The sequence below is a fragment of the Mercenaria mercenaria genome, chromosome 4, assembly GCF_021730395.1.
Source record: "Mercenaria mercenaria strain notata chromosome 4, MADL_Memer_1, whole genome shotgun sequence".
NCBI lineage: Eukaryota > Metazoa > Mollusca > Bivalvia > Venerida > Veneridae > Mercenaria > Mercenaria mercenaria.
Window position 1 is genome coordinate 81240943 of NC_069364.1, and position 51260 is coordinate 81292202.

General features: G+C 36.3%; 5 protein-coding genes across 5 annotated transcripts; 3 read left to right on the top strand and 2 right to left on the bottom strand.

The window, feature by feature from the left end:
- The first annotated feature begins 15662 nt into the window (after positions 1 to 15662).
- Positions 15663 to 20426, top strand: LOC128556482 (uncharacterized). Its single transcript, XM_053541789.1, has 4 exons — positions 15663 to 15820; positions 16547 to 16628; positions 18241 to 18389; positions 19259 to 20426. Exons 1-4 carry the CDS (start codon positions 15760 to 15762, stop codon positions 19441 to 19443), a joined length of 477 nt encoding a protein of 158 aa, XP_053397764.1. The 5' UTR covers positions 15663 to 15759; the 3' UTR covers positions 19444 to 20426.
- Positions 20427 to 27513: 7087 nt separating this feature from the next.
- LOC123547833 (uncharacterized) lies at positions 27514 to 28754 on the top strand. Its single transcript, XM_045335079.2, has 2 exons — positions 27514 to 28185; positions 28329 to 28754. Exons 1-2 carry the CDS (start codon positions 27514 to 27516, stop codon positions 28752 to 28754), a joined length of 1098 nt encoding a protein of 365 aa, XP_045191014.2.
- A 755-nt stretch (positions 28755 to 29509) lies between these two features.
- Positions 29510 to 30428, bottom strand: LOC128556682 (uncharacterized). The gene is made up of 2 exons (XM_053542297.1): positions 30206 to 30428; positions 29510 to 30096 (listed from the first exon to the last, which is right to left on the bottom strand). Exons 1-2 carry the CDS (start codon positions 30426 to 30428, stop codon positions 29510 to 29512), a joined length of 810 nt encoding a protein of 269 aa, XP_053398272.1.
- Positions 30429 to 30987: 559 nt separating this feature from the next.
- On the top strand, positions 30988 to 34367 carry LOC128556683 (uncharacterized). The gene is made up of 2 exons (XM_053542298.1): positions 30988 to 31199; positions 34196 to 34367. The coding sequence occupies exons 1-2, from the start codon at positions 30988 to 30990 to the stop codon at positions 34365 to 34367; spliced, it is 384 nt and encodes a 127-aa protein (XP_053398273.1).
- Positions 34368 to 40773: 6406 nt separating this feature from the next.
- Positions 40774 to 47617, bottom strand: LOC123543174 (putative nuclease HARBI1). Its single transcript, XM_053541788.1, has 5 exons — positions 47442 to 47617; positions 46609 to 46841; positions 45518 to 45671; positions 43731 to 43831; positions 40774 to 42349 (listed from the first exon to the last, which is right to left on the bottom strand). Exons 2-5 carry the CDS (start codon positions 46770 to 46772, stop codon positions 42133 to 42135), a joined length of 636 nt encoding a protein of 211 aa, XP_053397763.1. The 5' UTR covers positions 46773 to 46841; positions 47442 to 47617; the 3' UTR covers positions 40774 to 42132.
- Positions 47618 to 51260: the final 3643 nt, after the last annotated feature.

Sequence of the window (51260 nt, forward strand, 5' to 3'; positions counted from 1 at the left end):
AAAATTTGCTACTGTTTTATTTTCATTAAAAAAGTTTTATTTCACAAATTTCTCCCGCCATGCTAATAATATAATTGGGGTCATTTGAATGGCATGAAAATTGAAAAACTGCAAAAAAGATGTTTGCCCTTAGACCTTTGAAATTTCAAAAAACTGCTGGTTGTCATGTTTTCTAATTTGCTCACTTTTTCACTATTTTCAGGCATCTTGGTCTATATACAGAGTATTGTTGTACTGCTCCAAAGTGCTTGTTGACAGACTGAAACCACTTGCTTGCAGCTCATAAGGTATTTATCTTTCTTTTTTCTTTATTATATAGTTGCAGCTGTGGGCAGCAGTTTCATTTATTCAAAAAGCATGATAATACTGTATACAAATTAGTATTTGTGTGGACAGATTTTTGCGATTGAGTCAGTGCACAGAATTAAATACAAGGAACATTAGGCGTAAAAAAAAATTGTCTGTTTCCTGTATCCTGACTACCATAAATTTTTTGCCAGACCTAAATGTTTTTATGGCCTTTGAGAACAATTTTTTTTTCAAGTTGCAAAACTGCACTTTTTATGCTTTAAACATGGACAGTGATGTTATAAATCAACTTCCTAATGCTCTAGAGGCATAACACCCCTATTTGTATTTATTTTTGACACAAAAATAATTTCCAAAAGTCTCCCTAAAATAATTTTAAAAAATCCAAAGAAAAAGTTTTTCCGACCTACCTACCCTAACTTTTTTTAGCATGTTACCGGAAATAAAGAAATTTGTTTTAGGCCTTAGTAAAGACTCCCATTTCATTTTCTTGATGAAAAAACATTTCTGGACAAAACCATAAAAATTAATACATGTATGCAAATGTAAACAATTATTAGCTCAATCACATGTCACAGGGTGACAACATGAGTTGATGTTCGTCATGTGTCAACAATTTGTAAAAAATCTTCTTCAGAACCTTTGGGCAGATTTACACCAAACTTCACAGAATGATCATGGGGTGGTCCTTTTTCAAAATTACCCAAAGAATTTAATTCCATATAGAACTCACCGAAAAGAAAAACTGAAAATCATTTCTTGTCAGAAATTGTTAGCCGGCAGGGCTTTTCATCCTTATATGACAGAGGCCTATATTCGGCCACTTCCCAATCCAAAAATATTGCATTTGCAAGGTAACATTTCCCAAAAATCACATCAACAAATGGTTTAATTTTGTTTACAGCTTAGTATTACCGGAGGAAGCGGTTCTCAGATATTGATTTTTTAGTGAGCTTTTGTGTGATCGCGCTGCGTCCGTCGTCCGTCCGTAAACTTTTGCTTGTCACCACTCTAGCAGTCACATTTTTCATGGGATCTTTATGAAAGTTGGTTGGGGTCCTTTTTATCAATTTTACAATGTTTGATTTGTGTTTTACAGGTTTTACTTCTGAGAGCAGGCAGCTACAAAATGGAAGGTCAACAAATCCAGTATACTGAAAAGCAAGAAAGAAACACCAGAAAATATGAAAAGACAGAAATACAAGGGAACTTGAATAAAAAAAAACTTTTAAGGATAGGAATTCAGGATTTACTTGGAAACTAAATTTTTTTTTAGAGCAGCAGTGATTGACTAAGCTCTGTTACTTTAAGAGATAATGTATTATCACATTGGTGTTGTTATTGTCGAGCCAGCTTGTGGAAGCGAAGACATAGTTGTCCAAATGTCTGTTCGGTGTATGTGCGTGCGTGCGTGCGTCAGGATTTGTTGTCCAGACCATATCTGGACATGCATGGAGCAATCTTGTTTATATTTGGTAGAATGTTAACCTCAGTGAGGACGGAGTGTCATGCACAAACCCCAGGTTCCTATCTCAAAGGCCAAGTTCACACTTACAGGTCAAAGGTCAAATTCAAAAATGACTGTCCGGAGCATTTCTTCTTCATGCATGGAGGGATTTTGATGTAACTTGGCACAATTGTTCACCATCATGAGATGGAGTGTGATGCGCAAGAACCAGGTCCCTAGGTCTAAGGTCAAGGTCACACTTAGAGGTCAAAGGATACAAGAATGACAACTTTGTCCGTAGTATTTCTTCTTCATGCATGGAGGGATTTTGATGTAACTTGGGACAAATGTTCACCACCATGAGACGGAGTGTCATGCGGAAGAAACCAGTTCCCTAGGTCTAAGATCAAGGCCACACTTAGAGGTCAAAAGTCAGATACAAGAATGACTTTGTCTGGAGCATTCTTTTTGATGCATAGAGGGATTTTGATGTAACTGGCACAATGTTCATCATCATGCGACAGAGGGTCATGCATAAGATCCTAAATTACTTCCCTTTGTTGTTACTATAAATAGCTTACATTTGTAACTTTTTTATTACTGGTCATAGGGAAAAATCAATACCACTTTTCTGTAGTACAACATGCATGTTACATCCAATTTTCAGGTGTATTTTGACCTATCTCTGTGGTGAGCGTTTTTGTTTGGATCTTAGAATTTTTTTATATTTTTTTTTTTTTTTTTAAATTTTTTTTTTTAAATTTACGTCCTTGTTGTTACTGTAAATAATTTATATGTAACTTTTTGCAATCTCTTTATTTGGCATAAATGTTTGCCTCAATGAGACAAGGAGTGTCATGTACAATTCCCAGTCCTTTTGACAGCTGACGGGCTGGACATATTGCCCATGGGCATCTAGTTCTCATAAAACATACTAAAGTTTCATTAATCTTATTTTAGATAATTGTTTTCTGGTTTATTTTGTAAAGAATGTCTACTACATTGTAATTAACAAAGTTACAGTAAAGTAATATTTTTCATGAGATTTTAAAGAGAATGTTCTGTTATACCCCCATGTAGTAAGCTTGTCTGTCTTTCAGTTAGTAGGTTTTCATGGCTTCCAGATGATAACTCATGAAAAGCTTGACCGATTTAAATATTTTTTGGTACATAGGTACAGGTCAAGACGACTTTGGGGTCAGTAGGTCAAAGGTCAAGATAACTTGCAAAGGCTTTGGCCTGGGATCATAGCTTTTGTAACACAGGTGTAACATGATAAAATACAGGTTGTTTGAATTTGAGGTCAATAGATCAAAGGTCAAGGTCACAGTGACAATGAACAGTTGAACCGTTTCCGAATGATAACTTGAGACCTTGAGCCTAGGATGATAAAGTTTGGTACACAGGTGTCACATCATGAAATACAGGTCAAGTTTTACTTTTGACAGCTGGCGGGCTCGACATATTGCCCATGGGCATCTAGTTCTCATAAAACAAACTAAAAACAGGCAATGTTTTTCAGATTATAACTTGAGAATGCTTGAGCCTAGTATCATGAAAATTGTTAGGGAGGTTGATTATGACCAGCAGGTGACCCCTAATGATGTTGAGGTCACAGGTCAAGGTCACACTGACCCGGTTCTTTAAAATAATGCACGGAGGGGCACCTGGGGTCTTCCTCCACCATTAAAACTAGAAAGTCGCCTTATGACCTATCTTGTGTTGGTGTGATGTTAAATTCAACAAAATAACGGTTCTTTAAAACAGTTTTTGGACAATAACTTCAGGATGCTTGGGTTGAGAAACACAAAATTTAGTACAAGGTGGTCTGACCAGCAGATACCTGTATTGATTTAGAGTTCCAAAGGTCAGGATGACTGGGAACATTAAACCTTTCCATACAACAAGGTGAGCTTTTGTGATCGCCTGGTGTCCGATGTCCGTTCAGTCCGTCGTCAACAATTGGACTGTTAACACTTTAGAGGTCACAATTTTGACCTAATCTTATGAAACTTGGTCAGAATATTAACCTTAATAAAATATTGGACACATTTGATATTGGGTCATCTGGGATCAAAAACTAGGTCACAAAGTCAAATCAAAGGAAAAGCTGGTTAACACTGTAGAGGTCACAGTTAAGACTGTATCTTCTTGAAACTTGGTCAGAATCTTGATGATCTTGCTGATCTCAAGGTCCAATCTGAATCTGGGTTATGTAGGGTCAAAAACTAGGTCACTAGGTCAAATCAAAGAAAAAACTAGTTTACACTCTAGAAGCCACATTTATGACCATATCTTAATGAAACTTGGTCAAAATGTTAATCTTAATGATCCATAGATCAGATTAAAATCTGGCTTAAGTGGGGACAAAAACTAGGTCACCAGGTTAAATCAAGGGAAAAGCTTGTTAACATTCTAGAGGTCAAAATTTTGGCCCAATCTTAATGAAACTTGGTCAGAATGTTACTCTCAATAAAGTATTGGAGGAGTTTGAAATTGGGTCATCTAGGGTCAAAAACTAGGTCACGAGGCCAAATCAAAGGAAAAGCTTGTTAACACTGTAGTGGCCTCATTTATGACCATATCTTAATGAAACTTGGTCAGAATTTCAATCTTGATGATCTATAGGCCAAGTTAAATCTGGGTCAGGTGGGATTAAAAACTAGGTCACTAGGTCAAATCAAAGGAAAAGCTTGTTAACACTCTAGAGGCCACATTTATGACTGCATCTTCATGAAACTTAAACAGAATGTTAATCTTGATGATCTTTAAGTCAAGTTTGAATCTGGGTCATGCGGGGTCAAAAACTAGGTCATCAAGTCAAATCAAAGGAAAAGCTAGTTAACTCTTTAGAGGCTACATTTATGATCATATCTTAATGTAACTTGGTCAGAATGTTATCTTGATGATCTTTAGGTCAATATGTCAGGTGAGCGATACAGGGCCATCATGGCCCTCTTGTTTATTTGTTCTTGTTGTAAGAGAAATTGTACATTTTAGAATACAGATTACAGCAAGTCACATTTTCTTTATTTTGACAATACTTATTTCAAAGCCTGACAAAAGTATCCAGTACTGTTATTACAAGTTGTTATTCACAGTTCAGCTCTATTTCTTGTATGGATAAAACAAATTATGTGATCTGTGATCATTATAAATGTGTATACAGATAAACCTTAAACATGTGAACATTTTATTCAATAAATAAAGTGTAATGCAAAATTAGGATTTGTTTTATGAGTAATTTCAGAATTACACTTAACACAAACAGAAAAAAATCAAGCCTGCACAAGAAGGCTAATATGTCTCCCTAAACTGAGCTCTTAACCTGCGATGGTGCAAATAGATTGTTTATGTGTGTCTGTCTGTTAAGTCTTGTTAACAGTGAGTTGCAATCTAGTAACTTTTCAGTTTGTATGATTTTTAGCTCACCTGAGGTGTGAGCTGATGTGATCACCTTAAGTCTGTCATTGTGTTTCTCAACAATTTGCCTGTTAACACCCTAGTAGACAGTTTTTTTTTAAATGTTAAAGGGATGAGTTGAAGTCTGATCGATTCCCGATTGAGGCAGTGCCTTATTTCATATTATTACATACATTACCCATTTGTTTCCAGGTTTGTTACATACATATGCATTTTTATCAAGCTTTCGATTGTTGTTTGTTAGCTCTGTTTTATTTTTACGAATAAACATAGCAGAGTTATACTTTTTGTTTTCATTTATAGTGTTTAATGTTTTGCAAGTACGTTAAATTTGAATGCATATTTGTATAATTTAGCAGTGGGAATGCCAGTTCACCAAAATGACTTATTCATTAGAGTGCATGCTAACACTTTGCATCTTCTTTGTGTTAAAAAACTCTTGTCTGAAATCAATTTTTGCAATGAATGTTTGTAACGTTTATTAACGGGTTTACTCACAAAGAGGCCGTGCTTACCAGTATAGAGATTACCTAGCAAAATCGTAGGAATAAAGTCTATAACCACAGGTGTAGTAAATAAATCCCTTTTTATGTTCTGTATATACACACATTTTCAATTTTAAGGTTTGTCATCACTTAGACTTCATCTTCGTTACTTGATGTGGCGTCAGTAGCTGATCTATAGCAGTCAACAATACAAATATTATTTAACAATAAGATTAGAATAGTCATATAAGAAGTATATAGTAATAACATTTTCAGCATTTATTCCGCCATAGAGTTGAGTCTCACACTCAACTTTGTACATGAAATATGAAAGTAAAAAAACCAAATATTTTGATAAGTACATATGAGACTTAAACTATATATAATGGAAAAGTGGGTCTTTTGCACCCAACTATATTTTTTACCGTTTCTCCAACTGTCTAGGGGTAGGGGGTTACCCCTATGAAACTAGCCTAATGAGTTAGGAACAGGTAAGTGGGTCTCTTTGATTATAACTGATTGATGGGTCAAAATTTTATATAAAATCTATATAGGGACCCATTATTTAACCAACTTCTTGTTTTTTTTTATCAAAATATATGCATACACGACCTTCAATCAAACGATGTAAAACTTAAAAATAAGGAAAGGTTAGGAAAAACTGTTACGAAGTAAATTGCTGCCAAGTAAGCACAGAATGTACAAACTCTGCTAAGATCAAGTAATCTTTAATAATGTTTATTTCTTTCTTCATAATGAAGCTGTTATTTTCTCAGACAAGCCATTTTTTCTATAGCCTCATTTCAACGATTAAAGGTAAAAGAAGAAGCTATTTAAGAGGATTTTATGGTAGAGATATTTATCTTAAAGGATTAAAACGACTGATAACTATGGTGGCTGATTTTTGCCATTTCGTGTTGGCGTGTCGGCGGGGCGAAAACACGACAAATTTTACGCGAAAACTCGACGTTTTAAAGGGCGCCGACACGACAGATTTATCTGTCGAGTTTTCGTATTGGCGGGTATAAATATGTCGTGTCGGCGCCCTTTATTTGTCGTGTTTTCGTGTCGGCCGGGCTATTTGTCGTGTTTTCGTGTTGTCGTGTTTTCGCCCCGCCAACACGAAAACACGACAAATACATTATTTGTCGGGTTTTCGTGTTGTCGTGTCGGCGGGGCGACAACACGAAAACTCGACAAATTAGGTATTTGTCGAGTTTTCGTGTTGTCGTGTTTTCGCACCGCCGACACGAAAACACGACAAATACATTATTTGTCGAGTTTTCGTGTTGTCGTGTAGGCGGGGCGACAACACGAAAACTCGACAAATTAGGTATTTGTCGAGTTTTCGTGTTGTCGTGTTTTAGCCCCGCCGACACGACAACACGAAAAAAACGACATTTTTTTTTCAGTTTTCAGACATCTCTTATAAAATGTAGAGTAATATGAAGTGTATGTATGATTGACCTGGTTCCAGATATATTTTATTTGTGTGAGGGGAGCGGCAACAGTTAAGAATGAAGGCGGCATCGGCGAGCCGAGTGGGGATAGGTACGGAAAGGGTTAAACCCTTATGTTAGGTGGGTCAGGGCGTATCTGCCTTTAAATGTTTGAAATATATGTATAAAATGGTGGCCTCTGCTGCATTTTTGAGCCCAAATTTTGAGGTACCGGGGTTGGGTATTTCGTGTGAAAAAGTTAATCTTCACTGAAGCCCACACATATACGCAATTATTTTTCTATTTGTACAGGCTCGTGTCCTGGGCCCAAACCAAAACCCCAACCCCCAAAGTGACCTGTACTCGTCATAGTTGCACCCAACCAAACTATTTTGGCAAAGGAATAATATTTTTTTCACAATTTAGACCCAAAAATGCAATAGAGGCCATCATTTCATTCCCATATTTCAAAAATGTCTGTGAGGATACCCTGTGACCCCCTGAATCGGAGGGAATGACCCCCTGACGTATCTCAAATTTTGGGAAAAAATGCAGAAGGCACCACCATTTTATACCTACATTTCAAAAATGATAAGGGAAAGACGCCATGACTCCACTGTCAGGATGGGGTTAACCGTACCTCAATATTTGCAGCTGAAGCCAACATTTTATATATGTATTTCAAACATTTAAAGGCAGACACGCCCTGACCAACCTACTCCACTTGGCTCGCCAATGCCGCCTTCATTCTTTAACTGTTGCCGCTCCCCGCACCCCAATGAAATATCTTTTTTTTTGGAACCGGATCAGTAATACTTACAGTTCGTGTGCTTAAAACGATAACTGACATCTGACATTATTCTACTGTTTTATAACCTCAAATCTCCTAATGCAGCTTTAAGGAATATATAAATAAATTTTGAATTGGTGGTTCGTTCGAATAGAAAGAAAAATGCTTCTAAAACCCTTTTCCACTGGCTTCAGAATAACTCTACACTTTATAAGAGATGTCCAAAAAGAATTTGTCGAGTTTTCGTGTTTTCGTGTCGGCGGGGCGAAAACACGACAACACGAAAACTTGACAAATAATGTATCTGTTGTGTTTTCGTGTTGTCGTGTCGGCGGGGCGAAAACACGACAAATACCTTATTTGTCGAGTTTTCGTGTTGTCGTGTCGGCGGGCGAAAACACGAAAACACGACAAATAAAAGGCGCAAACACGACAAATTTATACCCGCAAATACGAAAACTCGACAGATAAATCTGTCGTGTCGGCGCCCTCTAAACGTCGAGTTTTCGCGTAAAATTTGTTGTGTTTTCGCCACGCCGACACGACAACTCGACAAATTAGGTATTTGTCGTGTTTTCGTTTTTTCGTGTTGTCGTGTTTTCGCCCCGCCAACACGACAACACGAAATGGCAGAAATCAGCCACCTTAGATAACAGCCTACGTCAACTAACATTTACTTCTAAATGATGCGAAAAATGCGAACCATTAACACACAAAAATAAATATGGGACCCTCACAGCATTTAATTAGCAAAATACCAGATAAATTCAACACGAAAATTTACATTAATCACGCAAATTTACACTAAAAAGTCTTCTAACGCAACACATCATTCAACTGTTGGCGGCAAGTGATTCTGCCTTTGCGACAAGTGCAGACGAAGATCAGACTGCAAGGACTACACCATCCGCTATTAGCAGTGTAAAGTTAAATATTTGCCCACTGAAAGCATGCGTTATGATGCGATGTTAGAATGTTTACTATTCCAAGTCGTTGCTAGCGTCATGGTGTTCATAATTTGTTTTTGAGATATATTAGCTTAAAAGAATACAACCTTAGATCAAACAAGGTTAGCTTTTTGTGAAAGCTAATTGGTGGACCGTTTTTTATATGACATATAAAATACTGGTATGCCATCAAGCAGTTATACAAAATGGAAACAACTGCGGGAGGTCGTGGGTTCGATCCTTGGCCACGTCATATCAAAGACAGTGCAGCATTTTTCTGACAATATGAAGTAATCATTGTTTGAAATGGCTTTTATAGTTTACTTTGTATGTCTAATATTCTAGTCAGGTTTACTAAATACTCTTCCATAGCCATTATACATATAAGCAATAATTATGTGTTGTATCAGAATGATATCTAGTGCACTTACTAGCATAATCTTTAGATAGATTTATTCGTGAATATATATGTCATGAATACAAATATTACAAATATCACATTATGAGCAAACATCATTACAAACAAACATTCATTTATATCAGAAATACCGATATGTTATATCTCAAACTGATTTAAAAGAAAATTAAACTAACCCTTTATTTTGAAAAGGAACTTCAGTTTAATTTCTATTATGTTCTGTTCTGTTCTGTTCTTATTTCCAGTGGGGTACTTGTGAAAAATTATCAAGGCAAACTTTGGTCCAAGAAAGACAACTCATACTAGCGTGAATGATAATCTTAACAAGTGTTACATTTTTCATTTTCCTTCTCATCAAGTATTTGACCTGTCAAAACATGTTCCCGGCTTGCATAATATTCTGTTCACGTCTAAATAAGATTAAAATGAAAGCCTGAAACATGTTTTGACCATTCAAATAAATAGTGAAATAAAGATGTGTACAGCAATACCAACACAATTTGGAGAGAATTTTGTTTGCTAAAAGAGGTCAGGACATCAGGAGATAAATGACCAATAAGCACAAAGGGAAAGCAAGTAATCCCTTAAAAGGTAACACACTAATCCTGTTTATAAAGAGCTTAACAGCTTGATACAGTGACCGATAGAGAGATATTGTCTGCGATCATTTTTCGGTGTTTTTCTATTTATTTAGACTATTTCGCGCACCTTCTCAAGTTTGAATTGTGTTTAAGTTCTATTTACCTTTTGTTTACGGGTGTTATTTTGAATTTAGAAATTCGATTATATGCGAGACTTATTTTTTGAAAATCGAAGAAACTGTTATAGAGTAACTACGTTACCGTGATAATTAAGTCGACATATATGCCTATGATTATGAATTTTATTATTACCTGTAAAGGTAATTAGGATCACACCATTAAGATATGTAAAAAATGTATCGTGTCACATGCACAGGCGCTACAATAAACGTTATTTTACGCAACATGTATTTTAATGTCATACTGGCAATTTGAGTGTAGGAGTTAGGCAAGTCAGTAGTGATCTTGAAACAATTTTCAAAGCACCTCTTTTTGTCTTAACCTTGTAAGAAGGTTAAAACATGACTAATATTCAACTTTGATTCAACGTCAGGTAGCGAACAAAAAGCAAGAGAGCATCTCCTATGGCTGCTGAAGGTTGAAATAAGGTTGATCAACGTCTCGACCAAGTTTCAATGTTGATTTATGTGCATGAACTTAGCCAAAGCAGCCAGAGTAGCCAGAGTTTCTAGGATTTTAGCATGTTAGAATTTCATTTGCTCTTGTTACTCTTGCTGGCAATAGTAGCCAGAACATATTTTAATCCTAGAAACTCTGGCTACTCTGGTCAGCCAGAGTAACTAGAGCAAATGAAATCCTGGTTAGTCTGGCTAAACAGAGTAGCCAGAACATGTTAAAATCCTAGAAACTCTGGCTACTCTGGCCAGCCAAAGTAACTAGAGCAAATGAAATCCTAACATGTTAAAATCCTAGAAATTCTGGCAACTCTGGCAAGCCAGAGTATCCAGAGCAAATAAAGTCCTGGTTACTGTGGCTACTCTGGCTGACCAGAGAAGCCAAAACATGTTAAAATCCTAGAAACTGTAGCTACTCTGGCCAGCCAGAGTAACCAAAGAAAATGAATCCTGTTTACTCTGGCTACTCTGGCTGACCAGAGAAGCCAGAACATGTTAAAATCCTAGAAACTCTGGCTACTCTGGCCAGCTAGAGTAATCAGAGTTCAGGCTACTCTGGCTACACTGCCTGCTCTGGCTAAGTTCATGCACATCGTTGATTCTTGATTCAACGTTGTGCCTGCTGGGAATATATTGAAGTTTATTTCTGTAGTTCCAGTTTTAATCTAATCAGATTGGTTCAGTCTGTTTTTTTTTCCTTCGTCAGATCACGTAATAAAATTAAGTCTTCTTAAATACGGAAAATGTATCGTCAAACAACATTCTGCATATTTTGTAATTCACCGAAATGATATAAAAAATATAGAAAGTCTAATAGAGAGATAGTAAAACATAATTATAAACAAGTTAACGGCCAAGGATTCTGTAGTCGCAAAAATGAAATTAATTTCACGCTGGTTTTAGCTTGCAATTGTACTCCTCTCGTAATGTCGTCCCGTCAAGACGGAATAAAGTAATGTGATAGAAAGGAAGACAATACTATTAATATACGAAACATAATTAGGGTTTCTGAGTAAAAAATACATTCATTTGATATTGCCCCTCACCGATGTGGGTTTAAGCCTCAACCGTGGCGTTGAATTCTTCAAGTGAGGAAGCCATCCAGCTAGCTTACGGAATGTCGGTGGCTTTACATAATTGCCGTCCTTTGAAGAAATAATGCACGGAGGGGCACATGGGGCCTTCCTACACCATCAAAGCTGAAAACTTGCCTTATGACATATAATTGTTTCGGTGTGACGTTAAACCTAACAAAACAAAACAACACAGTTTCAGGTACCAGAGGACACGTCGGCAGTCAGCAAACCAGCAAGCCAGCATGATAACTTTCTCAATGAATGGTTGAATTCTGCATCCCACGCCCCTAGGGAACAAGCAAACGTAATTATATATCCACCAACCTTTCTTTTCTTTCTTTTTACACTTTATTACTCCTACCTAAATCTCCGCAGATTTTCGAATACGGTCAGAAAATTGTAAAACTGAGGGTGGATATAGGCATCAGTACCCAATAAAGTAATCAATTTTCTTGATTTTGTCTACAGATTCTTAACACTTACTTCATGCATTTTGGTATGCAGCAAATTTCTTTTTATTTCTTTTTTGTTTACTTTTCGCTGACGATTGATAAAGAACATTGTGTCTAAAATCATTCGTCCTCCACCATTGATTCATGTGGGGAAGTTGGGGGTTACTTTCGGAGAACAGGTTTGTACTTGTACAGAATCCAGGAACACTGGTTAGGTTAACTGCCCGCCGTTGCATAACTGAAATAGCGTTGAAAAACGGCGTTAAACAAAAACAGAATCAACTTTTCGCTTATTTTACTGTGATAAAGATTGTAATATAAATTTGAGGAAACAGGTCTAAAAACTTTTAAAATCTGATTCATTTTCCAATAAAAGGACGAAATAAAACTCAGTATGCCCAGTACTTCTTACTATTTTCCTTACTTATATATGAATAAGAGAAAAACTGATTTAGATATTCTAAGGCGGTTCATTGAATACAGGAAAAGTCGTGCTATCTCAGATATTTCACAGCAGTGATCAAGGAATATCACTTGTAATAAAGATACGGGTCCCATTTCAAACTTTTTACCTAGTAAACACAGTATGTTTAAAAGTAATTCTTTAGTCACGCCTGGTAAACTACAGAGCTACCTCTTTAAGAGATAGATGGTAAACTGCTCTGTCGCAACTTCCGAGGTAGTGCACGTCGCGATAAAAGAACATCAACAAAGGTGAGTGTCATCATATTTTTTGCATTTGTACAAGCAGTGTATCGAATATCAAAAAGTCGGGGAATGGTAGGCGATGTAGATATGATTTAACTTTACAGAGAACTTTAAGTTTGCTAATTCATTCTTAATTTGTGGTCGTGGTGATGTTTACCAACAAGCTGATTTAGCAGTAAATTTGGTCATTTCGTCAGTGAGGTCTTACAAATTCTTCATACAATTTTTTTCATTGTAAAAATAATTTAATTGAAGATTGTTATCACGTGTGTGCAGTTGATATACATTTTGGAAGGGGTTCTCACATACAGGTCAAAAAACAGCATTTTCATAATGCTCTGCTCTGTTATCTATTACTTTGATGTAATTCATTTTGTATCAGATAACATGTTAATATGCACGAGTTTCAAATCTTTTCATAAGTTTGTAACCAATGTCATATCTTTACAATATCATGTATGTTTATATTTTATTATGTATGTTTTATGTGGCGTTCTCTATGCTTTGTCACGATGTTTTTATGTCTGGCTTTATGTTATTTAACATGTAGCTTTTTTCATACCGTTTGTCACCCGATACGTAGGTTTACAAAATTCACCAAATAATATATCCAAGTCGTCTGCAAGAAGGTGTTTTGAGACTTTTTTTTAAAAAATTGTTTTGCTTATTAGCAATGTTATAACAGTATTAATACTCACATTATACATGCAATTTATCGGTTTATGCTACTCGCCCATAGTTTTGGTGAATTTTTTCAATCTGATCATTTCCACAAAGGGTCGTATAGAATGTATTGAAAATGATAACGTAGGCGGATGTTTTGAAAATGGAACTAAAAATTACTTATTGGTAAACATGTAAGCAGAATGTAGGCTATTTTTTCTGCATTATTTCAAAAGCGTTACAACGGTTTACTACTTTTTGCACAATATTTTTGGTTACTTATATTCTTTTGATGAATATCTTGCAAATATCTTATTTCAATAAGTTTGTAACACTAGTCACTTTCAGAGTACTCACTTTTTACGGAAGTTTAAGAGAAATTACTTTTCGCCTAAATGGGCGTTTAAACGTGACGCTATTAAGCTTTCAAGCGAACAAAAATATAGCGAAGATCCTGAAACGTATATGATATTTCGCAGGAAAGGTTAAGTCTATATACATACCGCTTCAAATGGTATCACAACAGGTAGGTTCTAGTTTCTCTTTTCAAAAAGAGCTGTGTGCAGGGTATTAAAGACTTACTACTATAAATCCGTATTAGCTAAGTACAATTTTTGACAACAAAGAAAGTGACGGCAGACGACTTTCAGCTTTTCCCGGAAGTAAAGAAAATGAAAGTAAACAGGCTAAACTTGAAAGCAAAAGTCGCATTTGCATTGGTCTATTGTCAAAGGTCACGCTTAGGAGTCTCCCCGTCTAAATATACGCGCGTGGACTTCTTTTTGTTTTTGCTAATGGGGAGTCAATTTTCAGCAGTTTCTAAAGATCTGAAAATACTTGGGCTTAAGCACAACATGTCAGCTGTTCATATACAAAAAAATATTCGAAACAAATTCACAGGGGTCCGAACGGAGCAAGGGTATATAGAGATTTTTGGAACTTCGTCTAATCGTTTTAAAAGGTCCTTTTTGATGTTGTCTAAAAGTGACAGCATATGCCTCGGATGTTAGATATTTCAGTATTTGAGAGCTGTATACATAGACATTACAGAAATATTTTCGAAATGAATTTCGTATAATAAATGTTGACTCTACGGAAGCGTGAAAGGGTCATCAGACGCTAATACGTTTTATTACGTTACAGGCGCGGAAAGGATATATAATATTTTCACCTGCCTTTTCTCAAAAATAACATGATAAACGGTAGCAAGTATTGTAATACGAAATATCGCATTGAATGGCATGATACAAAGGCACGCGTAAAGCCGGGGTTTATATACGTTTAATATAAAATCGGCCATAGTTGTGAGTATTAAATGAATTTTCTTTGTCCATATTACGTATAAAATTGCACTATTCTGTACCGTTTACATTTGAGTCTGGAAAGGATCTACACGAACGAATATTCTCTTATAATCCAATTTTATGAAGCCGACTTTCATTCTCGATAATTTTCTAATATGTTGAAACATGAAATGATGTAAATTTTTTAGACGACATTTCAAATTTGCAAATCTTCAACATAATCTCTAGTACAAGGGGTAGAAATAAAAGATATGGAATTTGATTAATTAAAAACTAAGTGTTATTTTCAATTTTGCATTTATAAGCAGCCTAACACAGTGTTCACATGTAAGTTTAAACCAACCGCAATGTTAGCTAAGCTCCTATGCTATCATTAAAACCTTTGTACTTATGTTTTCTTTTTTCAAAATGAAACCCAACACCTACGTTTAATGGGAGAACGATCCGATTGAGTAAACAAACTGGAATGCGGTCATTTTTCTTTTGACAAACTCAAACAGGTTTTAACTCGTTCTTTATCTTACCAGGAAGAGGACAGGTCACAAACTATTGAGAACTTGTAAATTTATGTTTCGTTTTTCAGTCCTTGCTGTGATTGATTATCATATTTAGACACCTCTATCTCTGTTTCTATCGATGGATCAGATTCTTGGTTTTCTGTCATAACGCTAGATAACTGTAATCTATAATTGGAATACCTTATTAAATAAAACATAACATATTTCTATAGAAAGCATTATCAGCTTTTAAATTAGCTTATAGTTTATAATTGCATAAACGTAAGTAAAAATGATGCATTGCTGTGCTTCTCGTGGAAATTGAGATTTATTCCTTTGTTTTGAGATTTTCTTTTCTTTTACAATTTAGAATTATTTATGAAAACGGAAACATCTCGAATAATTAATACTGACGGGTATAGACAGTACACCAAATACACTTGGTCTGGCCTTAAGACCATTTTGAATATTTTCAGAAAATCGCTATTTGGATCAATAAATCGTTGCCAAACGACCAACGTCCTCAGGCTTAAACTGAATTTTCTTTAAAAGCGTAATAGAATTAAGGGCGGATATTACTGCAACATGGATGCAATAATTCAAACAATATGCCTTTGCATATTCGTAATTTCATTAATCATTTCGGGTGAGTAATTTTATTTTATTTTACACCTGGCTTACATCTATACACATTTAATATTATATCTAAATTATTATTGTTTGTACTGCCGACAACTGCATTTTGCTGTTAATGTAACATTACTTCGTAAGTGAGGCTAGCCTATTACGCCAAACAAAAAAATATTATAGAATGGAAAAAACAGAATTACGTTAAAGCACCTTTTTATATGCCATATTAATATTTTGCATGACGAAAACATAACACGTTTCTCTTTGCGCTTCCCTCTGTTGAAAGAGGTACACCTTCGAATCAGCGTCAGGATCTCAAAAATAAATAAATAAATAAGTTTTGAAAAGGGTACACCTTCGAATTATCGCCAGAATCTCAAAAATAAATAAATAAATAAATAAATAACTAGACGTGTAAAACAACACACACGTTTTTTCATAGCTTTGGGTATTGTCTAATCACCCCTTAGATATAGTGCCTGTATTCTAATTTTGTCTTTTGGCAGTTTCTGTGATATACATGCTCTATAACCTCAGATCCGCTCTATAAATTCTAGTTTGTCTAGTTCTGCCCATTGTTTTCTTGTTTAGCACAAGCCCATTATTTTAACTGGGGACCACACGCCGCTTCTCATGGCATTGCATAAATTATGTCGGTATGACTTAAACCAAACAAATCAAACAAACACATTATGTTTGATTTGATAATGCATTTTATATGTTAACTATATCTCTTTTGCAGATGTACATGCAGTGGACTATTGCAATGCCTTTTACTACTGTGAAGACGGATACTATTGTTGTGACAATGATACCCGATGTTGGTAAATAGTTTAGATTTGAAAAACCTTTAGATTTTAAACTTGATTCCTAATATCGATAGACAGGAAAGAGCCGCTATTAGCAAATTTTATAATGTTATATTGATCGGTCAGTACCAAAGCATAATTTGTATATACTATTTGGATTTTTATGCTCCCGCCATTAGAAATGGGGTTTGAGAATACAGTGTTACCTTTATCCGTGTGCGTGCGTGTGTTCGTGTGTGTGTGTGTGTGTGTGTGTGTGTGTGTGTGTGTGTGCGTGCGTGCGTGTGCGTGCGTGTGTATATGTGTGCGTGTGCGTGCGTTTGCATGTGTGTATATGTTCGCGCGCCTGTGAGTCCGTGCGTGCCGGCCCCATAACTCTGTAAATATTTTGAGATAACTTGGCACAAAATGTCGCGACGACGTGTCACGTGCAACATCAAGACTCCTTGTTCAAAGTTCAAGGTCACACTTAAAGGTCAAATATTACGGTTTTTCCTCTATTACATGTTATGCATGTTGGGGTATTCAAATACCTTGGCACAAATATTCATCATATTCAACGTTTAAGACCAATAACCTACCTTAAAGGTGAAGGTCAAACTAAGAAGTCAAAGCTTTTAGATCATTTTTTCTTGTCAACACTGTAACTTTTTCATGCAGGCATTGGCATTCAAACATTCGCCATAACAAGAGGATGTTCCAAACTTAAAGGTCGAGGTCACATTCAGATCTATGGTCAAAGATTTTAGATATCTTTTCTTGTCCGCTATATAATGCATGCATGAATATTCAAATAGCTTGGAACAAAAATACACCATAACAATACAACATGTCCCGTTTAAAAAACATACTCCAACCTGAAAGGTTAAAGCAAAACTTAAAAGTGCATTGAAAAAACCAACATTATTTTCGTGTTTGGTCTGTAATTTCTGCATGAATGGATGGATAGTCAAGTAACTAGTCACAAACGCTCAACATAACTAGACACTGTGTAGTGCACAGGACCTATCCGTGTACCCCAAACTAAACAATAAGTGTCACCCTTATTAGAGGTCAAACATTTGACGTCTTTAACTTTGGTCTGCATAGATTATTATTCATAGAATTTGGCACAAACATTCACCATTATAAGATGAGAAGTTGAGTGTTCAAGATTTAGACCCCAAAGGTAAACTAAAGATACAAGTGGCCAATATGTACGGTCATATTTCTACTCCATCTTCAGTATATACATCTCATACCGAAAACATAAATGCCCTATAGACATGTTTCTCATCTTCAACTAAATCAGTTTTTAGAAGTATCAAAATATTTTTGTACACTGTAAAATTTCATGATACCTTAACCACGTTGATACAAAATCTCTTTCACATGAGGACAGCGATAGAAATACATGTATTTGTTTTTTGCAAAATCTGCTTTTTGGCAAATTTTCTTCCGTACCTCGCATTGATTTGCTCTCAATCAAAAGCTTAATTGGTATCAATTATTTCATAGCTAAATCAGATTCTTGAGATCTTATAAGCAAACGCTGTTACTTGTTCAGTTCGGTTCGTAAGACCTTAACGTAGATCATAATGACCAACAACCCACAATGGTCTCTATATTTCTTTCTTTTATATTTTAGCTCTAACTCACTTTTGACGATTGGCGCAATCGTTGGTATAGTGATAGGATGTCTCGTTTTCATCATCGGCTGCTGTGTTGCTGTAATATGTTGTGTTAAAAAGCAAGGCCACAGACCTGGTCAGATCGTCCAGCCAGCACAACAACCTGGTATTTGAACATTTTTCACTCTTATTTGCCCAGTAGAACAATAGATTGCAAACACTCTGTGCATATATAACAGGTTCAGACTTCAAAGGTAAAAGTCTGATTTGCTGCGTTATGTTACAAAGCATAGTCACTGACCTTGACAAACATCACAACAACTTTGTGTTTCAACTAGTCTTAGGCTATTCATCTGTCAAGGGGAGACTTTCTATGGTAAAATATTAGATAAAAATATTTATTTGTAAAGAGAATTGTTACTGTTGGTATTATATGTGTAGAGTAATAGAAGTCATATAATATGTAATAAGTCATTCTTAATTAGGATGACGAAGACACTTTTTTTTTGTTTTTTTTTTCCGCAAAGGTTTGGTAAACACACTTAAATGGAAAAGGTCAGATTGTGTAGAAAAACACCATTTGCATTTGATTTTTCTTGATTTACAAGATTTATCAGATTTATGCGTTTTATCATAGTTTTAGTCATTCTAGTATATTTAAATAAGTAGATCATGTGTAATGAAGCGCATAGGAAAAATCAGAGTTTATGTTCTAATTTCGTTAAGAATTTGTCTAATTATATTTTTCTATCTCGTTCGCCTGACAAATCGAAAAACCTTATCTTAGGATTTTGTTGGAAAACGTTACGTAAAGATAAGAACGAGATTAAAATATAAACTTAACGTATGTCATAGAAAATAATTGCGGGTATTATATATGTCGTGCAATGAGAAAAAAGAGACATCATCTTTAATATCACACGAGTACATGTATTAGTCTTACTATTTTGAGTGAACAGACGTTATTTAAATTGCTTCTAAAATTACCACACCCGAAGGAGTCAAACTGTTTGTAATGTTATTTTATAAAATTAGGTGTCGCGATAATCTCAACTGGACAGCCACAAGGTCAACCGGGATACGGTCAACCGATGTACGGACAACCTATATATGGACATCAACCATACGGTCAACAACAACATGGTGTGCAGCAGCCACCAAGCAGTAACAAAGCAGAAACAAGCGACCCAGCATATCCACTTCCGCCGCCGAATTCGTAGTGCAAAAAGAAGTGTTTGAGTGCGAATTGTGATACGTTATGTTATGTACTTTTTACCATTATTTTTAAGCATTTGCATATAATCTTTTTCTTATTTAATATACAGATACAGTTCAATATCAACATCATATAAACTGTTAATGAAATGATACGAAAAGTCTCGGTATCGTGTTTTTCCCTCACTTTGTCAGACAGAAGTGACTCTCTAGTGTGTCCTTTATCTGTAACACATCCTGATTAAACTGATAGTAAAATTTTGTTCTTCATAAAAGCCCAGTTATTTACTATTTGAAATCATTAAATACTCGTGTTTCCGCCAGTATTGCACACATGACTCTTATTACATACACTTGTAGTTTATAGGGTATTTTTAAATTTCTTCATCTTATCTGTACATTTTAATCTTGTTTAATCTAATTCTATTTTGTTTGACATAACTACAGTAATGATTTCATTTACCATAAAACTAATGCAAAATTATAAGCATAATTAAAAACAACGCTTGAGAGTTTAAACCGGTTAACTGGTTAATTGCGCGTAAACCCTCAGTCCTTACCCTGCTAAATTTCTATAATAAACTTGTCCATCTTTCAATATAGACATTACCATTAACTGTTAAAAGGGATGCTTACCAAATATATTCTGATTGAATGGCGAACAGTGCAGATCATGATCAGACTGCACGGATCTAAACTAGTCGCAAAGGTAAAACCAATCGTGTCCAGCATGGTAACGGTTAATACCACCGTATTCTAAACCCGTAGACGATTTTGGACTCGTGTTAATTAATCAATCTGAATATGAATAGACAGCAGTCTTTCATTGTTTGTTTTTCTTTCTTTTTTATTTATATTTTTTCATTTAATGCTACTTTGTATTTTCATTGATATATGTACATTAAGTTGTATGCAATGTATATATTTTCTCTGTTTGTGCTTATGTTCAAATTTTCAATATTGGAGGAAAAATAAAGATCTATCTATTTATCTACCTGTCCCATCATGTCCCAAATTTTCAATATTGGAGGAAAAATAAAGATCTATCTATTTATCTACCTGTCCCATCATGCAGAACCAAATACCGGGAAAACGTAGCAATGCTGAACAACAAATATGCGGTGTGTCTAAAATCAGTAAGGCCATAACCTATTTTTATAAAATATTTATGACCAAGAATCTACAACTAAAGCCACACAAAGATTGCGAATAACAATGATATGTTTCATATTGCACTATACACTATATGCGGCTTTTGACAGCAGAAGTCTACGTTATTTTTAAGAGACCTCGTATATTGGTTACATTCATTGAAATCTTCAACATGACTACCTGCCGAACCAAATAATCCTTAAATCCCTATGTACAAAATATTAACACCCACGGTTTTATACCGTGTCAATGTACTATATATTATTCATACTACCGTTTCTGAGAAGCACTGCTTTCAAATTCTATTTTTACGAAAATCAAAAGAATGCCTGGTCATTTTCAGAAATTTAAATGCTTCCAATTTGATATACGGTATTTTAATTATATCTTCACTTAAACCATTATTGACACAATCTGTTCAATCACCTATGACAACAAGCATTGTGTAAATGACCGGGTCAGCCTTTATAAAGTCAGTCCATTAAGTGTAACACTGCAAGGTATACCCAAATAGTTTGAAACCAGTGGCACGTTAATGTGTCGTATGTCAACAGGAAGACGTTTTTAACGCAATTTCAGCCGCGCCATGAGAAAACCTACAAAGTGCGTTTCCGACCAGTATGGATCTAGACCAGCCTGCACATTTGCGCAGTCTTGTCAGGGTCCATGCTGTTCGTTAACGATTTCTTTAATCACAGTAAGCTTTGAAAGCGAATAGCATGGATCCTGACCAGAATATGTGGATGCGCAGGCTGGTCTGGATCAATGCTGGTCGCAAACGCGCTATGTTTGTTTTCTCATGGTGCGGCTCATACATTTTTTTTGGTGAAATAATAATCTGCTAAAAGCTTTCTAAATTTGGCCTTCAGTTATTTAAAAAAAAAAAAAAAAAAAAAAAAAAAAGAAAAAAACGTTTGCTGCTACCGTCGGATCAAAGTGTTTGTAACTTTGCAATTATTTTGGCTGATAAACAAATTCCGTTATAAAGCAATACCATTTTATGAGGATTTTGCAATCGTAAGACATCTTTATTAAATGTGTAGTAGTGTGTGGAGAATTGACGAAAATATATTTTCTTATATCAATACATGCGTGGCATACTATGATACGATGTGCATATCGTACAGGTCATACAGTACCAAATAAACCACAGAAATTGTTCACAATTAATTTATACACGCATTAAGAACACTGATATAGTCGATTGCACTACGAATGTATAAAATGACGCCATAAGGTTGATGATTTACAGTGTCTTGTGTACATGGTTTCAGAATGAAATCTGTTAATATTATACAAACTGGCACTAAGGCCGATTAGATACTATTGTTCATTCACTTTAACTTCAATACATATTACCCTTTTGATCAAAATACATGTCTAATAATGAAAATAATTGAAAACGACCAATGTACCCACCATAAGCAGAGGAGCCAAGCCACCAGGATAGGGTCGCTTTTAGATAGTCTTCATGGCAGCACACCCTGTGTAGCACAGTGAGCAACACATGAGTGTCCCCTATCACACGGCGGTATCCACCGCAGGTATAGGTTCCTCAAGGTTGAAACTTTACATTTGCAACTACAATATCAACTGCAGCGACTCCTCTCTCTGATTGCCAGCTAGACTAATGTATTTACCTAAATTTACAAGAAAAGATTTATTATTTGACTGCAATAATTCAATTTATTTGTACATACTTGGTCTGATATAATAATGACGTTTAATAAATCTAAGGCGAAGTTCTTGATAACTAGAAGATACTTAAATAAAATGAAACTCATCTTCGATCTCACCTAAGTTACATAATTGGCATAGTCTTTCATTGCGCTGTATCCTATTACATCCATATCTACCAGTTTCTGTGCGTAGACTTTGTGCTGATATTCTAACGCTACTGATAATCTTACGGAGAGATTTAAAAACAATAGTTCTAAGATAGTGTTCCATGCAAAATGGTGACTTGATATATTTATGCAAAGTGTTCAACACTTGATTAGATTCTAAATATGAAAACCATTTTTGTTTAAAACAATCAATAACTCTTTGTTTGAAAGCGTGTATAAATGTATTGCTACTGACATCAAACGGGTTCTCCCAAATATCAGAAAAACCAAAATCATTCAGGAGATGTTTTACATCAAGTGCCCGATTTTCTACACCAATTCAACTATTATCTAATGTAGGGATAATACACGTTTTTTTGTGTATTAACGTCTGTAGAAGCCCGCGGGATTGTTTGTGACCGAGACCGAAGGTCGAGGTCACAAACATATCCCAAGGACTTATGCAGACGTTATTACATAAAACAAACGTGTATTGTCGCTATTCTTGCATAAAAATATATTTCACGACGATTTATGTATTGTTTTCATATGTGATGACTTGACGATTCCGGTACATTTTTTATTTACCATTCCAGGTGTTCTTGGAAACGGTAAACATGTTTTAAATATCCGTATCCAGGGCCCGGAAATAAACAACACTATCAAAAGCATATCCTGAAGGTTTTTAAGCGATTTTTTTTATCTCTCATTATTACAAACATAAAATTACCAATAATTGTTCATATCATTTCACAATTTGGTGGACTCGATCACAATTTCAAGAATAATAACTTTACATTTGAGTTACATTGAGTACGGACACGCAGTTGGAGTACGGATGAGTACGAGCGTAGTGTCAAGTTTCCAAGCTGTTTCATAAATAAATTCTTCGAGAAATTAGATAAAAACATACTGACTGATACTTACCAAAGTCATAAATATGATACCTAAAAACAAAGAATCGCACAGGTAAACATGCGATTCTTTAACATTCACGGTTGTCTACAAAATCTGAATTGACGCAGAGTTCTAAAAGGAGAGTAAACAAGGGAAGAAAGGAGTACGAACAATATTGGTGGCAGCGCATTTGGCGTTAGTTACTGATACAGTAAAACATTCTATGGTTTAGATTGCATCTTTAATGCTTCAAGAAGAGGTTTTTATGAAAGAAAAATGACGCAGATACCAGATGTCAATCTGCGCAGAATTACATATATACGTCCCTGGGAAAGCATTTCAAAAATAAAAATCGGGTATTAACAGCACGTGACTTGCCTTGTTTGCACACGATTTCTCTCCCGTTAATACATGGGCGGATCCAGTGAAAAAAGTAGTTTTTATGCAAGAATGCATTTTGATATATTTCCCTTAGTTTAACATTGTCAGTTTGCAATATCTTAAACTAGTACTCGACAATTTAACATAGAGTGTGTATCTTCCTAATTCACCATAAACAGCAGCATTGCTTGCACTTTGTTTCGCTCCAAACAGTATTGTACAAAACTTTAGGCGAACCCTTTCCAGATCCTTTGACTTTATATATATATATATATATATATATATATATATATATATATATATATATATATATATATATATAGGTGCCCTACTGTTTTCTTATGTGTTGCTTGTTCGTTTTTCTGTTATTCAGTTGATCGTAGTTGTGTGTTTATCTTTGTTTGGTATATGAACGTCTGCGCTATTGTGGTTTACGTTGTAGTGCGACTGTTTTTAAAGAACATGGAATTCCCTTGTATATTCATTATTGTTCAACTTTCCCCTTAGGATTCTTCCACCCTTCCCCGAACCCCATTTCGCCCCTTAGCATTTCCTTCCCCTCCATCAATATTTAATATTTAATATGTACTTGTTGGATGTTTGAAGCAACCCGTCTAAAGTATTTTTCCATTACAGCTTCTTTTTGTTGTGAGCCTATTGTGTAAATGCGTGGCTCTGAGGCTGTGTTTTTAGTGCTCTATGCTTCCGAGAAATCTTACCTTATAATACCTATATCTTTTGAAAAAGCCCAATCTGGACAAGCATAGTTCAATGTTGAACCAACAAATGAGTCAAACAACTGAAGTGCTACATACGGATCAAAATGAAATTTATTCATATTACTCAATAAAACGTTCATAGCTTTTAAACCTTTTCTTGCACACCAGACTGGCGTATCCGGTGATTTTACTCATGCCGGCAAAACCCATCTGGCACCCCCCCGCCCCCCCATACCAGATGACTCTCGTGCTGTTAATGACAACTACAGTAGTAGTTCATGTACTGATACCATATTGTTTATGTAAAATACAAAAAAACAGGTACCTGGATAGTTTCTCTTCGTTCCTTATAGTATATTTCTCGATTCACAATACATTAGTTTACCGTAAGAACATAACGTTACGCTACAAATAATAAAACTAAAGCGGGACTTTGTTATTGTGCGTAACACAAAACATCATGACGTCACTCCTGCTTACGAACGTTAATTTCCCGCGCTTTGTGTTCATTCTCTACTATAAGAAAGAGTGCTACAGAAGTATTTCTACCTGTAATTTGTAGAATATGGTATACAAGACAAATAATCTGCCAGAATAAAATGCTAACATGTATACGATATGCAAGAAAAAATATCAATCAAGGCAAGCCCCATTCCCGCTTAATGCGCAAGTGCCCTCGGGATGGATATTTCTATCCGATTCCTAAACACATAACAAATATTATTATTCCAACCAAGCACTGGATATTAAGGACGAAAGATCATGTGTAATTAAAAGCTACTCCTAAGTAATTAAAGTCATTTACAACTTCAATATGTTCACAATTATAACACCATTTTTTTCATTCGGTTTGACGGGCCTCGTTTTACAAAATACAACTATTTGTTTTTGCTGTATGAACTTCAAGATCCCACCTATTACAATACTCATATAATGTATTTTAAGGGGATTTGCCAACAATTACCATATCATCTGCAAACAGTAAATTGATAATACACAATTCATAAATATAAAGCATATATATAGAAAGTTTACCCGCACTAAAGTAAGCAATTATTTTCTTTATGATTTGATTTAGTTGCCTACCTTTTGACCAGAGATGATCACACATTCAAACTAAACCAAGACAATATTTCTGGAAACATTTTATGTAGATCAGGAAGAAAGCATGGCTTAAATGGTGTTCACGAAGATTTTCTATAATTTGACCTAGTGCCCTTGTGCATGTATCTATTTGCACACATTTTGAAGAAGTTTCATTAACATTGACAAAATTGTGACCTCTAGAGTGTTAAAAGTAAAGTGTAAAATGACGGACGGCAGGTGACAGCCACAAGGGTAACACAATAGCTTTGATTCGGGTGGGCTAAATCCAACATGTATATTGCCAGATCAGCTGTATATAATAAAGTACAAAACATGGTGCATGTCCTCTGTAAACGCATACTTCAAAGCAGATTCAACTTAAGTAGCACAAATATCTCAAATCTTCACAAGTGTTTGGTTTATTTGGAGTTATTTGTCTTTTTTCAATGTTGTCTGGAAGTGTTAACATTACATTGATACTGGATCGATAATGGCCGTAAAATATATTTGGAAAATGATAACATCTGTTTTAGCTATTCATATTTATTGCACGATTTAACTATGTCCACCCCTCGTTAATTACAGACATATCTCCGTCTCTAGTTAAATACTGTTTTTATTCGCTCCCTTTTTAAACGTTGTATTTATTCTTTCCCTTCTGCAATATTTTTTTTTCTTATTATATACCTATATAAATTTTGTTGAACATACTGTTTGTATATCACAAGCAAATATGAACAGGCAAGACAAATTCCGTATTATACCTTTTGTTTTGTAATTGTAAGGTATATTTGAAGCCATATAAGGAAGCCATCCAGCTGACTTACAGCAGGTCAGTGGTTCTATTCAGTTATCAGCCCATGCCTTAAACAATGCTCGGAGGGTCACTCGGGATCTTCCTGCTCCATCAAAGGCTAGAAAAGTCACTATATGTCCTATACTGTGCCAGTGTGACTCTGAATGTTCGTGTTCATTTGGAAGCATCTTTTCCATTGTTGGTGCGAGACAATAACTTTGGAGTTTTAACTTTCTTACAGAAGCTGAGGGGGAAATGAGAGGTCTCATCATTACTAGAAGAAGTACTTAAAGGGATTTCCTTTAGTTTTTTTTATACGAATCTTTCTGCACAGCCGACACTTTCTATGGAAAACTTAACTGAAGTCAACATTTGTTGAAACATGTTACAGACAACCTTAAATATGATGAATCTTGAATGAAATAACATTGTTTGATAAGTTTTATCAGTAATCAAATGTTGATACTGGTTTATGTTGTATTGATAAGTATCATGCCTGACAGGTATCTTGCTATTTTTGTGGTTGTGTTTTCACATCGCATTTTAGTACAAAGACAGTGTTGTTCATATAATAAAATATCGTAAAACATTAACTGACCTGTCAAAGACTCGGGTTAGAGCAGAATAAAATAGAAAATATCTTACATTTTGAAGAGACAGACTTAACCAGCATGATACCCGCGAGATGCATAACAGCATCCAAACTTCCGCGAATGATTGGGTCAGTCCCCACCTAAACGGCCTGGGTACCGTTTTACTAACAATCCTACGTTTTGCGTAAATATTTCCGTAACTTTTTCTCTTATGGGGCCGTCACACCATGACGTTCTGGTCAACGTTCTCTGAACATTTCAATCGTTCAATTTTTGAGCGTTCTAGAATGAGGATGACACATCTGGCGTGTGATTAACGTGTGCCTAACGCATGACTAGCCTGTGTCTAACGCACGAGAAGCGTGTAACAGCGACCAAGTAAGATACCCCTGAAAACCATTAGCGTGTGCTAACGTGCCACTGGCGCGCGACGAACGATTTGTCAACGTTAGATGAGCGTGTTGAGCGTGTGACTAACGTGTGAATAACGATAGAATAGCGTTTTACTGGCGTGTGAATTAAACGGTCGAACGGGTACAAAACGCTGGAAATTTCATAGTGAATTCAGTTGTTCTTGTGAGTTTGAACAGTCAGCATCATGCCGCCAAGACGAAAAAAGGGTAGGATGGGGGCTTCTGCTACTAGCGCTGCAAGTAAGAAGAATGCAAAGCCTCTTTCACTAGCAATGTCTTCGGACGAAGAAGAACACCAGGAAGAGCACATCCGAGGAGTAACGCACCATGTAATACCCCCGGAAGACCCTAAACACGCTGAAAATCCCAATGAGGACGGTCCGACCATAGCAAAGAGAGGGAAGAAGCAGAGAAAGGATTGCAGGATCCTGGACCGGGCGGTTGAGGATAGTCTGGTGGAGTTTTTCCGCGAAAACGAACTGCTGTGGAACTCACAGAAGACAGATTACAGGAACAAGGCGAAGAGGCAACGGATACTCGAGGCCAAGGCCACAGAACTGCAGATCAGCGTGGACCACTTGTGGACCTGGTTCAAGTCCCTCAGGGTCATGTTCACAAGGCAAGTATTTACGTTTAAATTTTGGAAAATGCTTCAAGTAATTGCCCTGACTTCAATAATAATGGAATTTATATACTTACCACATAACTACCATATACTTATATACTTACCATATTCTTACCGTATGCTTATAATATCTACCAGGTTGGACAAGAAGAAGAGTGGGGATGGCCAGCAACAACTGACGGAGAGGGAGACATGGATAAAAAACAAATTTGGATTTTTCCACCGTGCTGTCAACCACCGCTCGAAGCCCGTCAAGAGTGTAAGTACTGATACAGATATTGAACTAATCATATAATTATACTTCAATATTGAATAATAAGTAAAAGATAAATGTCTGTACAATTGTTTATTGTCAATTTCCAAACACGCTGTGCTTACCTGTGTCATTTCGTGTCTTTCTAGTTGAAGGCGATCATAGCCGAAAGTCAGGGCGACCTGGATAAGGCTGAGCGGGCAGCGGCGGAGGAGAGGGTTGAAGTTGACGAGTTTGATGAGAACGTCACAGAACGTCAACCCACCCCAGCCCTGTCGGTGTCCTCCGACATGGCGACCCTCCAGAGGAAGGCCAAGGAGAGTGGCGACATGCTGACGATGCTGCGTGATCAACTCCCGCCTCCCGAGCCAGTCACCGAAAGGACCACGTACGCCGCCTACGTCAAAAGTGTGCTGCTGGGGCTGAGTTTAAAGGACTTTCGCCGGGCCCGGAAAGGCATCAACAACGTCCTGAAGCCTTTCTGCGAGTCGGATTCAACTGACGACGACAGTGAGGACCGGTCCAATAGACCCCCCTCCAGACAGCCTAATTATTACTATTGCTTTGAATTATAACTAGAATTGGTGCGTAATTAGGCAACCCCTCGTTTATCCAGACTTGCCTCATTACTAAAATTGACCAATAGCTGGCACGAAAGTTAGTCAAAAGTACAATTAGATCTAGTTAGATCGGTAAAAACTTTGATCAAAATCATTCGTCTCCACTCTAGGAAGCCATCTGACCATTTTCATTTTTTAATGTATTTTCAGTGTCACTGGTGACACGACCTCGTCGCAACACCCCTCGAGCAAGAAGCCGTGTCAGAGCCAGGACGAGTGCCAGTCACAGCATGGAGGTTGACAGCCACCTCCCAGTGAGTGGGGACCACCACCGCCCCAAGCCATTTCGGTCTTCAACTCCGCGGACTCTGCCTACATGACCCTGATTCAAGACCAGCAGCTCTGCGAGTCAGGTTATCAGAAATACTGACTATACTACGATATTGAATAGCATCTGAAAGACAATTGTTAATTTTCTATTGTTTATTATTGTGTAATTGCAGTTGAAGGCGATCATGGTCAAAACTCAGGGGTCCTGGATGAGGCCGAGCACTGAATGTGTTATTATGATTATTATTTCCTTTAATTGTTTCATGTTATGTTGATTTGCTATTATTATTTCTGTGATTTACGAAATAACGGGTGTTATTTTTGGGGGTTTATGTTCTTTAAATAAATAATTTAAATTTGACACTGAATTTTTGTTTTTTAATGCTTATCATTAGAAAACATAAACACATCAACACACATTGTTCATGTCCCAAGAGTTTTCATATCATATCCAATTGCCATGGAACAGCACCAGCCTCTGAGTTGCACCAGTGTTTCAGGAGGTTCCTCTGGCGCTTCCCCTGTCTGTTGTCCACGTTAGGTCCTCTGACATTGACGGTGTCCTCCAGATTGCGCTGTGTTCTCCATTGTCCAGGAATTACTTGATGATTATTGTCCTCACGGTCCATGCGAATGTTCTGCTGACGTGGATACCTCATACGCATCAGACTGTGCAAACACAGGCACGTGGTAACGATGAGCCTTACGGTTGCGGGAGCATGGTTCATAGTGGTGAGGAGAACCTGGAACCTATTGGCAAGGATGCCAAAGGCATTCTCGACCACACGACGTGCCCTTGACAGCCTGTAGTTGAAGATCCTCTCGTCGTCGCTCATACCACGGTGCGAATACGGCTTCATCATGTTAGACCTCAAGGCGAACGCGTCGTCACCGATTAAGTAGTACGGCACATCCTCGTTGTCGTTGGGCAGGGGTTCAGCTGGTTGTAAGCCAATAGAGCCATCATCGATGCATTCTTTCAGCTCAGACCCGTTATAGATTTGTGCATCGGATGCTGCTCCTTTCCCTGAAAAAAAAAAACAAATTACATCAACGTAAACATACAGTACAAATAGTAACACCAAGAATAATCTAATTCAATCTCCACTAAAGACATTATGTGAAAGAACACTTACCACCAACATCTGCCCAGATGAACTTGTAATCTGCGTCAACTAGGGCCATAATCACCACAGAATAGAATCCCTTGTAGTTGTAGTAGGTTGATCCGGAAGAGTTAGGGCATCTGCAGGCAACATGTTTGCCGTCAAGGGCACCACAACAATGAGGAAAGTTCCACCTTGTCATGAACTGGTTGGCAATCTCACGCCAGGCTTCAGGAGTGCTTGGAGGGGTCATCACATCATCCAGATACTCGTCAACGAGTCCAGCACTGTCGTCTTCGTCGGGGTCTTCTTCTCTGCGGGCGAGGTCCCTCGATGTGTTCAGCTATGTTCAAGTTCAGTACGTTTACTTCATGCTGGGCTATAGCAAGCATATATAGCCTCCTTATTCTTTCTGGATCTTCCATATTAGGTGCTCTCTACGGTAGCCCAAAATCAAATGAACCTTGCTTACAAAGAATCGGTTTATATACCCATATGCATGGACGTTCGGGAAACGCTCGAATGACGCTCAATGTACGCCAAAGGATGTTCGTTTGACTTCAGTCACACGATGCGTGCGCTAGGGGACCGTTCAGCGGTCGTTGACAGGTCGCCAGTGAGTCGTTCACTGCAAAGCAAACGATTAGTAACAACCAAGTAACGCTAGAGTAACGACTGACTATCGATAGCCGAACGCGTGCAACGCTCGGCGAACGTTAGTGCGTTTTACTAAACGTTCGTAACTTATACAACGTACGTGCGCATAAAATGTGCGTAACTCTTCAGTTGAAGGTATTTTTACGTTTATTGAAATGACGCGATTTTCCCGCAAAACTATCACCGAATCGTCTGCACGAATGATGGCAGACGTTCCATTAAAAAAGAGGAAGGAAAACTGGACCAGAGCAGAGGGAGAGGCTCTAAAGTCGGCATATTTTGAAAGAGCAAGTATTGTCGACGGCCGCCTTGGTCCGAAATTGCGCGCCGTCGACAAAGAGAGATGCTGGCGAGAAATTGAGGACAGGTGAATCTCTATGCCTTTTTCTTGCATCTTCATGTCGCTTATTTATTCTCTGGTTAAAATTCCAGTATTATAAACGATACTGTGTTGGTGCGTAAATATGGTCCATTAAAATTCTCCTTAAAGCTGGGTGAAAAAGTGTTTCTGGAAATGTGCTTCCAGCAGATTCGCATACTGTATTATAACATGGCTAATTTATAGAAGAATCTATTTTCAACGGCAGTCTCTCATTGTAATTTCTTTACGCCATTTGAGTTTGCTCTCTAAATTTGAAGTAGACTAATAGAGCTACTGGAAATTTCCTGTGAATTTTATCGGGAACAATTCAGAACTCATTTAGATCTAGTTTACATGCGAATGCACGAGTGGACAGTAATTTTGTACTAGATAGATCTGATCTGAAAAACAACAACAAACAAACAATGGCCATGTAACTTAAAAATGTAGATCTAAACTGACTTACATTTTACCTATCAAAGCTGTAATAACTCAAAAGTTCTTCCAGGTTTTCAGTAGCTCTACAGGCCTAGCAATAGGCCTACTCGATTACTAAGTTGTAAATCAACAAGCTCTTTCAAGCATCGATGACATTGAGGCACCAATCGCACCATGCACTTGAAACGGTGATTTGTTCAATTTAACACCATTTCAAAGCGCATGGTTCAAAGATAGCCTGTACATCCTTACAGATGTATTTAAAGTCCGCCACATATCCAGTTTCTTTAACAATCATCAGTTTTCAGTAAACAATATCCACCATATCGCGTCCCGGATGTGCATGAAATAGAATTTTTTTTCTCCGACAGAAATTTGTGACGTATGATAGAAATGACGTAAGAGTACTATGGCCATACAGTTTGCAAAATTATACGAGGTGCACAAGGGAACACTATCTAGTATATACACAATCAGCAGTACTGACGGAGAATTTCATTACACTTCATATTTTACTTTTTGAAACAATGCTTGCTTTATATAGTACATTCCTGTCGAAGTTGTAGTCTGGATTATGCTTTTAAATTTCACAGGGTGTATGTCCGTAGGCCTAACCGTGGCAAGTGTTACGTGTCTATTGTTTTCTTCCGGACTGAACGAACACATGCTAATTAGATCTACTGTATCTTGCACAGTCTTTTGATGAAATCCACGGAGATCGATTGTTAATTACCATTTTGTCCGGTGTTCATAGAAGTATCATAATTGGCATGTGACTTGTGTTAACTATCTCTACATCAGTATACATGTACTTAAAAAAACATGAAATGAGCCGCGCCACGAGAAAATCAACATAGTGGGTTTGCGACCAGCATCTGCGCAGTCTGGTCAGGATCCCTGCTGTTCGCTTTTAAAGCCTACTGCAATTTGAGAAACCGTTAGCGAGCAGCATGGATTCTGACTAGACTGCGCGGATGTGTAGGCTGGTCTGGATCCATGCTGGTCGCAAACCCACTATGTTGATTTTCTTATGACACGGCTCGAATATATATGTTACGGTAACTATTAAGGTAACATGATGATATAAATCCGGCTCCAATTTGTTTTTGTTTTCGGCTCCAATGGATTATGATGTTGGGTTTAACGCCGAACTGACATAATTAACGACTTTCCAGCTTTGATGGTTGCGGAAGACCCCCGTGCCCCTCCGTGCATTGTTTCATCACGAGCGGGCATCTAGGTAGAACCACCGACCATCCGTAAGCCATCTGGATTGCTACCTCACGTCGAGAATTCAACGCCCTGAGTGAGTGTCGAACCCAATTTGAAGAGGGGCAAGCGATTTGAAGCCAACGCTCTTAACCACACGGACACGGCGGTCCCCTTGGATTACTCCAGCCGCACGAGCGAAGAAAACATAATAATGTATTCAATGATGAAGGAGAAATATTACACCGACAGTGTATGTCTAGAGTGGCTAAAGTTGTATTATTCGGCAATAGCTTCTTTTTTTCAATGATCGCATATAATTACATGTTCCTTACAATACAAGACGGTAAAGAACAGGAATGATACAGATTTATAATTAAGCCAGAATGATGAAAGAAAAGCCTGCATAAGATGAGCTAAAATTGATAATATATATTAGTGTAATAAAGCTTTGACAGTTTTTTTGTTATTTTTCTACTGGAAAAAGCTATCATGTGATAGAATATCACATTTGCGAATGTACACATTGAATTTATTTAACTCGTTGAATAAAATTGATAAATTGCTCTTCAGTGCCTCGGATCTTACTTTTTTAGGACTCGTTTAATAAATTCAATATGAGAAGACACTCATGTAATATCCTCTATATAACTGTATAATACGCTTATTATCAGGTTCTAAGCAACTTCCATCTTTCTCACGGAATTTATAGTGGTCGTTAGCGGGGCTCAAACCTGCAATCCTTTATCAGTGAGGGTTTTAGAGATTACAGATCAATGACTGTATCCCTTAAACCATGGACCCAGACCCCAGGCCATGAGAATAATGATCACTATTACAAAACCTGTCTGCAAAGACCATCATTTTTATCTATCTCCCTTAAGGATATTATCATATTTAACCTACTAAGAATGAACACCTGTAAACAAAGACCAACGTTTGCTGTTTCCGCGTGTAGTGTTTATTTCTTTTTTTTGTTGGACTTACGTCGCACCGACACAATAATAGGTCATATGGCGACTTTCCAGCTTTAATGGTAGAGGAAGACCCCAGGTGCTCCCCCCCTGTGCATTATTTCATCACGAGCGGGCACATGGGTAGAACCACCGACCTTCCGTAAGCCAGCTGGATGGCTTCCTCACATGAAGAATTCAACGCCTCGAGTGAGGCTCAAACCAACATCGACGAGGGGCAAGTGATTTGAAGTCAGCGACCTTAACCACTCGGCCACGGAGGTCCCGCGTGTAGTGTTTACAAACATGTTCAACTGTATCTATATATTGCAGTTTTTATTCATAACAACTTTTATCTGTTAAAATTGAGCGCTGCTATATAAAACTAAATCATGCTTTCAGTGTCAATGCACAAGGAACTTGCATAAGAACAATGGAAGAGTGCAAGAAAAAACTGTCGGATATCAAGACAGATGTTAAAAAGAAAGAAAGGAGGAGGAGGCAGATGGCAGCAACAACAGGTGGTGGACCCCCTCCCATGTTGGAGGATTGGGAAGATAAGGTGAATAAATAAGTCTTTACAATGCATAAAATGAATTAGCAAGAGGGCAAAGATGGCCCTAGGTCGCTCTCCTGAGTATCACACCATATCAGTATAAACACAATTTACCTAGTATATTGAATTCATGAGAATATTCAAATTTTCATAAAGACTGAACCAAATCACGTAGCTCTTGAGTGTAACAAGCATTTTCTTTTATTTTACCTAGTGACCTAGTTTTCAATATAACTCGGACACATTTGTAATATACTTTATCAAATTTCATCCTGCATGGCGTAATTGGCGAAACAGTACCAGTGAGTACCTCAATAGACTCTCTATGTTCACAGTGTTGAATACATTTTTAAAAGGAAAAAGCAACAACACATTTACAATGTTTTCTAAACTTTTAATTTTCAAGTTAGTTGACTCTACTGATTCAAAACAGTCTTATCTAGACAAATGCATAAAATTAAGAAATGTAAGCAAACCAATGCAGCTATGAAAAATTAGACCCACTATGAAAATTTGTAAGTTCATGAGAGGCTATGACATTTCAATATTGCATACGTAAATGTAAATAACAAAAATCTAGAGTTGCTTTTTCGAAAAAAACAGCGCATGTCTCCCACAACTGTCTTATCATCTAATTAGTGAGTCAGAGTAAAAAGGCTGTTCGAAAAAAATCAACGCATGTCTCCCACAACTGTCTTATCATCTAATTAGTGAGTCAGAGTAAAAAGGCTGTTTTTGGGTAACGCATGGGCCATAATTCTAAAGTGCCTCAGGCGATATGGCTAGTTATCGGTCTTGGCCCAGGAGTTATGGTCAAAAACATTTTGTTCAAGTTTGATGAAGATCGGATTAGAAATGTTCAACCTAGAGCACGGACAAGATGGTCCGAGAGCTCACTGACTTTTATTGCAACAATTGAGGCCAAAAGAAGTTTATACATTTTTGGAAACACTATTTCATATCCTCCATGAAAACCCATTTCTTAAGTGTCAAAGCCGTGCCTATCTATATTTTGTTCGCTTATGTTTGTGGTATGGGAGGTTAAACTCACTTGTAAAAATTTAGGGGGTAGGGTAAAGTTTACGTCTACCAGTTTTTTTCACTGTTTAATTACAGTAGCTATTTGATTGTCAGTAAATGTATATATGTCAACCAATGTCAGCAAAAAGAAATTCATCAAAAAGGAATGAAGGGCAAACTTGATATTTAAGGTCAAAGGTCAAATTTATGTATAAATCACAAAAATTGGCATATTTGAAATTTATTTTTATACTTAAAAATTAGTTTGTTATCATAAGTCACTCAGTTTTACTTATGTAATGTGTTTATATCAGCCAAAGTCAGAAATGCAAATCTTATTGCAAAACGTCAAAGTCAACCCTGATAATTGAAGGTCAAAGTTCATTTTCATGCAAAAATGTGAAAAATGTTACCTTTATTTTTTTAATCTGTTTAATATGTATTCACATTATTAGTCACCGAAGTTAATTTGTTTTAATGTCTGTATGTCATGCAAAGTCAGCAGTGCAGATGTAACCTCAAAACTGCCAAGGATAAAGCTTATATCAAAGGTCAAAGGCCAAATTTGAGTGAAAAATTGCATGAATAGCTTCATGTTTGAAATATAAATGCTATTCCTAATCATTATTAATAATTGCTCGTGATTTATTTTAATGTATATATGTCCCACAATGTCAGTAATAAAGAGATCGTCTGAAATCAGAAAAGTTCAAATGTGATATTAAGGGTCAAAGGTCATTTTCATGTAAAAGGAAGAAAAATCGCTCTTTAATTTGTTGTTAATATTTTGTCGATATTAGTCAACGATATCAGTTCATTTAATGTATATTAAATGTTAGGCGATGTCTAGTATGCACATATAATTCCAAAACGTTCAAGGTCAACCATAATATCAAAGGTCAAAGGTCAAAAAAGTGAGTAAAATGTTGAAAAAATATCACCTATTTGTAATGATTTTTATTGTTTAAAAGTATTTGTTTTGTCATTTTAGTAACTGACTGTTGTTCATTTTACTGTATATATGTCAGACGTTGTCATAGAAGAGAAAATAAGTCAAGGTCAAACCTGGTATTGGAGGCCAGGGGTCACTTTTGTATAAAAAATCACAACCTTTACCATACATACTCATTACTTTGATCAAAAAATAGCTTGTTGTTATAATTCACTGTTAGCAATTTACTTTAATGTATACATGTCAAGCAAGGTTAGCAATGTAGGTCTTATCCTTATAAGTCAAAGGCAAACCTATTATCAAAGGTCAAAGGTCAAAGTTGTGTAAGAATTCACAAATAACAAGAATTTTGCAATGATTTTTGGTTGCGGGTTAATCTCGCTACCAAAGTTAAAGTGTATTTTTGACTATCATAGCATTTTTATTTTATTCAGAATCACATCCAAAAGATGTTCATGTGCTACACAAAATAGTCTCATTCATGCACAGTGCGGATGAATTATCAATGAACAAGCAATTCTTATTCAACCTGTATCCACTCACACTAACCATTTAGATTATATAAGATCCCGCTACCAAAGTTAAAGTGTATTTTTGACTATCAGAGCATTTTTATTTTATTCAGAATCACATCCAAAAGATGTTCATATGCTACACAAAATAGTCCCATTCATGCACAGTGCGATGAATTATCAATGAACAAGCAATTCTTATTCAACCTGTATCCACTCACACTAACCATTTAGATTATATAAGATCTTTCAATGATAAGGTATTCCAGCCCATGGTTACATCACAAGCTGGGTCAGGCAGATTTCATCTTAGATAAGAGGCACATTAAATTTGTATTTGTTTTTCATTCATGTATATTCATAGACCGCCATTTTAAACAGGAAATAAATCTATCAAAAACCCGCAACCATCAGACATTTCAAGGCTTCGATTCTTTATTGTGTAGGTTATTTCTGTCACTACTAGTAAAACTGATCAGTATTCATTTTCAAATATATACAACTGACAATATCACTGTTGAAATAATAATGAAAAGTAAGTCAAGGTCAAACCTGACATTAAAGGTAAAAGGTCTTTTTCATGTAAAAATTCAAAATACAGCATTTTTAATTTCTTCTTCGTTACAAATTATATTGTCATTTTGTTCATTGAAATCAATTTTGTCTTATGTTTATTTGTAAATCAATGTCAGCAATGCAGATCTAATTTCGAAAACAGTGATTGTTAAAGCTTATATCAAAGGTAAAAGGTGAAATTTGCGTGAAAGATCGCAAAAAGTAGCATTTTTGCAATACTTTTCCTTGTTTAAAAGTATTTTGTCATTATTAATATCTTATGGTTATTATATCTTATGGTTATTACTTGAAGTCTCATACATGTATATACATATATCTATATATGGGTCAATGTCTACAATGGAGATATCATAAGACATGAGTCTAGATCAGCCCTGATGTTAAAGTTTAAAATTCATTTTCGGGTAATAAATGCAAATTATAGCACTGTAACTTTATTTCTTTGTTCAAACATATCTTGTTATAGCTTGATGTTAATTCATTTTAAAGTTAGCCTTTACTTCCTTACTTCCTTACTGCCTTCCATCTTCTTATGGCCGTTTTATATTTTATGATTAGATGCGACAATGAACTGCATCGTATTCTGCAGGTCGCTGATATCTGTCCACGGCTTGATCCCAAATGGGATGTCTGTTGGCCAAACTTTCTGCCGTGTGCTTCTTCCAGATAGGAACAACTCTGCAGAATGTGAAACGGTGTTTGTTCCTCTGATCCGCACTGACATTTAGCTTTCTGTGCAAATCCTAGCTTCTTCATATGTTTTCACGGGCCACAGTCTTCAGTGCGCAGACGGAAGACAGTTAATTGGCTGTTTAGCTTGTGTAGATAGTCATGCTTTGGCGGGTAACTTCCATTTATGTTCTTCCAGTCTGACGCAAAGCTGTTCTTCCACAGAAGACGGAGCTTCTCTGTATGAAGTTGGAGGTTTGGGCTGTATTTGTCTGGTTGCTGTCTTTGCAAGTTTGTGCTTAGCTTCATTTCCAGCTATGCCCACATGTGCAGCTATCTATCGAAATGCTACATTGTTGTTCTCAGGCAGGAGACTGATGTTTTTCAACAGCTGTCTGATTAAGTTGTCTGATGGACCTGCTGAGAGAGCCTGAAGAGCTGACTTGGGGTCTGTTAGGAATATATTGTCCCTTTTCTTCTCGCTCATACTGTTCGAGTGTCGCCGATGTGAGGGCTTGCATCTGGATCTGTAGTTGGAGCATCTCTTGCCGACTGTATGAGAGAGTATGAAGGAGGAGCTGTCTGAAAATTTGATGTAGGCACCATCACAAGCTTTCTGAACTGCCTTTTCCACTGATCCATTGGTATATTCTTGGATGCAAGAGTGTGCTGGATAGCGGTTATTGATCATTTCTAGCGTAAGAGATTGTTGGTAAGCCTGATGGTGCTTTCCCTTTTCTTCTACTCCTGGCACCTCAAATCTGATCTTGGGAGCACATTGTCTGGGGAACCATTCATTGGGCTCGAGCGGCTCTGCCTCTGTGTCCAGTGCTGCTGCTTTCTATTTTGGCAGTTTTTTGACGATGTGGATAAGACTCTGTTTTTTCAGTATGTTCTATGTTCTGCTCTCGAATTTTGAGTGGAGTGGGTGGGATGGTAGTCTCTTTGCCTTCTCTGCATGGACAACAGCTTTGTACTCTCGTCTTGTCTCTAATGGTTCAGGGTTGGCTGTCTTTTCGATTCATTTTATTTGAGTTGTTTTCATTGCCCCGGGATTATACTCAGACATGAAATTTAACACTGTCCAGTTTATTTTTACTGGTTTTGGAAGCAGGTACCAATGAGGTTGATGCGTACTCTGCTATGTATCGTACGTTGCCTGTGTAGACTTGCAGAGGATCTTTGCATTTACTCCCCAGCTTGTTCCTGCCAGTTATTTTCATAGTGTCGAGTTTTTTGAAGGCCCTCTTCTTTGACCTTTAATGTCAGATTTGACCTTGACTAATTTTTAATTATTATTTCAAGAATGATATCATCTGTTATAAATACATTAAAATGAATAATAATTAGTTAATAGTTTTTAAATACCATAAAAATATAATGAAAAAATCGTTGCAAAAATACTGGGTTTTGGCTAATTTTCACGCAAATTTGACCTTTGACCTTTGATAATAGGTTTTGCTTTGCCTTCTTTGGATAGGACCTACATTCCTGACCTTGCTTGACATATATACGTTAAAATAAATTGCCAACAAAAATTTCTAACAAGAGCTATTATTTTTGAACAAAGTAATGAGTAAGTATGCTACAAATTGATCTTTTACATAAAACTGACCCCTGACCTTTAATACTACGTTCGACCTTGACTTATTTTCTCTTCCACGACATCGTCTGACATATATACAGTAAAATGAAAAACGATCAGTTACTAAAATGACAAAACAAATACTTTTAAACAATAAAAATATTACAAACAGGCGATATTATTGCAACATTTTATTCACTTTTTTGACCTTTGACCTTTGAAATTATGGTTAACCTTGAATGTTTTGGAATAATATGTGCATACCAGACATCACCTACTTTTTATACATTAAAATGAACTGATATTGTTGATTAATATCGACAAAATACCATTAACAAGAAGAAAAAATAAAGAGCTATTTTTTTCATTCTTTTACTTGAAAGTGACCTTTAACCTTTAATATCACATTTGAACTTGTCTTATTTTAGACTATATCTTTATTACTGACATTGTGCGACATATATACATTAAAATAAATTACGTGCAATTACAAATAATGATGTGAAATAGCATTTATATTTCAAACAAAAAGCTATTCATGCAATTTTTCACAGACATTTGACCTTTGACCTTTGATATAAGCTTTACCCTTGGCAGTTGTGTGGTTACCTTTGTACTGCTGACTTTGCCTGGCATACAGACATTAAAACAAATTAACTTCGGTGACTAATAATGTGAATACATATTAAACAGATTAAAAAAGTAAAGGTAACATTTTTGACATTTGTGCATGAAAATGAACTTTGACCTTCAATTATCAGGGTTGACTTTGACGTTTTGCAATAAGATTTGCATTTCTGACTTGGGCTGATATAAACACATTTCATAAGTAAAACTGAGTGACTTATGGTAACAAACTAATTTTTAAGAATAAAAATAAATTTCAAATATGCCAATTTTTGTTCATTTGTACATAAATTTGACCTTTGACCTTTAATATCAAGTTTGCCCTTCATTCCTTTTTGATGAATTTCTTTTTGCTGACATTGGTTGACATATATACATTTACTGACAATCAAATAGCTACTGTAATTAAACAGTGAAAAAATTGGTAGACGTAAACTTTACCCTACCCCCTAAATTTTTACAAGTGAGTTTAACCTCCCATATCACAAACATAAGCGAACAAAATATAGATAGGCACGGCTTTGACACTTAAGAAATGGGTTTTCATGGAGGATATGAAATAGTGTTTCCAAAAATGTATAAACTTCTTTTGGCCTCAATTGTTGCAATAAAAGTCCGTGAGCTCTCGGACCAAGAGTAAAAAGACTGCCTTCCAGTTATTCAAAGGCCATAATTCCAAAGTTTCTTGCCGATTTGGCTAGTTATTGATCCTGGCCTAGGACTTATTGACAAAAACAATTTGTTAAAGTTTGGTGAATATCTGATGAAAATTGTTCGACACAGAGAACCGACAATAGTAAAAAGGCTGCCTTTCGGTAATTCAAGGGCCATAATTCCGAAGTGCCTAGACCTATTTGACACACACAAGATTGCATAATTATGTGGACTGTATGTATATAGACTGTATGTATACAGTATAGTAACAAAAAACAAAGTCTCATAACTATGCAGAATATTTATCTAAAAGAACGTAACATGCACCATGCACAACTAGGGTTGGTACTGATCACTTGTGTGAAGTTTCAATTAATTGTGTGCAAGGGTTCGGAAGATTAGGCGCGCACAAGATTGCATATGCAGACTGTATGTACATCGTATTTTAACAAGAAACAAAGTCCCATAACTCTGCAATTTTTGTTGTTGAAAGAACCTAACATACCCCATGCACAACTACTGTTGTTACTGATCACTTCCGTGAAGTTTAATTAAATTGTGTCGAGGGGATAAGGAGAGATGATGCGCACAAGATTGTGTCTATGTATATAGTATAGTAACGAAAAACAAAGTCCCGTAACTCTGCAAATTTTTTTTTCTGAAAGAACCTAATATGTCCCATGCACAACTGCTGTTGTTACTGATGACTTGTGTGAAGTTTCATTAAATTGTGTCAAGGGGATGAGGAGAGATGGTGCGCACAAGATTGTGTCTATGTATATAGTATAGTAACAAAAAACTCTGCAATTTTTTTCTCTGAAAGAACCTAACATGCCCCATGCACTACTACTGTCGCTACTGATGACTTGTTTGAAGTTTCATTAAATTGTGTCAAGGGGATGAGGAGAGATGGTGCGCACAAGATTGTGTCTACGGACAGACAGACGGACGGACAGACAGACAACCTGAAACCAGTATACCCCTCCCCCACTTACAACTTTGTTGTCGGGGTGGGGGGGGGGTAAAATAAAATGTCTGTTTTTATCTTCCATTGGACAATGAAACACACTGAACTTTTCAAAGTTTTCCTGAAGAATTTCTAACTTCATTCAATTTGAAAAGTCTAGATGTTTTTCATAATACAATAAAAGACAGAAACATGCATCTTATATGGTCAGAAAAACATTCTTAGAACCTATTAATTAAAGCGTCTCTAGTTCTCTGTGCATTGGGTTCCACATTCCCCTGGTACGGTTGACCGTCCATATCTGGATGTTGATCTACTTGGCCATCAAAGTCGATACCATTGTCTATGCACAGGTTGTGCAGTTTGGCACAAACAACAAACACTTTCGCAGCTCTCTCAGGTGTTATCTGCAGAAATCCACCAGTTTTGTGAAGGCATCTGTGTACAATGTAAAAATAATATCTTTAACTTTTTCAAAATAACTATATTCTGTCTGTATTTGGTTTTTAGGTGATTATTTAACAAATAATCAAAGCATTTGAGTGGTTTATCATCTGATTTACCATTTAGATACATTGGAATTGAACCATGGGGCATTAGCCCGAGAGGTTAAATACTGAAGTATCTGAACAATGAATAAACTAGACAAGATCTTGATCTGACATGCTCATTGATATATTTTTGATAAATATCATGCTGGACTTCATTTAGGTGAGGAATAATGTATCAGACGTCAGGCAGCAATTTAATGTCATAATACTCTCTTACTGGTCTGTGCATCAACCATTGTTTATTGCATAATATACAGAGCATGATATTCTTCTTTGTTTAACTGAAAATCAAATCGAGCCATATTAGAATATAAGATATATAAAAATCCAAAAAACTCAAAATGCTCTGAAGTACAATTTCACTTCTACAATGCCACCTGAAGATGAACTGTACAATAATTGAGCTGTCTGTGCAAAAATCTTTTGGTCTATTGTCAATCACTATCAAACCTTGACAACACTGTGCAGATGACAATTTATATTTTCAGTGAAAGAAATTTATGTAATATTGTGCAATTTCTAATTACTTTTTACTCTAGAAAATAGAAGTTAACAGATTAACAACTTTAATTTTGAAAAACAATGTCCATGGTGGAATAAAAAGTTATCCTTAAAGAAATGAAAATTCTATCAAAAACTGAAAAAGATCACCCTGAAAATCAAGGTCAAATGTTTTTAATCAATGTAATGGACATGTGATAATGAATTTTATCTGTGAATAGGGAGGAATTCATAAAGAAATGATAAGTTAAGGCAAGGTGGCATAAAAAGACTTCAATATTGTATGTCTTTACTTAAACTTAATAGTTGAGCATTATGAATAATTCTACCACAAGCCGATTCATTTCCCTATTAAACAAAGAAAACAGAAAACAGTTAATTATTATACAACAAATCACTGTTCTAACGTCACATTTATTACGGCATGGCATCAAATGGCATAGTGGCACGCTGGAAAAGAAACCGATTGAAAACGGGCAAATGTTTAATGCATGTCATCAAGGATGTGCTTAAAAATCCTTTGTAACATGTTGGAATCGAAATAATATATATCTTATTTAGTGATCTGCTCTTGAATAAATCATTGTTTGCCATTCAGATGCGTATTATTATGTCACTTGTGCTGCACCCTCGTGATATAATTCCTTTGCATATGAACTCCAAACAATGATTTATATTCAACGACAAATCACTGGATGAGATATATTATTAATTAAATATACCTGCACTAATGTAAACATTAAATAATAAATTGTGAAAATATTTACCTGAAACGAGATTTAAGCAAACCAAATGCTCTTTCAACCACCATTCTGGTTCTGCTGTGTGCGGTGTTGAAGGCATTTTCTTGTCTTGTTGATGGTCTAATCTGTTGATATTCCGTAAACACAAAAATTAATATAATACAACAAATTTTTTGTTATTGAATATATAACGTATTACATGACAAGAACATAACAAGAGCAGCACCCACCAGTGCTAGATGCTTGACTTTATTGTACCTGATAGTAAAATGGAAGAAATTTGAGAAAAGGGGATTCAACTCATCAAATTCCTTAATGTAGTTACCTCCTCTTCTGTACAGGAGGCCATTACTGTAATCAAATAATGTTGTATGTTTGTTTTGAGTTTAACCCCATTTTTCAACAGTATTTTAGTAATGTAATGGCAGACAGTTCACCTAACCAGTGTTTCTGTATTCTGTGCATGTACAAACTTGTTATCCGTAAGTAACCGCTAACTTCCCCACATGAATCCAGAGGTGGAAAACAAATGATTTCAGACACAAACGTATTTTATCAAATCATCATGGAGAACATACATACCCCTTGCCGAGGGCTTGGATTCGTGATCCACAGATCTACGCTCTCTGTATTGAATTGGATTTCAAGTCAACATATCTTACAGATATTGAGAAATTTGACCTAAATGCAAACTTCTTAATTGTAAAATTGACATTAACTGGCATTTACCACATGTTTGATGTTGCAGGAGTGTAATAAAGCCATTGAATAAAAATGATAATACACTAGTGTAATAAAGCTTTGACGTCGACGTCGTTTATAGTATAGGAGACGTTGGTCAAATTGTCTTGTTTATATAGTAAATGAAAGTAGAATTTTTTATCTTTTGACAGGAAAGGCTAACATGTGATAAATAGAATATTACATTTGTGACTTTCCACATTGAATTTATTGAACTCGTTGAATAAAACTGATAAAATGCTCGGTAGAGCCTCGCATTTTATCATTTTATTCAACTCGTTTAATAAATTCAATATGAAAAGACACTCATGCAATATCCTCTATACTGGTACTGATGATAAACCCGGACAGATGATAAAGTCGACCACCTTGGAATTATTTGATTGCAATCGGTTATTTATAAAAGTGAACACACCATCTTATAGTTTTCACTTACAACACCAACTGGTGTAAACAAAAACAAAATTGGTAAATATTCTGCATAAATAAATGACTTACATTTATATGTCTAAAAAAAATTTATCCAAAATTACTGGGGAAGAGTGTTTTTTTTGCACATGCTCAATGTTGACACATGAAGGTTGGACATTGGGTCACTTTTCATTACTTAATCAGGAATGACTGTTGCAGCCTTTTGGGGAAAGTTTCAATATAATACTACAAAGAAAATTTTGTAAATGATAAAGTGGTCGAATTTATCATCAGTCAATGTTCATACAGTCCCCATTTTACAAACCCCTTTCAGGGCCTCATTTCGTGTGAGTTTGCTTACTAAATATAATTTTGTATTATGTAAAGATTTCAGCAAATGTTAAACTTTAATTTGATACCGACCATTGATTACAATTTGCATAAATAAAAAAGTTACAGGCAAAAAACCTCATTTTCTGTTCGTGTTTATCATCAGTACCAGTATATGGCATATAATTAACTGGCATATATGTTCTTTGTAGTATGTTATTTGAAGCACGAGAATCATCTTACACCACGGGGTGTAAGATTGATTTTTCCAGCACTGGTAAGAAAACCGGCAATCCCCGTCTGGTAGGCAAGAACAAATATTTGTTTACCTTGGGTGTGACCAGATATGGCTTCAAGGCATATCCAGAATCTCCAACGAGCCAACCATGGTTTCCTGTCTCTAACCAGGCCTTCAATCCACAACTTTCAAACATGGTACTGTCATGGGTTGAACCCGGCCATTGAGCAACTACATCCACGAACCTGTAATATTATTATCTTTAATAAAAAGTAAATATTTTAAATATTGCAAGTGGTAGACTGCCAGAATTTATTATAATATATCTACATGAACTTAATGCAAAATGTCCATATGGATTGAAGAAAATAATTTCTTAATTCAGACTCGATTTAGTGGTTTCAAGTTATGCTTTGGAAAAACATTATTTTGTATAATAAAGGGAGATAACTAAAATCCATATGAAGTTATGGTTATTTTGATAATGTACATCTTTTCAATGGCCTTTAAATATCATTACATGAAATTTAATTATACTTAAATGCTGTTAATACTTTTCAAGTTACCGGTATGCCCAGAACAAGCATTATGTTGCATAAAAAGGGGAGGAAATTAAAAAAATTGGTAGGTAAAGTTATCGTTCTTTGACAATACTATTCGTCTTAATAGCCTTTATCATTATGTGAAGTTTCAATCAAATAACATTAATACTTTTCAAGTTATGCTCAGACAATAATGTGATTGACAGACAGACGGTCAAAATGGCAACTATACGCTTCCATTTGGGGAGTATAAAGAGAATGGCACTTTATTCTTTGCCAAGGACATGGAGTTTAAAATATGTAAAATGTTTTATGTTTAGAGCTTCTTTTAATTTATGAAATATATTTTGGAAAGAAAACTTTGCAGTTACTTCAATAAACGACAACAATATTATAATGTACTTTCATAATTTCAATCTTTATATGCATTTATATCACATGTGACAGCCTTTTTACCTAATTATGCATATTTATGAACCATCAATGTACTGTTAAGATTTCCCAACTGATTAAGGTTCAATTGATAAAGATGTGATCATTATGAACATAAATGCATAACTTACATGACTATATGCAAAGAAATTTATTATTCACTCAAATATAATATAGATACTACAGTAAAAACGTCTAAGTACTATACCGCATGTCTGGATCCACAACTGCTTGTACATTTATTGCGTGATACCCTTTTCGACACACAAAAATGTCTTCTCTAACTTTTGGTGCCAGAATTGGGATGAGTGTGCCGTCAATCGCACCAATACAATTCGGAATCCTTGCGATATTGAAGAACTTTCTTTTCATTGTTGCCAGAGACGCAGCAGTTCTGGGGAAATTGATGTTATTCAGCTTTGCATCAAGTGCTTCGATAACCTTCAGTTTAAACATTATTTATTGTATTATAATTATCATGTACATTGTACATTGTATACATTCACACTTAGAAGTTACAACTAATAATACATTACAAAATTTACACAATACTTAAAAGTTATACACAACTCCTATTTAATGGGTTTATTTCAAAATGAAAATATCATTCAGTTTCTATGCCATAAAAGGCATGCGATCTGATCCGGACCCACTCTGTTCAATTAACATCTCATTATAACTATACTGACTGAATAGCGAACAGTATGGATCCTGATCAGACTGCAAATGTGCCGGCTTATTCGGATCAATACTGTTCGCAACGGACATAAGGCTGGTTTTCGCAAGACACGTCTCATCTGTAATTTAGATTTATTACTGGTATTAAAGTGTTTTATGTAATTGAATGAAAATGAGACTATAGACAGAAAAATATTTAAACATAATTTAACTGAAACACAATGTTAAATTAGATGTAAATTCTGAATTTCGAAGATACTGTAGACAAATCTTGAATAAATTGCGGCTCATAGAGAGTTATTTATTGTTTACAAACATTCTATTATTTATCATTGAATACTAAAATGTAACATATTGACTTACTTGCCATATGCATCGACATACAGAACTCTTTGAGACACCATGTATTAGCCCGCCCTCGCTGTAAAATTCACCTTTCGCCAGGAACTGTAGTGTGATCAGTAGCTGAATTGAATACAAATTAAACAAACTCACATTTCACGTTTCAATCATAGTCCAACAAATTTAACCCCCAAAATAATAGTAAAGCCCTAGAAATATTATACCTTTGTCAGCTTGTTTGCTCAGCCAGCTACATCTACATGTATCGTGGTCGAACCGTCTTTCGAACCTCTTAATTGTTGACATGGGCTGATACTTATTTGCGGTAAATGTTAAATAAAATAACGAATCAGCAATGTAAAATAATCATTTATAAATACCTTGCAAATATTAAGTTACTACATCCTTCGTCAGTTATCCAACAATCGTCCAAAGTTTCCCACCACCCTAACATCTAAAACAAAATGGCGGCCAAAAATAGAGCACCTGCTTTCGAACCTATTTTTAAATTACAGCACAGTTCAAAAAAAATGTTCCAAAAGTCTCAACACTGTAACAGTAATTAACTTTGAACTTTAAACAATTCATAACAGTTATTTATTTTCTATTCTTCAGTGTTTGTTTGGTCATGGCAAGGGCAGATAAACGTATCATTACGCCTAATTACTCTCTGCTTGCAGCAGTAATTAAGTGTGTCCAGTGTTTACAACCTGGAGAATCACACTGGGCCCACTTTGTAATCACCAATGACACACAATTTTTCAGTTGAGCGGGCTGAAACAATTTGCAGACGCAGCATTTGTCCTCATCTGGCATATCATCATCAGAGTCATCAGTGTTTGAATCTGTATCTAGAAGAAGGTTAATGTGTGATGGTCCAGGAGTAGGTTCGGGGTGGTGGAAAACAATGGGCTGTACATATGGCTTTTCTTTGCTGGATGACTTCTTACAGACCTTCTTTGGGATGTTTGACTTTGGTTTCCTGGGTGTCTTTGTTGGCTGTTTTACTATGGGTTTGGGTTTAGTAATAATTTGTTGTGATATGTCTGAACTGGTGATTTCCTGACCAGAAACAACATTACTGAAAGTTTTCTTAGCTGATGCCTGATGGAACTCCTTTTTTAATTCAATTACAGTCTCTGCTGCCCGGAAGTATGCATTTAGGTCACACTGAACATCAGGAACCTGTTCGGATGGCTCTTGAACAGAGCAACATAAGGCTCTGATGGCTTGAAGTTGTCAGTACTTATGGCTGTTCTGTCAAGAGGAAATATGCCCGTTTTCTGAAAGGCTGACTTGAGGTTGTTATTTGACAGTGCTGTTACATATGAACTAGAAGCCAGAGCAGCAACATTAAACCTGGTAATTTTCGATGATGGATGTTCCCTCAGAAACTTATGGCATGTGTTGTTGTATATCTTCTGTAGGGGCCCAAAGCCCCCTACATCCAGGGGCTGAAGACAGTGGCTTGTGTGGGCAGGCAGCCACAAAGAGAATATATTGTTCCTTTTAGCCCATTCAAGTACAGGAACATTGATGTGCGATCTGTGTCCATCAAATATGACAAGTACTGGCTGATTACTGTCTGGTCTTTGTATGTATTTGAGAAAGTGGCTCTCTAAATATTCATGAAAAAATGACTGAGTTAGACCAGCCAGTTTTTGACATAGTTCCAGCTGAACCAGAAGCTGCACCTTGAAGCAAGTCTTCATTCATCCGCTGCCCTTTAAACACAAAGAATGGAGGCACTTGGGTTCCAATGGCATTTCCTCCCCCAATGATTGTGGTTACAGCTGACCTGGAGGAAGTATTGCAGGTACACTTGCCTTGCCACCCACAATATATGGTGGTGAGTGCTCTGTCTGTATGCCCTTTTCGTCAATATTATATATGCACTCAGGTTTGTTGAGAAGGTTATTGTTCATGATTACAGTTTCTAAGTTTGTAAAGTAACTGTTCACTGCCTGTTGAGATGTGGATGCAGCTCTACATTTTGTTAAAGCTCTAGGCTTAGTAACTCTAAGCTCAGGCCACCTTTTCTGAAGCCACTGAACCACTTTACAGAGAGAGGTTTGTCAGGAGAACGTTTCTTCAGAAAAACTGCATAATCACTGGCTTTGGAAACAACTTCTGTGATGGTGAATCCATACCCAAGGTCTGCCATATGCTTTATATGTTCCACCAGTTTAGCCTCCTCTTCTTGAGTGAACAATGGACCTGGTCCTGTCATCAGTGTTTCCTGGGTCAACACGGCCTTTCACACGATCACGAAGTGTATTATGTGGAACACCATACTGCCTAGCAGCAGTCTTCACAGGAATGCCCGTCTCTTTAACCAGTTTATAAGCATTAAACAATGCTGAAGGAGAATATCCCTTGTGCTTCATAGCTCTCTTCACTGGATTCAACTGAAATATAAATTGAATCAATTAAAAATTTTTTTTAAAAAAATCATAAAAAGAAGGTGAAAAAGCAATGGATTTCAGTATTTGAACAGTGCAGTAAAAATTGAGAGTCACATGATTTCACCATGGTCACGTGACCTCTGCAGCAGCCGAAGAGAGCGAGGTCAACTGTCAAAAACTTTGAGCACCTTTTATGTTAAAACTGGGTTGAAATTCTATTGGTTATATATTGGGGTCAATAAAGTAATAAGAATTTTATTGATTTTTATCTTAATTGGAAGAAAATAGTTAATACTTACTTGTTTATGACGCATAATTTTTGGTTTGACAGCTGTAGCGTGTTGTTTGTAAACAAAGCACCGATACTCACAAATTGATGACGTAATGCGCACTTGTGCATGCGTGAAAATCGCGAGAAAATGAAAGGTTCGAAAGGAGGTGGGGTTCGAGAGAAGGTGCGACCACGATATAGATATTTGTGGGTCTACTTTTCAGTGGTTCACTATTGTGTGGTAGATTTTACTGGCAAAAGAACATTTAGTTGGTTGTTGTCTTAATTAATTATCACAAGACATCAACTCAACCTTATGCAATATGCCAGCATTTTCGTCGAAGCCTACTTTCTCAGCCCAGCCAGTGTTCCAACTTCAACTCTGACAACTTTTTAGACAGTGCTACATAGACACCACTGTTTTATGAAATCCATAAGTTTAAGCGATAAAAAAACAACAGCACGTGTGTCCCCACATACACAATGCATTATTATTCTTAAATCTCAAACATCAAATTTTGGTTCTCGTGTGTATTGTAAGGGTGAAGGTCGTAAACAATGGGAGATAACACAGTCACAACTAAATCAGGCTATAGACACGTCGACCGACATTAGACTACTGCAACGATACTGAAAATGATAACACTAACAATATAGATCTTTATATGAGATAGATCTGCAGTACGGTAATACCTTCGTGAGAGAAGAAATCGGATGACTCCGCATCGTCTTAGGTTTAATATCTTCCTCTATTAAACCATGTAAGTCCATAATCTGTTGCCTCGAAAGACGGTACTTCTCTTTGATTGCACTTTCAGGCAATGTATCTAAGTAATTCGGCCTTTCGCGAAAGATTCGCGGTCGTCGACGCTGGTTATTTCTCCTGTCGGCCATATTTACGCAGGCGTTACTCAAGGTTTTTGTATGCGTATATTTACGCAAATATTTACGCAAACTATTTTTGCGTACGCACAAATTTACGTAAAACGTAGAGTTACGCATACGTAAGTACGTTAGTAAAACGGTCCCTAGGTGAACATCCATGATACATCCCACAGAAAGAAAAACACTGCCTGTCACACTAGAGTTCGTGATAAGATTAACTGATTGGCCGGCAAAGTACCTACATTATTCTACCAGGCAATAAGTGAGATTAGTTCCCAA

What these genes read in the sequence shown, in the direction of transcription:
- LOC128556482 (XM_053541789.1), top strand. Translation starts at nt 15,760, where the DNA reads ATGGATGCAATAATTCAAACAATATGCCTTTGCATATTCGTAATTTCA. An exon ending in AATTTCATTAATCATTTCGG is followed by an intron (nt 15,821 to 16,546) that starts GTGAGTAATTTT and finishes TCTCTTTTGCAG; the next exon opens with ATGTACATGCAGTGGACTAT. An exon ending in GACAATGATACCCGATGTTG is followed by an intron (nt 16,629 to 18,240) that starts GTAAATAGTTTA and finishes TTTATATTTTAG; the next exon opens with CTCTAACTCACTTTTGACGA.
- LOC128556682 (XM_053542297.1), bottom strand. Translation starts at nt 30,428, where the DNA reads ATGACCCCTCCAAGCACTCCTGAAGCCTGGCGTGAGATTGCCAACCAG. An exon ending in CATCTGGGCAGATGTTGGTG is followed by an intron (nt 30,097 to 30,205) that starts GTAAGTGTTCTT and finishes TTTTTTTTTCAG; the next exon opens with GGAAAGGAGCAGCATCCGAT.
- LOC128556683 (XM_053542298.1), top strand. Translation starts at nt 30,988, where the DNA reads ATGACGCGATTTTCCCGCAAAACTATCACCGAATCGTCTGCACGAATG. An exon ending in TGGCGAGAAATTGAGGACAG is followed by an intron (nt 31,200 to 34,195) that starts GTGAATCTCTAT and finishes TCATGCTTTCAG; the next exon opens with TGTCAATGCACAAGGAACTT.
- LOC123547833 (XM_045335079.2), top strand. Translation starts at nt 27,514, where the DNA reads ATGGGGGCTTCTGCTACTAGCGCTGCAAGTAAGAAGAATGCAAAGCCT. An exon ending in GCTCGAAGCCCGTCAAGAGT is followed by an intron (nt 28,186 to 28,328) that starts GTAAGTACTGAT and finishes GTGTCTTTCTAG; the next exon opens with TTGAAGGCGATCATAGCCGA.
- LOC123543174 (XM_053541788.1), bottom strand. Translation starts at nt 46,772, where the DNA reads ATGAAAAGAAAGTTCTTCAATATCGCAAGGATTCCGAATTGTATTGGT. An exon ending in CATATCTGGTCACACCCAAG is followed by an intron (nt 43,832 to 45,517) that starts GTAAACAAATAT and finishes GAATATCAACAG; the next exon opens with ATTAGACCATCAACAAGACA. An exon ending in TTGCTTAAATCTCGTTTCAG is followed by an intron (nt 42,350 to 43,730) that starts GTAAATATTTTC and finishes CATTGTACACAG; the next exon opens with ATGCCTTCACAAAACTGGTG.